Here is a 72,089-nt window from a genome sequence, read left to right as displayed (position 1 = left end):
TGACTTGTTGATTTTAACCATTCTAACTGGTGTGAGGTGATATCTCATTGTGGTTTTGATTTGTATTTCCCTGATGCCGAGTGATATGGAGCACTTTTTCATGTGTGTCTGTTTACCTCTTTTTATGTAGAGACTCTGTGTTGCCTCCACTTAGTCTCCCAGATACCAGGTTAGAAACAGGTAATCCTAGGAATCCTAGTTCATATTCATATGGGGGACAATATTATTTGAACAATGTGTTTTGGTCAATGCTTATTAAAAAAAAAGGTCACTTGGTTCAGATGTGGACATGAAACTATGCCTTTGTCCAGCTGTCTTCAAATGTCAAAATCTTCTAAAAATGAGCCTTTGTTTGTTTTTCTGTCAGAAGGCTCATCCCTCACCCAACTTCAGGTCAGGAGCCTGGTTCTCGAATCTACCCAGTAGGTGCTAAACACTGCCCTTGCTGTGCCCGTAGCCACATTCCAGTAATCTTTGCCACCAACATATGTCCTGTTGTGTATTTTTTAAGTATTTTATCTATTATTGCTTTGAGTTGAGAATGGAGACAGCACCAAAGCATGAACTTAGTATAGCATCTTAACCAGAATCTCATCTGTTCTAACTTATTGAATTGAATACTTTGTTCATTTATTTCATCTCTCCTTTTAAAATAAAAGCAGTCTCAGCTAATATAATAAGAAAAAGAAATAAAGCATATACTTATTTGGAAGAAAAAAATGAAACAATCTTTATTGCTCATATGATTGCCTATGTAGAAAATCTGAAAGATTTAGTCAAAAAACACCTGGAACTAATAGCAAGGTTGCAAGGTACAAGGTTAATAATATACAAAAGGTCAACCACTTTCTTGTGTAACAGTAAAAAACAAATGAAGTTTGAAATGTAAAATCCAACACTTTTTACCTTAGCCTCTCCCAAAATAAAATACTTAGACATAACTCTAACAAAATATAAATACAAGATCTATACAGGAGAAACTATAAAACTAATGAATAAAATCAAATAACTAGATAAGTGGGGAGATATTCCATGTTCATGGATGGGAAAACTCAATATTATCAAGATGTCAGCTCTTCCCAACTTGATCTATAGTATATTCAATGCAATTCCAATCACAATCCAAGCAAGTTATTTTCTGGTGATGAAAACCTGATTCTAAAGCTTATGTGGAAAATCAACAGACCAAAAATAACCAACAGAATATTGAAGAAGAACACAGTTGTAGGACTGACACTACACAATTTTAATACTTATTTTAAGCTACAGTAATCAAGATTGTGCAGTATTGGCAATAGACAAATAGATCAATGGAACAGAATAGAAAGCCCATAAATAGATCCACATAAATAGTCAACTAATCGCTGAAAAGGAGCAAAGACAACACAATGGAGCAGAGAGGTTTTTTTTTGTTTTGTTTCATTTTGTTTTTAACAAATGGTCCTGGATCAATTAGACATGCACATAAAACAAACAAACAGAAAACAGACTTTATGTAACCTGAAAGATTAACTCAAAGTGGACCACAGACCTAAATGTAAAATATAAAACTATAAAACTCCTAGAAGACTAGAAGATAACATAGAAGAAAATCTAGATGACCTTTCATCTGGCAATGACTCCCCCCCCCACCCACCAGTAGAGAGTGCTTCTATGTTAAAAAGTTTAGAAGATGGAAATATCTCTTGGAGTTATATTCTGAATATTTGTTCAGGAAGGTTAGTGTTAGCAGGCTTCATCCTCTGGGGGACTCAACAGCAGGTAAGTAAAGGAGGACTGGAGACAGCAGCTTCTTCTGGAGGAGAGAAAGCCTAGTGCACACTGGTGTAGAATGCACCAGCAGCTCTCTTACGTCAAAATTTCTTTGGGATCCAGCTTTACCAATAAACTTGTTGCCTCTGACTATATATAGGGCCTTCTCATCTGTGCTTTGAACATCACAGAAAACAAACAATTTCCTTCCTTCAACTTTATCAAGTTGGCTGTTTATCACAACAACAGAGCAAAGGGGGATTGACAGCTTAAAATTAGTGCTGAGATTGTCAGTCATGACAGTTCCCCAACTGTAATCGCAGACATACCAACTGTAGCATTAGTCATGGCTGCAATGGCACCTCCATGAAGGAAGCCAGCTGCTCCTTGCAGGTAAGGACCTCCTTGAAATATGTAAACTATTCTTTCTTCAACATTATTATGAAATATCACATATTCAAGGCCCAGGCCTTCCTTAAAGCTTCTAGGGAAGAGCTGGGGCTATGACTCTTGTTATTTTACAGGCTTTATGTCACAAAAAAGATCTTGAAGTCTTGAATACTTCAAGTTGATTTACATTTGTATTAAGGCAAACATTCCTAGGAGTCATCTTCATGTTTCTTTGTGAACTGGTCAAAGAGGAGTCTCACGTCCTTGTTCCAGCTGGGCACGAGAGAGAATGGTTCCTATTAATGATCTCAGAAGAAAACTACCTCTGCACAGCTGCATGGCCCCTCACTAGTGGGGGAACACCTCCTTGTGGAGGATCACTCCCCTTCAGCCCTCAGTTACAAGCAACAGCTCCACAGCTTGGCTCTCAGGGTGCCCAGGCTTTATCAGGATGGCTGCCTGGTCACCTGCCCACCCACTTGCTCCTGCCCATTCATGGAGGGGTATGTGACACCCAGCAATGACTTTTCAGATAAAATACCAAAGGCACAATCTATGAAAGAAATAGTTGATAAACTGGACATCATTGAAATTAAAACTTTCTGCTTTTTAATAGACACTGTCAAGAAAAATAAACAGACAAGCCATAGACTGGAAGAAAATATTTGCAAAGACATATGTGATAAAGATCTATTATCAAAAATATGAAAAAATTTTCTTAAAATTAAACAATAAGAAAATAGTCTCACTAAAAAATGAGATAAAGTCATTAACAGACATCTCATCACAGAATATATACACGTGGCAAATAAGTAGAGGAAAAGGTACTCCATGTCATGTCATCAGGGGAATGCAAATTAGAACAGTGAGATACTGCAGCATACCTACTAGAATAGCCAAAATGTCAATTAATTAACTAATTAATTAATAATACCAAATATTGGTGATGATATGGAGCAAGAAGAACTTCCATACATTACGAGCATGAATACAAAATAGCAGCCAATTTGAAAGATGGTGTGGTAGTTTCTTATAAAACTAAACATAGTCTTACCATACTATCAGCAAAAGCACTCTCTGGTATTTACCGAAAGATGCTGAAAACATTTATCTACACAAATACCTGTATATGGATGTTTATAGCAGCTTTACTCATAATTGAAAAAACTTGGGAGGAAACCAAGATATGCTCCAGTAGGTGAATAGATAAACTGTGATATAGCTAGACAATGGAATGTTATTCAGCACCTAAAGAAATGAACTATCAAGCCATGAAAAGACATAGAGAAAATTCAAATACATAGTTCCATGTAAAAGAAGCCAGTATGGGAAGGCCATACATTGTGATTTCAACTCTGATTTTCTAGAAAAGGAAAAACTATGCAGGTAATAAAAACATCAGTGGCTGCTCAGGATTGGTAGGAGAAAGAAATGAACAGGCAGGGCACGGAGGATTTTTAGGGTACTGGAAATACTCTTTAGGCTACCATAATGGTGAATATATGTCATTATACACTGGTCAGAATGTACAAAAGTGTACCCTAATGTAAACTATGGACTTTGGGTGATAATGACATATTAATGTAGGTTAATCAGTTGCAACAAATATACCACTCTGCAGCGATGGGGTGTTGATAATGGAGGAGAGGGCATAAGGGATCCCTCTGAACCTTCTTCTCAATTTTGTTATGAACCTGAAAATAATAAAGTCTTTAAAAAACAAAAGCAAAAACAAAAAAAAGGTAGTATTTTAGTCCTCAGAGTTTGACCAAATTCTGTAAGTTTTCATAAAATCTTTTCATTAACTTTGTTTTCTCAATAACCTATGATAGTATTTTTAAATTTCCTCTTTGGCTCCAGAGCTACTTAGGAATTTTTGTTTCTTTTGCACTCAAAATAGGAATCAGTGAATAAGTCACCTCTTTTTCTAATTTTAAGCCTATTTTCAGCTCATCTATATATACATTTACCACTATATGCACCATGAAAAAGAAGCTCCAAGTCATCAAAGTCCCTATTTATCCATCCTCAGGAAGAGACACAAGAAATCCTACCTCAGCAACCTTCATAGCCATTTCCTATCTTTTACTGCTGATGAGATCCTGGCTGAAATTCCCCAGAGCTGACAATATAACCAATAACATTAATATGAGAATTTTTAGTAATACATGCCTCCATTCCACAATATTAGTTTTATGCTATTTTTTCCCTCTATCTTACATTCTGACGGTTCAAATTGAGAAGAGAAATGAAAACACTTCAGGAGACTTATTTATATCCATTTTATTAAATTCAAACTCAATCCATGAAGGCTGTAAGAGACTGTGTATCAGAGCTGGAAGCTACTTGGGGCAAATTTCTGCATTTTTTCCCACTTCACATTGTTAAATTCAGTAAAAATGCTTTGAGGAAACAGGCAGGAACATTGAATGAATTTAAATCTATTTCAGCAGCTGACTTAATCTGATAAACGTGCACCCCTCTTTAGAGAGTAACTAAAAGTTAAAATTTAAAATAGGCTCCATTTTACCTCACTCTATGTGAAGAAAAGGGATATTGCCAAAGGAAAATGTCAGCAGTGATGTCAGCCTTTCCAGCCTTCAGGGCCCGTGGTTTTATGTCAGTCCTTTGGTGCACGAGCACCTCAGCAGCGAAAATGAGCAGATAAGAAAATTAAGTGAGAAGTGAACTGGATAGGGGTTTCAAAGAAACAGGGAGGTCTTCCTTCTAGACCGTGTTTACTTGAAAACACCAGTTCTCAAAGAGTGTCCCTTGAACCAAGAGTATCAGTCTCTCTTGTGTGCTTGTTAGAAATGCAAATTCATGGGCACTTCTGAACCTATTGAATCAGAATCTCTGGGGATAGAGCTCAGAAAACTGTGTTAAAACCTCATCAGAAGATCTTATGCATATTAAAGTTTGAGAAGCATTGAGGTAGGGAGAGATATTCAATTAGGCAAATTGGGTAGAAGAAATTCAAAACGTCAGAACTAACTATGAAGACAAATGGGAATAGTCACTTAGCTTCTGGGATTGGTACAGCCAGAGCAAGACCATAGCCCACAGCTTGTGCAGAAGAGGTCCAGAGAGGAGGTTTATATTTTTAATTAGCAGAGTTATTGGCAGGAATTATGCAGGATTTGGGGGCCTAGACAAGCTAAGGAGTTTTAACAGCTCTTGTCTACTCCCAGCAGTGAACTGGATTGTTAAGGAGTTAAACCAAAATTCAAGTCTGATTGTAAAGGTTAGAATCGAATTAGAATCTAATACAATCATTAGATAGATAAATAGGGCAGGGAACAAAATGAACACTACCACATATGCTCCACAAATGTCTGGAGCTAATCTCCTGCACAGAAACAAGAGGTCTGTAGTCAGTAACATTAGGTTTGGTCCCACTTGATGAGTGGGTTGAGGGCTCTGACTTAGTTTCTGCTTTGGTCAGTGATGATTTAAGAACTAGCTCCACCAAGGCAATGCCTGGCAGGTGAAAAAAGGAGACAATAGTGGAGAAAATGGGAAACTACCCATCCTGACATTAGCATTGAAATTCCAAGATCCTAGAAAAATCCTAGTTCCAGAAAAACCAAGAGGTTCAGTGAGCCAACAGTCAAGTAAATTCAAATTCTCTGAGGTAAATATAACACCTGTAATTTACTCTTTGTTATCTTGGCATCTTGTTAAGTCAATGTGATTTGAAGGTATATATTTATAGAAATTTGCATATCTGCTTACTCTTTATAGACTGTGGACCAAAAAATAATTGTAAGTGCACATTATGTGAAATCATGTGCTATAGATTTGGGGTGGGTTTTTTTTTGGTAAATAATCAAAAAGAAAGGAAAAATTATATTTTCAGCTTTTAATCAATGCTTACTAGGTAGGCGGATATTTGAAGAGCTACGGGACACCTGGAGTAACAATACTTGAAACTAAGGGACAAAACTTTGGAGCAGATGTGTTGTGAATGAATTACAAAGTGGATGAATGAATCAATAATCACGAAACTATTGGACACATAAAGAGATTCCAAACAGGTGCAGGATAAAGCAACCAACTCTGATCTATTTTACCAAATTAGAGAGCTTATGTCATGTTATTTAGAACAACTTGTGAAGAAAACCAGTTCTCCTTAACTTGAAAAGAATTATTTCAGCTCTTGCTTTATACTTTTGATATAAATCACTACTATTAGAATTTTCTCTAGAAAATCATTCTTAAAAAAACCACATCTTTTAAATAAGGCTAATTTTATAAAATCTATCAATAGGTGTAAGGGGCTTGGGACTCATCCCTATAAATTATGAGTCTATAACAATGCCTTCTAGGTTTAAGATTACATAAATAAAAAAATCAAACATTAATTGAACTTAAAAAATGCATTATTTCTTGCAGAGAAACAGCTGCATGAGAGTCAAGAATACAATGATTTGAAGCCCTTTCAAAAGCAAACATTTTATATAAATTTTTATATAAATGTTGTTCAAAAGAAACCCTTTATACCAAGTCAGCATTGCAAAAACTATGAGGAAAAAGATGACTTTTATAGAAAACAACTGTTCTAATAAACTGTATCTAATAGTTTGGATCTTCTTAAATTGTCTGAATTCTATTTATCATGGTCCAAAAAGTCCTCAGGATCAGTCAAAGTAAGACAATTACCATATGATTTCACTCATATATGGAATTTAACAATGTATGTTAACAATACTGGAATTAAAATTAAAAACTTAATTGAGAAAAGCCTTCAGAAAATAAATACATACATAGGAAGTTGGTAAAATTTATTCTAAAACAGTTACCCAGGAAAAAGAATAAAAGAAGATCAATTTTTAATGTCTGGATCAAGCTATTCCACTTTAAAACAACCTTAATTCCTGGGGGAATGCAGAAAGACTGCCTGGGCTCTTCCACTCTCTTATAATTGGTATGAGGCTTGAGAATATTCCTGAAGATTTTTTCAATCATTTGTTTTAACATATGTAATTAAATGACAAAAAATTTCTAATACTAAATAATTTTCAGCATGGAATTATTAAGGTTTCTTAGTATGGATGACCTGTTGGATACAATATGTTCAACAGGTGACTCCAACATTCTGAGTGTGTGTGTATGACACTCACTTGGATAAGAAAAGAAAGAGTACTTCTTGAGTGTGAGATATTAAATTTTTCAATATGCAAATGTCTCCATGGTTCAGTTACAGACAGTTTTAAGTAAATAATCACAGGGTAGAGGGTCTGGTTTTAAACGGTGAGTAGCTAGCAAAGTCAAATTGCCATTCCTTAGCTTGTTGTTAAATTGCCAAGGAAAATGGGTGGATGGATGGATGGATGGATGGATGGATGGATAGATGATAGATACATACATACATACATACAGAATGATGACAAAGTAAATAATTATCCATGGGGAACTTAAGAGAAGTAATATGTTTAGGGCAAGGGTGGGTAGTGAATGTGTGGAGTGTAAACTGGTAGTGAGTTAGAGTAGGGAATAGTTAGTGAGTAGGTGAGGTTGAAGCCTAGTAAACAAGCATGGGGAGTAGATGATGAATGGTTGGTAAAGAACTGGTATGGGTCAGGGATTAACCAGTGAGTGGATAGGTAGTGAGTAGGTGTAGGTAGCAAATGGCATGAGGTAAATGGTAAGGAATGAGTGGGTGTGAGGTGGAGAGAGGTAAAATATTATGGGCATAGATTGTAGGGGAGGGAAGTAACTAATGAGTGTATAGAGGAGAAAGATTAGGTATGAGTGGGTATGCATAGGGAGGTTGGTAGAGAGTGAATGTGGGGTGGGAAGTAAATAATGGGTGTGTGTGGTTAGAAGTTAAATATATCTAATCACTTAACTCCTAAGTGAGTGGTTGAGGGGGTTATAGAAGTGTGTAGGTAAGGAGTAGGTGTGAAGTGGGTTGTGTATAGCAAGTGGTTAGGTAGCATATGACACAGTATAGTTTTTAAGTCACTGTAGGGCAGGGTGTTAACAGGAAGTAAGTAGGGTTTGGGTTAGGATGTATATAGTAAATAGGTAGGTAGAGAGTGGATATGGGCCTGGACATGGTCCTCATGATGAAATTTGTCTAGTTCATTGGACCTGATTTTGGGCATGGAACTTGGTTTTGTAACTGTACTTTGAACATGAATTTTACCAGGATTTTTAATCTAAAGTTTGATTCTGCACTGGGACTGGACTTTGATGCTAAGTATTGAAAGAGAAACACTTGCCTCAGACCTGAACTTCCTGGACTTATCATGAAACCTAGATCTGGACCTTCAACCATGTCTTGGACCTGGACCTAGACCTTAGAAGTAGAAATTGAACCCTGTATTTGAACCTTGGATGAAAACCTCAAGTTGTATCTTTGATCTAGACCCTGTACTTGGATCTTAACCTTAATCTTAGATCTGAAATTGTTCCTTGGATTTAGATATTGAACCATAATCTGGATCTTGAAACTAAATCTCAAATCTCTGACCAGACGTTGAACATGACCTTAGGCACAGAAATCAGACCTGGACATGGATCTAAGGTTTAGAACTTATTTCTGATTTAGACTTTAGAATTGGACTTTTGGCCTGAGACCTACACATCAAATCTCAAACCTGAACCATGAGATACCCTGGCCTGAAACAGAAACTGGACCTTGGGCCAGTTTTTATCCAGGATTTTGGACTGGAAATTGAGCTGAATCTTGTACCTTGTATTGTACCTTTGACTGGCGTTTGTACCTTATCTTTTGGTTTTCTCATGTCAGGACAGGTTCATCTCCTTACAAACTTGGTTCAGATGTCAAGGCTGATGATACGACACACACACCAAAAGGATATAAAAGGTTTATTATTTACATAGTGAGATCTTTCTGTGGAAAGCAGGGAAGGACTCTAGGGTGGTCTAAAGATGGCTGAGAGAGCAAAGAGGGGCAAGTCAAGAACCCAATATTGTGTATCCTGAGAAGTTAAGAGTGTCTTGGCTATTGTCAATAATACCTCAAACATTAAAGGGAATAAGGATTACTTTATGAGGCCTTGAATTGTAGATGATCTTAGACTTACATTTTGGGTAGGTATGGGGCAATAACTCCCAAGTTCTTCATGCTAAACATCATGTTTTTTCCATTGGTTAAACCCAACGGTCAGTTTGTGAACAATGACCAAGAATCTACAAAAATGTGAAGATGAGGGTGATTGTTGCATCCAGGCAGGGCATCCAGTGCTAAGGTAGCTGCCTAAAGTTCAGTCAGTTGCGCCAAGCTTTTGATTCTAGACTTTATCAGGGGCAAACACTTAAAGTAAAACCCCTCCAGCTGACTCCATCGTGTATAATATTGGTAGTGCTATCTGTGAAGTATACCAACTCCCCTTCTTATTTACTCATTTACCCTCTTGTTTACTTATTTACTTATTTATCCTCTTGTTTCTAGAGGGGTCTTCAGGCAACCAAAGGGTCCAGAAGAGGAGTGACTTCCTCCAGTGCCATATGGCAAGGGGCTGAGGGCAAGGGGAAGCCACTTTTTACTGGAAAGGCAATATACCATGTGGTTTGAGTCTCACTTTATCCTAAAAATGTATTTATTTTTGTAGGGTTTCAATGGTCACCCCCAACCTACAGTCTATTGTCTCGAAGACCTAAGACATAATGACAAATGGGTACAGTCACAGGCTCAGGACCTGTGAGAAACCCCCATCTCTAGAAGGACTCAACATGGAGCCAGTATCTTTCATTCTACTGGTATATAGCATGGGGAATAGGAGATTAGAAGTTTATGGGTGACATGGCCTTTCCAGTTGGTCCACAGATTCCAGGAGGCAGAAAAGGAGGTAAGTAAAAACTCTAAAATAAAAGACTTTCTGGGGGCAGGGGACACTAATGTAAGTGCCTTTTATATTACAATTTGTACAGATTTAGAGCCTTTTGCGGTAGGGGTCCCCATTCAAAGTGGGCCGATTGATGAGTAACAGAATAGTCTTGAGTAAAATTGTAAATGAAGTATATATATTGCCTCCAAAACCCAAAAAGGCTGTGAAGATGCTGTCCATTGTAGGTGATGACAGTCAAGAGTTGTTTCTTGACATTGTGAGGAATGAAATGGCCTTCAATTAACCAAATATTGGCCAGGAATTTTGCTGAGGTGATGAGGCCTTGTACTATGTATGGGACATCACTTTCTGGTGAGCTCCTTTGTGAATGTTTGTATGTCCTGAACGAGTATGCCAAATGAAGCTCCTCAGAGGAAGATTCATCAATATAATGTCATGTCTACACTCCTGGAGAAAGTTATATGTGGTGAAAAGATGGTGTTGGATGGACTGTTGAGATACTCCATGGGTAGACGGGTTAAGGTATATTGTGTTCCTTTAAGGTAAAGGAAAATTGGTGGTGAGAGGCTATGTAAATGGGCCTGAAAAAAATGTACTAGTCAAATCTGTGACTGCAAAGTATTTACTAGTTGCTGATTGGATGGAGCTAATAATTTCTGTAATACTGAGTTTTAGATACCTTAATGGATGGGACCATGGCATTTAATAATTCATTGTAAGCACCATTCATTGTTTCCAGGTGTAATAATGAGCTAAACTGGGCCTAAATAGACTTCATATTATAGGTTTCAATCCTTGAAATGTTGTTTTAATTTATTCTGGGCTGTGTTAACAATTATAATAGGTTGGAACAAATCCACAGGGTTTTTTGTTTGTTTGTTTGTTTTGTCAAAACAATTTTAAGTGCCAAAGACTTAATTTAATTTTAATTTATTATTTATTAGGTTAGAGCTTCCTTCCCCACTATGAGATTAGAGAAAATAGAGCTATAACCATGGGGAATTTAGGCAAGGCAATAGTTTTAAGGTGAGACATACTTATGTTCCTTCTATTTTACATTTGCAACTCCTTTAAGATTATAGGAGGTACCTTATGCAAACTTAGTGAGAACCCCAGGTATCGGGTGACTTATTTAAATTTAGTGGGATTCCCCAGGTATAATTCTAATTTGAGCTCCAATACAGATTAAGGTCCATATTGATGAAAGTTTACCATTTGGAGCATTTCAGCAGATGTTAAAGTTAATTTATAATTTAGATGTTAAAGTTAATTTAGATATTAAAGTTAATTTTATCTTTTTATAGTATAATATGTGTATATTAAGTTTAGTAAATCTTTGGTTTCCAATTAGGTCAAATTGTGGTGCAAATGTCCCACATTCAGGTCTAAAGTCTAAGTCCAAGTCTAATTCTAAGCCCAGTCTCCAGGTGCAAAGTATGGGGCTAATTTCAAGTGTAAGACTATGTCCAAGGAACAGAGAAGTTCCAGATCCAAGTTTCATGTTCAACATACATGTCCAAAATTAGGTCCAGTCCCAGGTCTAAGGTCCAGACCTTAGTTCCTGGTCCAAAGCAAGAGGAACAGTTACTACAATCACAACCATGGTACTAAGAATAGATTCAAAGTCTAGGTCTTTCAGTTCAAAGACCAGGTCAAATCAATTACAAATCCATGTCGGATGCTTAACTGACTGAGCCACCCAGGTGCCCCTCCTACTAAAAACATAAGAATAATGTATGCTACTGAACTTGCTTATACTTATACTTATTTTCATAAATACTGCCTTGATACCTTAACTTGTTTAAACTAATATTAAGAAGATACACCAGAAAAAAAAAAAGAAGCTACATTTGAGAACAATATATGATTATGTACCCATCTACATAAATACTTACTGAGTTCACTATATTTGCTTTGATTTAAAATAAGAAGATATTTTTGAAAACAGTATGTGGCTCTCAGATTCTGTTCACAAATACTGCCTGGATTCATCACAATTTCCTCAAACACTAAATATGTGGTTTCTTTTAAAAGAAATGTGTAAATAAATCCTGCTTTTCAAAACTACTAAACCTGGACATTGAACCTAAACATTTGACCTGGGTCTGGATATGACCCTGGACCCTGGAATTTATACCTGGCCCTCAATATTGGACCTAGATTGTGGACCAAGGACCTTGGCTCTGGACCTCGAACCTTGAATTGCACCTAGACCTTGACCTTTGACCTTGGATCTAGACCTCAACTTATGCATTTGAACTGGACCTTGGATATTAACCTCTAAATTTAGACCTGAACAACACACCTGCACTTATAACCTGGTTATGGACATGCACCTTGGACTGGGAAATAGGACTTGAACATAAATTCTGAACCAGAATCTGGTTCTGGATTTTTCTAATTCCTTCACTTGACCTAGAATATGTCTTTGAACTTAGACCTTTGACCGGGGCCTGTAACCAAAATTCAAACCTGTATATGGATGTCGAGCTTATACCTAGACATTTCAGGTCCAATGTCCAAGGCAAAACTAGGCATGAGGCCTACTGAAAATACCAAATGTACAGTTTCAACATCAAGGTCTAAGTCAAGGTACAAGTTTAAAATTCTGGGCCCAAGTCCAGGTCAAATGTAGGCCCCATATCTAATACAAAGGTCAAAGGCCCAGTTCCAAGATCCAGGTCCATGTCAAGGCACAACGTCAAAGTCCATGTCCAATCTTCACAACTAATATAAGATTAACTGTACTGAAAGTCAAGGTCCCCTGGAAGAATCTAAAGTTCAGATCTAGAATCTAAGCTTAAAGTCCAAATTATAGGTCCAAGTCTTGCTCTAGTGCCTGATTTGATGTCCAAGACCCTGGACATTTGTGTCCAGGTCCACAAACAATTGCAAGTTTTAAGTCATGTCTAGGTCTAATGGACACTAGACTGGATAGTTATAATGTCCAAGATCAAGGTAAAATCCAGATCCAGATTTCAGATCCAAGTCCTAGTTTGAAGTAAAGCTCCAAATCAAAGATCTAGACCTACTACTGAAATCTAAAATCCAAAGAAAATGTTCAAATTCCAGGTCTGAAGCCAAGTTCAAGGTCCTAAACAAATGTCCAGGATCAGGCACAGATTCTGGTCCAGTTCCAAGATCCAGTAAAATCAATGTCTACTTTTAGCATCAGTGTCCTAGACTCTCAGTTAAGATAAATGTCCAAGTCCAAGGTCAGGGCCATACCTAGCTCTGGAATCGAGGTTTGTGTGCAAGTTTCAGGTTTAGAGTCATAGTCAGGCATAGACATGAGGTGTAGGTTCAAGGTCCAGTTTCAGGGTCCAGAGCTGAGGTATATGACAGAGTTAAGAGGTCCATGTCTAAGACCTAGCTCTAAGATCAGCCTCTCTAACCAAGACCAGGTCAGATCCAAAGTCCTGGACAAATCTGGGTCCATGGTTGAGACGTGACTTCCTTTTTTTTTTTTTTTTTTAAGATTTTATTTATTTATCTGACAGACAAAGATTGCAAGTAGGTGGAGAGGCGCACAGAGAGAGGGGAGGAAGCAGGCTCCCCGCTGAGCAGAAAGCCTGTGATAGGGCTCCATCCCAGGACCCTGAGACCATGACCTGAGCCAAAATCAGAGGCTTTAACCCACTGAGTCACCCAGGTGCCCCCATGACTTCCATTTTTAAGGCACAAAACCAGATTCACATCTAGGTGAGATCCAAAAATAAAGAGCAGTTTGTGTTCTGAGGTTGGAACAATGTCCAGGTTCAAAATTCAGGTCCAAAGTTCTAGAACAAGGTCCCAGGTCCACATCCAGTACTCAGGTCAGAGCCAACTTTCATGTCCATAAATAAGACCCCAGTCACTACCTATCCTTACTTCACACTAATTCAGTACCTACAACCTGCCGCATACCTACTTGCTACTTACATTTCACCTCACAGTCACTTACTACCTATCCCTACTCCATAGCCATTAACTAATTACCCCAGCAACACTAACTCTAAGCATACCTTGCCCCACCTCTACTACCTTGCTTCATATCACCTCACTACCTGCCCCTCACCCCATACCCAATCACTAACTATACTCTGCCCCAAGCCTACTCTTTATCTCACTCCACCCCCTGACCTACACTCACTCTGTCTACATATCCATACATATACTAACGACCTACTCCTCACCCCATATCCACTCAACATCTAATCCACCCCACAACTAATAGTTACCTATCCTCTGCTCCAAAAACTCACTACCTATATGCTGGTTATACAGAAAGTACAGCTAGATTATAAAACACAGTAATTAGCCTGAGTGGCTAAGTGGGTTAAGCATCTGCCTCCAGCTGAGGTCATGATCTCGGGTCCTGGGATCAAGCCCCACATCAGGCTCTCTGCTCAGTGGGGAGCCTGCTTCCCCCTCTCTCTCTGCCTGCCTGTCTGCCTACTTGTGACCTCTCTCTGTCGACAGAGAAATAAAATAAATAAATAAGATCTTAAAAAAAAAAAAACACAGTAATTAATTATAAGGTAATAAGCTGGTATTGACTAATTTGCCCACTTATTCATTCACACATTCATTTCACAAACATTTATTACTTACCTCATGCACTTATTTAATATCAGAAATTGTTTTAGATAAAAAATAAGAATAAAACATAAGAACAAAAATTAAACATGATTCCAAACCTCCAGAATACTTCAACCTGAAGAAGGATATCCACAAGTAAATTGATTATCATAATTAATAACGTGAGTACTAAAATAGAAAAAAGGTAGAGGCTCTGATGAAACAGTGAGACATCTGGCAGAAGAGTCCATGGGAAAAGGGGACACTTGCTCCAAACCCTGAAACACAAGTTGGCCTGAAGCAAAAAGAGCCTCATGGGTAAAAGAGCCTGTGGCATCATCATAGAATGACCACACAGATAATCAGATAATAGCAAGATTATTAAATAATGTATATAGCAAGAATCATGTTGAAAACTGCAATAATGATTCAATAATGCTCACATACCTCTATGATGTAGGTGCTATTATCATATTCCTTTGTTAGGGGAGAAAACAAAGGCAAAGAGAGGCTGACAACTTTCCCAAGGTCTTGTGGCTACTGAGGAGGAGAACCGAGATTGCAGCCTAAGACTGTTAGGAAGCCAAAGCTTGGTATATACTGCTTTCCTATACCAACAAGAATAATGAAGGTTGAAAACAAGAAGTAGGAAAAGATAGATCATAAGGGTCTCATGTAGATTTGATAAAATTTTGGGCTTTCTCTTGAAGTCCATTGATGAATTCACATAGTAACATTTGTTAGGCATTTTGATGCTAATTATAAAAGTAATTTCATTATTGTTATAAAAATTATACAATAGGAATCCCCAAAATGGCAACATAGGAGGCCCCTGAATTTCCTTCCTCCCACAGACCCACCAAATATACAACTACACATGGAACAATTTCCTCTGAGAGAAATTCAGAATCCAGTTGAGTGACTCCTAAACAGTGGACCACCAAGAAAATAACAATATTGAAATGAGTGGGAAGGGCTGAGACACTCTCTCCTCATAAACTCCAACCATGCACATCATGCAGTCATGAGGGAATGTCCAACTTCCAGCTTTTCCCTGAGTAACAAAGGGTTTGGAACATACAACTAGTGCCCCACGTTTCAAGTCTACCATTCAAAGGATGACCTTCAAATCACCTAGCTCTGAAAGCCAAGAAGACTTGCATGTATAAGTTCCACAAGACTATAGCAAAAAAAAGCAGCAGCTGTTAATGGGCACACGGCACTGTCCATGGCTTTCCCTTTGAGCTCAGCACAGAGGGTAAAGGAAAAAAATGCCCACCTCCCAGTCTTTCCCGGGAAGGGGTTGGACTGCATGCTAGCTGCTGCTCCTCTGGGTGCTGAGTAAGAGCCTCCCCAGAGCCTGAAAGAGCCAGGGGGTTCATCCTATACCTTCTCCTTTTGACTCACTCCAACAAAAACCAAGTCACCAGAGTCTCTCTAGGAGGAGTTTGTCACACATCTAATGCCCCAACTCTTGTGACTTCTACTTGAAGGACAGGTCTTCAAATCTGTCCTAGATCTGATAGTCAAGAGGGCTTGGAATTCAAAAGTCCCACAGGGACATATTTTAAAAACAACAAAGCAGTTTTCAAACAGGCACACAGCAGTTGCTGTACCTATCCTTGGGCTCACCACAGAGGAAAGCAGGTAAAAACATCCAAGATTCTCCCTGGCAAAGGAGATTTGACTGCCTTCTCTCCCTGCTACTCCCTGAACCCCTTCAAAAATATCAGCAGGTTTTTTTCAGCAGAATTCTTGTGAGCAGAAGGCAGTGGGATGATATATTAAAAGTTCTGGTTGGGCGGGACTGCCAACCTGAAAAAAGCGTCTTTCAGAATCAAAGGTGAGTCAGTTTTCCAGACAAACGAAAGCTTATAGAATTCGTTACCACTAAACTGGCTTTAACAAGAAATGTTAAAAAGACTTCTTCAAGTTGAAACCAATGCATGCTAATTAGTTACATGAAAACATATAAAAGTACAAAACTCACCTGTAAAGAAAAATACATAAATTCATAATACTCCAATAATGTGAATCACTCCGTTAGCTGAGAAGGCTCAATTATGTTCCAGACAACTGAACAACTCTTGGGCATGAACTCCTGCCCTGCCCAGACATCCTTTCAATCCTTTATATAATTTTCCACTCATTCATTAAATAAGAATGTTCATTGAGAGTTTAACTGATGCTGAGCTCAGTGCTGGGCACAGAGATACACTTGTAAGCACGACAAATACAGTACCTCTCCTTGCAGGTTCACTGTTGAGTGACAGAGACTAACCCTGGACAAGAAATGACAGGTGAAATGTTTACAGTGATGGGAAGGTCCATTGACACATGAAATACAGGCACCCGACCTGGCTACAACGTCTCGAGAAAATTTTGAAGTTAAATCTGAGATCTGAAAAAAAAGACATTGGCTGGGGAAAGAGTGAAAGAAGAATATTCCAAATGAAGCAACAGCAGTATGTGTTGAAGGCTCTAAAGTAGAGGAAAGTCTGGCACTTTTGAAGGACAGAAAAATATTCCAATATGGCTGGTACATATAGAGTAAGGTGGGTGAGCTTGGAGACCTTGGCCATGACCCATTAAGGCAGGACTTTGGAGGCCACTTAAGAGTGACAGGACCCTGAAGTTTCTTCCATAGCAGAGTTCCATAGAGATGTGGAGACATTTAGTGTAGCCCTCTGAGTCACGCAGGCTTGAGTGATGTGGAAAGGTAAAACAGGAGACGATTCTTTTCCAGTGAATGATGAGGACATTAGACTAGACCGGTGTCAGTGGTGTGTGTGTGTGTGTGTGAAGTGAGAGAGAAATATCTCAGTTCACAAATTCAGATAAACAAAAAACCCTTCCCTGATAATAGATTCTGTACTATTTCAGTAATTTCTCATCTTCAGCATCTAAAATCCTATTTGCCCTGGTATCACCTTTTTTTTTTTTTTTCTGACTCTTCTCCTTCCGCTCTCTCTCTCTCTCTCACACACACACACACACACACACACACACACACACACACACGCTTTCACTGCCTCTCTTCTTACCTAAGGCAATTTTAAATCATGTTGACTTCTCCAATTTCTCCATCAAATTCACTCAGCACTACTTTTTCTCATCATTAGAAGGCAAGAGGTGGATAGCAAACAAAACATTTATTATTTTTACATAGTTCTTTTTTCTGCATTAAAATTAATTCATTGTGTGTTGTGAAGTAAGCTTCTGTCTTTTTAATCCAAATACTTGGCCACTTTTTCCAAAGCGATGTACAGAACAACCTGTATCTCCCTCTTTTGTTCTTTACATAGTGCTTATACATACCTGACTTACTTGGGATCTGCTTCCTTACAGTGGTTTATTTTCCATTTTTAATATTGCCTTGGCTAGTCTCATCTGTTTATTTTCCAAGACCTTTAGAATTATTGAATCAAGGTTTAAGAGACATAGATTCAAATTGCATTAAACCAATAAATCATTTATACTCAGTGGTAGCAGTGTCTAATTTATAATAGTTGACATTTTCAGCCATAAACTATTTGCTTCTCTCAATTTATTTGTCTTCTTTTATGTTTTCAGTAATAATTTTTACTATTAATTTTAAGGTTTTTTTTATACAACTCTCACACATTTCTTATTCTTTTGCTGTCACTATTTTTTTTTTTACAATGAAATTTATATGTGGCTATTTGTTAGTCACTGAACAAATTCTTATTGAGCACACACCAAGTGTTAGGCATTATACATAATAGGTGTTGATGAACAAGAGAAATGTTTTTAAAAGGGAGTTCAAATGTGCTTTGACATATATAACAGGAATGTTTACCCAGTCTCAAGACATTTCTTAGTGAAATGATGCAAAACTAACTGAACTCAAACAGGACCCTTAGGTGGCATTTTGGAACCTGTGTGGGTAATTTTGTTGTCACAATGAATGGGGTACTTCTAAGATTTTGTATATGGTGGATGTCATTGACATTTTAGATTCAAGAAAGCCTAGTCACTAAGAAAAGGATGACAAAACCAGATTGGAGGCAATGAGAGGAATATAGATGGAAATGCCCAGAAATCTCTGAAATGAACACATGGATATTTAATATTAAAACACAGGACAGGGCACCTGGCTGGCTCAGTTGGTTAAGCAACTGCCTTTGGCTCGGGTCATGGTCCTGGAGTCCCCGGATCGAGTCCCACGTCAGGCTCCCAGCTCCATGGGGAGTCTGCTTCTCCCTCTGTCCTTCTCCCCTCTCATGCTCTCTCTCACTGTCTCGCTCTCAAATAAATAAAAATCTTAAAAAAAAAAAAAAAAAAAAAAAAAAAACAGGACAAAGCCATACCAGTAGTAACTGCATCACTGGCATAAGGATAGACATGACAGATTCCTGTAGAATATGAAAGGGTCATTTCAAAAATTTTTATTTATTTAATGCTTCAAGTTTTAATTTAAATTCTAGTTAGTTAACATACAGTGAAATATTAGTTTCAGGAGTAGAATTTAGTGGTTCATTACTTGTATATAACACCCAGTATTCATCATAGTAAGTGCCCTCCTTGATCCTCACCACCCATTAAGCCCATGCCTCCCACCCCAACTCCTCCCCAGCAATGCTCAGTTTATTCTCTATAGCTAAGAGTCCCTTTTATGGTTTTCCTCCCTCTCTTTTTGTTCTTTCCCCTATGTCCAACTGTTTTGTTTCTTAAATTCCACGTATGAGGGAAATCGTGGTACTTGTCTTTCTCTGACTTATCTCACTTAGCATAATACTCTCTAGCTCCATCCATGCCATGGCAAAAGGCAAAATTTTATTCTTTTAATGGCTTGCTCTATATCACAAAAATGTTTTCATTTATGAGCCATTGTAATGTTTCTATTAGAGTATAAAGGCAGTGCAACTCTGTATCTGCTATGAGAAAGAAAAAAAAAATGTAACTGGATGCCATCCTTGACAGTCAGCCCTCACATTAAAGAGAGAGGTGGGTCCTTCACCCAGGGAAAAAGCAGTGATGAGACTGTGTCCATGAAGGCTGTCCATAGACCAACCACATTTGGTCCTCATTTTCTAAAAGAGAAGTAGAATATGATTTTGTAAGAATCTGGGAAATAGATGAAAGAAATACACCTTGCCAATAACTAGCTGTAAATCCAATGCAGATTACACCCGATTATTAACACTATTTGTCCAGAAAGGTAAAGAGGACTTAAAAAAAATTAAAAAAAAAAAAACATTCCTCTGACTAATGTCACTCTCTTGAATTCTTCTATTACAGGGAATCAATGCACAAATTAAGGGAAGGCCAACTCCTCTAATTTTTATTGAGAATTTCCTAGAATATACACAAGATACAGAAAAGGTTAACTTTTTTAAATTTTTTTACTTAATTTTATTTTTTCAGTGTAAAGTTTAATTTTTCTTAACACATAAAGACCTCCTACAAGCCAATAAGGTAAATATTTTTAAAGAATGAAACATATAGGGGCTCCTGGGTTAAAGCCTCTGGCTTCAGCTCAGGTCATGATCCCAGGGTCCTGGGATCAAGCCCCACATCAGGCTGTCTGCTCAGCTCCAGCCTGCCCCCCCCACACACACACTCTGCCTCCCTCTCTGCCTACTTGTGATCTCTCGCTGTCAAATAAATAAATAAAATCTTTTTTAAAAAAAAGAAGAATAGAAACATATGGAAAAGTCACAATCATGAAATATACAAAATTAAGAAATTTAAATGCAAAGAGACAAATGAAAACACGCTTAATGTTACTATTTTTTATTTTATTTTATTTATTTATTTGACAGAGAGAGAGATCACAAATAGGCAGAGAGACAGAGAGAGAGATGAGGAGAAGCAGGCTCCCTGCTGAGCAGAGAGCCCCATGCGGGACTCGATCCTGGGCCCCTGGGATCATGACCTGAGCCGAAGGCAGAGGCCTAACCCACTGAGCCACCCAGGCGCCCCTAATGTTACTATTAATCAATGGAAAGCAAATTATAGCAACCAAAGATAGTCATTTTTATCTATCAGAAAGGCATACATTCTTTAAAGGATGATAGTATGCAGCAATAGGCATTTCTTAATACTACTTATATATGAGTTATGGATGAAAATTTGAAGAAGGTGATTTAGAAAAATAGGCAAAAGTCTTAAATGTATGTATATATTTATAATATGTGAAAGAATAGCCAATTAATAAAATAAATTATAGTACATCTTTAAGACAGTCAATAAAAAGTTGAATTAAAATATTTACAATTTAAGCAAGTAAAGGTATATATGTTATGATTCTAATATTAACACAATTATATATTCACATGTAGGCAAAGAAAAAATATTGAAAGTTTCCCACCAAACTTCCAGTATTTACCCCTCTGTAGGAGAATTCTGAGAGCTCCCCCCTTTATCGTGTTGCGTATACTCATTTTCCATGAACATGAATAATTTTTATAATTAAAAACGCACTATCAAAAAGAAAAAAAGTGTGAAACAGGGATTCATATAGGTGTATCATAACTTAACAAAAATCAAGTTGTAACCAAACGGTGAGTTTGGACCTTGGTGAGTCACACGTAGAAACTACCCAAGGAGGAATTGTCACACAAAGTAAACTTACTTGGAGATCACAGGGAATGACCTCCAAGCTCTGACTCCTAGAGCATGGCCTCCTTTTATTTAGGGTTAGGATGAATATTTAAAAAGGGGAGTCTTGTCATTATATGTAAAGGCAGGGACAGGTGCCTTCAAGGAAATACACAGACACTGTAACTATGTTATGTAAGTGAGGCTGTGCTCCTCCTTGGGCGGAGATTTTAGTATTATAATGAGGTAAGGGACTGTTGGTCACTCCGTGGTCCTGGATGGTTCATCTCCACAGGTGTGAGTCGGGGTGAAAGTCAAACTGGTCTGGGTGGTCTGGGTTACCAGAGCTCCTGGTCCAGGTGGTTGATACTGCTTAAAGAGTAGTTTCAGTTTCCATTACAGGCTGTTATGCCCCTCAAGTCTTTTGCCTGAGTTAAGAGATAAACAGGAAAGAAGAGCTTAAGGAAAAATGCTGGACAGTCAGTGGGTATAAGTAGGTGAGCAGTAAAGGTCAGGTCCAGGGGTCCAGCTGGTGAGAAAATTGGTGATAAACCAAAATACAACATGCGTGCTTTTTCTTCTAAACTCCGTGTTTTTATTACTATTACTATTACTTGCTAGTTGGAAATAAATATGTAAGTTAAAACAGCAAAATCAGAATACGCAGCTCCTAAAAGCACACAGGGGGTCCTTTCTGAGTGGATGGATTAGAAAAGTGTCCCCTCCCTCCTGGCTGATATAGCTTGATGCCAAGACTCCTGAAGCATGGCCCACTGCACTCGAAGCAGTGGGCACCACAGCCTGGTGGTCTTTTGTGTTTTGCACCAACTGCAACACGGGCAGTGGGACCAGGGAATATGAAAGATATTCAGGCTCGTTCAAAGGGCATTGGATATAAGATTTACAATCTCTTCCCTCAGAAAATAGTTGCAAGAAATAAGTCAGAACTTCACTGGCACCAAGTGAAACTCTCCTGAATTCTAAGGAGGAAAGTCCTTTATTATATAAAATACTAATTATGTGCTGTGTAATACTAATTATCTCACTGAGAGAGAGAAGTAAATCACATGGAACAAGCAGAAGAGCAGGTACTTATATCAACCAACGCAAAGATGATGGACCATATCTAATAAAGAACAATAGACAGTTAATAAGACCCTAAAATCAATATTTTTCCACAACAATGCAAGAGTAATTCAGGGGAGATGAAAAAATATGTAAATATGAGCAATTTTGTCTAAAGATGTGCAGTGCCTTCAAAGTGAGAAACATTTAGGAGCGATTCTGTGAAATAACCATAAAGATGCAGTTTTAATAACACAATGTGATTAATAAAAACTATAATTAATCTAAGGTACTATGACTTATATAAGGGATATACCTATTAATTCTAGAAAAATCTTCCCAATCTTAAACTGATTATACAGTGTTCTGTGCCCCACACCATGATCCAAACATTTCATTTCTGTGCTTCTGGCATTTTTTTTTTTTAACAACATAACCAGAAATACACTACAAGGTTTCACCCGCTGACCAAATGCTGATATTTTAACACATTTAAGAAGCTTGGGTTGTCACAGAAAATGGTATGTTCTCCAGTAGCTCCCCAGCCAGATTTCCACTGACTCACTACTCAGTGACTTGCCTTCTTTAATTTCTTGACAATGTTGTTTGTGCTCCATTACCTAACCTTGTTTCTGGGTGTGCCTGCGAGGGAGTTACGGAATGAGATCAACATTTGAATTGATAGACTTGAGTAAAGCACATGGGCACTGGCAGCCCTCCCGACACAGGTGGGCCTCATCCAACCCACGCAAGGCCTGGATAAAAGACTAAGAAAGCATAGAATAAAAGCACTAGAATAAAAGACTAAGAAAGCATAAATTCTCTTCCTGCCGGCCTGTCTTTGAGTTCAGACATCTGTCTTTTTCTCCCTTCAGACCCCTACTCAGACTGGAACGATACCATCCGCTCCCCAAGGTCCAGCTTGCTGACTTGCAAACCCGGAGACTTCTTGGCCTCCCTAATCATCATGTACGCCAATTCCTTATCGTAAATCTCTCTCCTTCAATGGATGGATGGATGGATGGATGGACATAAACACATAGACAGAGGCGGAGGTAGAAGTAAAGATATAGAGATTAGAATATATGTCTATTATTGGTTCTGTTTCTCTGGAGAACCCAGATTGATAGAGATGATTACAAAGAAAAGCACAAATATACACACGTACACACAGTGGAGATCATATGAGAAATTGTGCAGCTCCCAAAAGCAGTATATATACTCAGCATGCAGAGGAAAAGCTGTCTCTGAAAAAGAGTTGCTGAGTTGGAAAAGTTCAGCATCTTGATCTGTGCGGTGTTTACATGAGTGAATGTATGTGTCCAAATTCATGAAACTGTACACTTCAGATGTGTGCACTTTACTGCATTTATGTTATAGGTCGATGTAACAAACGAAGGTACACTGGGAAAAAAATTCAGTAAAAGATTGAATGGGAAACTGTAACCAACAAAGTCTACATATGCCAAAACTGAATCTACTAAAGGATGTTAGACTGCTCCCACAACCACTATTACCACTAATTAAGGAGATGGAAGAAGGATAAGCAATTTGAGGGCCTGTCCTCTAGACCCAAACTGGAAACCAAAGTGGGGGGGGGGGGGAGGGAAGAACTACTTATTGACGTGTTAATACTCTTTGCTAAGAAGACTGGTCTTTTGGTTGTCAAGTGTATCACGACTGTGTTGTGTCAGTTAGCTGTAAATAAATCATCCTCAACCCTTAGTGACTTAAAACAAGACTGCAATTTCCTCCCAGCCCTATAGATTAGTAATTTGGGGCTGGGGTATACTCAGCTGGGCTTACTTGTGCTTTGTAGCCATTGAGGGTCAGCTGGGAGTTGATTGGTCCCAGAAAACCTCACTCACAAGGAGGCTCAGCAAAGATGGCAGAATGTCTGGGACAGCTGGACCCCTCTCTCCATGGGGTTCCCCATCCCCCAAAGACCTGGATGGGGCTTGTGTAGAAGGCACAGTGTTCCAGGTGTTCCAATGATAGGGCGGAAGTAGCACAGTATCTTATAGTCCAGGACCAGAAGTGACAAAACATACTTTACCACATTTTTGTGTTCAAACAATCACAGAGCCAGCCCAGCTTCAAAGGGGAGGAGAAACAGATTCCACTTCTCACAGGAAGGACAACAGAGTCATGGAGGCATGGGAATAGCATGAAAGGAATTATTGTAGCCATCTTTTATAAAATGTTTCCCAGTTTATCATTTGACTTAGAACAACTTTTGAAAAATTAATATTTCCAGTATACATCACCCTGTATTTTGTGGTTTCTTACTTAGCTGTTACACTGAAAAACTCCTATTCCAAATCAAATAAACATTTACCTACATTTTCTTTCAATTATTTTAATTATTTTCGTTCAGGGTTCAGCAAACTTTTTTTCCCATAAAGGATCAGATGTTAATTATTTTAGTCTTTCTAAGCCATAGGGTGTCTGTAACAATTCTGCCTGGACAGCAGCCATTGGCATTATATAAACAAATGGGCATGGCCATGAACCAATAAAACCTTGCTTACAAAATCAAGAGATGGGCTAGATTTGGACCTTGGGTTGTAATTTGTTCACATCTGCTTTAAGATATCTGGTTTAGTGTTTGTGATATAGTGAGAAAAAAATATATATCTTTTCAAACAGTTGTCATAAAATAATTATTAAAATACAATCCTTTTCTTACTCTTTGTTACACCATATTTGTCATCTAGTCTTAGGATCAGTTTCCATGCTATACATGTAGTTCCACTAATCCCTCTATTCGTCATTTATTTTTAAGTATCTAGAAAACCTTATCATCTTTAATTATGTTTGCCCTTAAACTACATTTTTGCCAAGAAAGTGAAATATGCCCTCATTATTCTTTCTTTTTAAATATACCTCTGCTTATCCTACAAAAATGTGAGTTTTTGCAGGTGAACTTTAGAATAATTTATTTTTTTTTAATATTGTGACAATTTTTCTTTGGTATTCTCACCAGAGCAGCATTAAAATTTTATAGTAGTAAGGAAAAAACTCTTTACAGTATTAGGCCTTCTCCTTCAAAATCATGGCACTTCTCATTATTTAGCCCTTCTTTAATCTATGTTATGTTCAGAATTATAGTTTTCTTCTTAATTGGTCCACAAATTTCCTAGCTTCTTATTAGATATTTGTGGCAATATCTACATTTTACCTCGTCTTCTGGGTCACAGAGGAAGACTACATTTCCCAGCTTCCCTTGATGTAAGGTGGATGATGAGCCTGGATTCTGGTCAACAGAATGTGGATGGAAGTAATCTATATCGTCCATCCTCCTCCTGTGGTCTCTTGGATGGATACAGAAGATGCCATGGAAAGCTCTAAGGCCCAGGAAGATGTCAAAACTACTAAACAGAAGAAATTTGGACCAGCTAAACTAGTATGAGGAAGCCTGACTACCCAAATCCATCTGCATTATGATGTGAAATATAAACTTTCAGCTGTCCAGCAACTGTTAAGTACCATTTTTTGTGATAACTGTTATTCTTCTCTGACTTATACAATATTTTGCACTTTTATTCCCATTGCAAATGAGTCATTTTTAAATTTTTTTCGAATTGATTATCTTATACATAGGACAACCTTTGTATTTGTAAATCATTTAATCTTGCAAGTTTACTAATTTCTCTGATTGTATTGTTTTTCCACTTGATACTCTTTTGATTGCCAGTTGGATGAGAGCCAAATAATGTTATTTAACTCTTCCTTTTGGAGTAACTGTAACTCAAATTTCTATTTCTTAATTTATTGAATTCCAGAAACTCTGCATTAATTATAAAAGAATCAGGGAGATAAAGATCATTTGACTTAACCTTGACTTTACTGAAAATGTCAAAATGTTTGCCACTATTAAAAATATTTCTTTAGGGCGCCTGGGTGGCTCAGTGGGTTAAGCCACTGCCTTTGGCTCGGGTCATTATCTCAGGGTCCTGGGATTGAGTCCTGTGTCGCGCTCTCTGCTCAGCGGGGAGCCTGCTTCCCTCTCTCTCTCTCTCTCTCTCTCTGCCTGCCTCTCCATCTGCTTGTGATATCTCTCTGTCAAATAAATAAATAAAATCTTTAAAAAAAAATATTTCTTTAGGGGCGCCTGGGTGGCTCAGTTGGTTAAGTTTCTGACTCTTGATTTTGGCTCAGGTTTGAGATCAAGCCTCCACACCCAGCATGGAGCCTACTTAAGATTCTCTCTCTCTCTCTCTCTCCCTCTCCTTCTGCCCCTCCCACCACATGCATTCTCTCTCTCAAAAAAATTAATTAATTAATAAAGTTAAAAAATATTCTTTTATAAAAGATATGTAGTCTTTACCATGATATTTTTCTACTTATTTTTTTCAAGAATGAGTACTAAATATGAAAAATTTATATATACTGTTCTCTTCTGGCCTCTGTAATAAAGTATATTCATTAGTTTTCTAATGTTAAACCATTTTCCTATTCCCTAGTTGGTCATGGAAATTCAATTTTTGGAAAACAGTGTTGTCTTCAACTTACTGGTAAAGGAATTTATTTATCTACATTTAAGGAATTTAAGTATCTATATTTCAGTTAAAAGTTGTAGTATCTGTTTTGGGTTGCATATATTAGGCTTTACTATCAATAATATATTTTTTAATTTATTTTTTATTTTCAGCATAACAGTATTCATTATTTTTGCACCACACCCAGTGCTCCATGCAATCCGTGCCCTCTATAATACCCACCACCTGGTACCCCAACCTCCCACCCACCCCCTTCAAAACCCTCAGATTGTTTTTCACAGTCCATAGTCTCTCATGGTTCATCTCCCCTTCCAATTTCCCCCACCTCCCTTCTCCTATCTCCCCATGTCCTCCATGCTATTTGTTATGCTCTACAAATAAGTGAAACCATATGATAATTGACTCTCTCTGCTTGACTTATTTCATTCAGCATAATCTCTTCCAGTCCCATCCATGTTGCTACAAAAGTTGGGTATTCATCCTTTCTGATGGAGGCATAATACTCCATTGTGTATATGGACCACATCTTCCTTATCCATTCATCCGTTGAAGGGCATCTTGGTTCTTTCCACAGTTTGGCGACCGTGGCCATTGCTGCTATAAACATTGGGGTACAGAAGGTCCTTCTTTTCACTACATCTGTATCTTTGGGGTAAATACCCAGTAATGCAAATAAAAGGTATCCAAATTGGTAATGAAGAAGTCAAACTCTCTCTCTTTGCAGATGACATGATTCTTTATATGGAAAACCCAAAAGGCTCCACCCCCAAACTACTAGAACTCATACAACAATTCAGCAACGTGGCAGGATGCAAAGTCAATGTACAGAAATCAGTGGCTTTCTTATACACTAATAATGAAAATACAGAAAGGGAAATTAGAGAATCGATTCCATTTACTATAGCACCAAGAACCATAAGATACCTGGGAATAAACCTTACCAAAGAGGTAAAGGATCTGTACTCGAGGAACTACAGAACACTCATGAAAGAAATTGAAGAAGACACAAAAAGATGGAAGACCATTCCATGCTCTTGGATCGGAAGAATAAACATTGTTAAAATGTCTATACTGCCTAGAGCAATCTATACTTTTAATGCTATTCTGATCAAAATTCCACTGGTATTCTTCAAATACCTGGAGTAAATAATCCAAAAATTTGTATGGAATCAGAAGAGACCCCAAATCGCTAAGGAAATGTTGAAAAACAAAAATAAAACTGGGGGCATCATGTTACCTGATTTCAAGCTTTACTACAAAGCTGTGATCACCAAGACAGCATGGTACTGGCATAAAAACAGACACATAGACCAGTGGAACAGAGTAGAGAGCCCAGATATGGACCCTCAACTCTATGGTCAAATAATCTTTGACAAAACAGGAAAAAATATACAGTGGAAAAAAGTCTCTTCAATAAGTGGTGTTGGGAAAACTGGGCAGCTATATGTAGAAGAATGAAACTCGACCATTCTCTTACACCGTACACAAAGATAAACTCAAAATGGATAAAAGACCTCAATGTGAGACAGGAATCCATCAGAATCCTAGAGGAGAACATAGGCAGTAATCTCTTCGATATCAGCCACAGCTACTTCTTTCAATATATGTCTCCAAAGGCAAAGGAAACAAAAGCGAAGATGAACTTTTGGGACTTCATCAAAATCAAAAGCTTCTGCACAGCAAAGGAAACAGTCAAGAAAACAAAGAGGCAACCCAAGGAATGGGAAAAGATATTTGCAAATGACAGTACAGACAAAAGGTTGATATCCAGGATCTATAACGAACTCCTCAAACTCAACACACACAAAACAGACAATCATATCAAAAAATGGGCAGAAGATATGGACAGACACTTCTCCAATGAAGACATACAAATGGCTATCAGACACATGAAAAAATGTTCATCATCACTAGCCATCAGGGAGATTCAAATTAAAACTACATTGAGATATCACCTTACACCAGTTAGAATGGCCAAAATTAGCAAGACAGGAAACAACATGTGTTGGAGGGGATGTGGAGAAAGGGGAACCCTCTTACGCTGTTGGTGGGAATGCAAGTTGGTGCAGCCTCTTTGGAGTACAGTGTGGAGATTCCTCAAGAAATTAAAAATAGAACTTCCCTAAGACCCTGCCATTGCACTACTGGGCAATAATATATTTTTAAAGATTTATTTATTTATTTTTAGAGAGAGAAAGAAAGAGCACGCAGTGGGTAGAGGGGCAGAGAGAGAGAGACTCTCAAGCTGACTCCATGCTGATTGCAAGCCCCACATAGGGCTCTATCTCAAAACCCTAAGATCACAACCTGAGCCAAAGCCAAGAGTTCAATCATTAACCAGCTGTACCACCCAGGCACCCGTACTGTTAATATTATTTTGAATTTCATTGAATTCTGGAGTTTTCCATCAATAATCTAGTGTGGAGTCAAACTTGTTGCCTTCTTGTGCCCAGGGATGGTGAATAGTTAGATATTATAGAGTAACATAAATAAAGTTTAATAGGCACTTCCCCTTTCTGCATAAAAATCTGACCCTCAGTCAAATTTCTAGATCTGATCTCCTGGAGACATGATAAAAGCAGAATATCAACTCAATTGCTGATAACACCATTTATGGTAAAACTTGGTTGTAAAAATGCATCTGGACTAGGAGTATTATATATACCTAGAAAACCATATAGTGCTTCTCTGAGTGTAATAACTCTTATAAATCTGTATCTCCCTCACAGGCACCCTAGAAGCATACCTTTGCAAACATAAGATTGTGGCTCCTGTGCAACATCAAAGTTTCAAGCTAGGGACTTCTCACTTTAACCAATAAATGTCTCATCCCTTTGCACCTAAAAACAAAAATATATTTGCCAGGTGACTCTGTGGACTACTGCCAGGGATACCCCAGAAGAGAAATACCTGCTTCCACACTGACGGCATGCTGTGCTTCTTGCCCTATCTCTTCCTTGGTGATTACCTTGCCAAGAGTGGCCTGTAGTAATCTTCTGAGTCTGAATGTTTAATTCAGCTTCAGAAGAAGATCTTTGGTGGGTGTTGAAATACCATCCTGAGCACATGCTCTTTTTCACCAGGATCTTCATGTAGCTCAGTATTGCAGTCATTAACAGGCTATGTTGGTGACTCCAGTTTTACAAGCACAACACTTACATGCCTTAGAGCACAGGACTTCTTGCTGCCTCCTTCCACACTGTCAATATGTGAGTGGGGGTGTGATCTTTGTATTGCCTGATGGTCATTTCAATTCACTTTTCTGCTTCTTGTACATGGGGTTTTCGTGTACTCCTGTCTGGAATACTTGTAGCTGTCTTAAAAAATGCCCTTCATGCCACACTGACAGAGGTTAACCATTGTTATTATAAAGTATTTGATAAGGTCAATGTCTGAATCACACGTGGTGTTATTTTTACTGTCTATCATTACTCCTGGTCATCACTCATCTGATCTTTTTTCCAGACATGCCAGGCAATTTTGTTTGAATGTCTGAGTGTTCAGTCTAAATAACTATTTTTTTAATTTTCAGAAATTCTATTTACTATTTTTCAAATCTTTTTTGATGTCTTTTTATTTGACCATAAAGTCTATATTCCTTCTTTTACAATTATTTAAAAATAACCTGTATTTAAAATAAAATAGTATTATACCTACTTGGCTCATTCAGATTTTTTTTAGCCTTCTTGAAGTACCATATTTTGGATTGTTTATTAGTGGTCCTATACAATAGATTATTTCCTGTGTGGTTTATTTTGACATACAAAGTTATGTTATGGAAATAAATAACTTTCAAATTTAAATGTTTTAAACGCTCATATCCACTGAGCTGCTGGTTCAAATTACTCTTCAAGGCAGTGTCCTCCTTATGACACTCAGGGCTATAAGGCTCAGAATTACATGTTCATTATCGTGATATGCTTCCACAATTTATCACCATGGCAGAACAAGAAAATTATAAAGAATAGTACTCAAACTCTTAAGTGCTTCCAGCAATAAATGGCCATGTAATTTCCAGTCACATTCCATTGGCCAAAGCAAGTAATATGACATTCAAAGGGAAGGGGAAATGCATTAATACTGAGTTACCTAAATGGAAAAAAAAAAAAAACCAGAAATGTTGGTGAATGACCTTAAGAACTACAATCCATGACATCTAATTTCTTACTGTGAGCTCAGTTTGTTTGGAAACTGTTTTTTCTGTGGGTACTCTGTGCCTTATATATATATTTTTTTTTCTGTGCCTTATATATTAAGGTGTCCTTACAGAGATTTGTATTAATTTCTGCCTGATGTTCCAACAATTTTATATCTATAATCAGTTTTCTGTGAATTTTCCAGCTTTGGTTATCTCTACTTGCAAATTATTGGCTCCACACTCATTGGTTGCTCAGATTTAGAGTTTCAATATTTCACTGGATGGTTTGCCTAGAAATTTTGGACCCATTACATGAAAGACATAGCAATCAAGGCTCCCATTTTCTACCTTTTCTATTCCTGTTCGTATCCAAACCCCAGCTTCTAGCATTTAAAACTTACATCCTCTGTGATGTCTTCATAAACAATGTACCATCAATTTTTGCACTTCAAATGTTTTAAATAAATGTCCTCTTTTTATGTCACTTGATATTTCCTGGTAGTGCATTCAAAAACTTATTAAAATTTATTCTGCATTTATATTTTGTCTATATTATTCAATCTGCCAAGTTGCCAAAACACAACTGCAGTGCTGCATATTTGTTTAATTGCCAATCTCCCCCACCATACTGTAAAGTTATCTCAAAGATAGGACTCGTGTCAATATATGGGCTCCATCCTCCTCTTGTTCCCCAGGACTCAATAAATGTTTGACAACTGAGAAATAAATAACTATTACCACTTTACGGTAATAGATAGTGTTAATGAAAGCAGTCATCCATTCTTTCTGTTCCTGTACATGTATGCCCTTTAGCCTATCAACAGATGGAAACTGTTTTCCTTCCCATGAATCTGGGCTGGTCCTGTGACTTGCCTTGTCCAGTGGAAATCAATGGAAATGATGTTCTCGGACTTCCAATTCTAAGCCTTAAAAGAGTCACAACTTCTTTCCTATCTTGGAGCTCAGCCACCTGGAGGCTAGGAAGTCCAGACTAAAGTACTAAAGGAGATCACATGATGAAAGGCCCTGTAGAATGAGATGTCACCTCACATATTCCAGCCTCCACCATGCTTTCAGCTGAAGGAATATGCCAAAAGACCTTAAACAAGATCATATTTGCACAACTGAGCCTTGGTCAAACCATGAAATTGACAAAAAATAAATTGTTGCTGTTTAGACCACCAAATTTGGGGATGGTTTATTACATAACAATAAATAATTGAGATAGTTAGCTAATAACCAGTTAACTAAATATGCTACTGTTGGGCATTTACTTATTTATTTATTTTTAAAGATTTTATTTATTTATTTGACAGACAGAGATCACAAGTAGGCAGAGAGGCAGGCAGAAAGAGAGAGGGGGAAGCAGGCTCCCCACGGAGTAGAGAGCCTGATGTGGGGCTCAATCCTAGGGCCCCAGGATCATGACCTGAGCCAAGGGCAGAGGCCCCAACCCACTAAGCCACCCAGGCGCCCGGACATTTATTTTAAAATTACAATTTTTAAGCAAAAGATGCTAGAAAGTAAATTATTGGCTTTAAAGTGACATGACTAAAGGAAAATAATCTTAATTTAATCAAGCAATTTTGAAAATTTTAAAAACTGTTTCTAAAACTCAGATACATAGATATCTGGAGACAGGTCTCTTCTTGGGCTAAAAGGAGAGCAGTTAATTAATTTGATTTTGCAAACTGGTCTCTGAAAGGATTTGCTGAATTTGAGTTAGTTTTAATGTTTGTATACCTCTTAGTTTTAGACAGTGGAATTTTTTAAGAAATAGAGAAATATAACCCATAGATTTCTGGCTCAGGAATCTCACCAAAGATTTTCTCACGTTCAAATGATTTTAGTTCTTTAGTGAAATCTAGCATTTAAAAATAAAACAAACTTGTGATTTCTCTCTGTCAGATAAATAAATAAAATCTTTAAAAAAAAAAACCCTATATTAAAAAAAAATAAAAATAAAACAAATGATGACACCACAGGACTGATGCCAAACAAAGGCTTCAGCCATGATCACCATGAAGATTGTAACTTTTCATGCTTTTGACATTTCATAAGTTCTGATTGTACGTTTTTAGGGAAATGAAACAAATTCTAAATTGTTAACCTCTTTTATTACAAATGTGAAATAACACATTTCATATTATAGCATAGTAATTTTTATATTATGAATGTCCAGCTCAGGGCAATAAAGCCATTCCCCTGCATTTCAGCAGAAATGTCCAGAAGATGTCAGGTTTTTGGATGAGAACAACTTGGCAGGGACTCGTGCAGAATATAAAGTGTGTTTCAGCTTTATTCTTGGTGACTGCTGTATTTTGTCAAAGTTTCTTGAAAGAAGGAAGAAAGGAAGACAGACAGAAAGGCAGAAAGAAAGAAAGAGAAAGAGAAAGATGAAAGAAAGAAAGAAAGAAAGAAAGAAAGAAAGAAAGAAAGAAAGAAAGAAACTGCAGCTTTCTCTAACCTTAACATTTTTTATTTGATCTTGTAGAAATAGAATACATTTATCATCCATATCATTTATGTTGATGATTGCTTAAGCATGAAATAAGAGAAAAGAGGAGAAAATAGGGCTGCTACTCACTGTTAAGCACATGTTAATGATATCCCTACCTTCTGTATGAACTCTGAACAGAACTTTTAATCTTAATATAGCTCTTCCAACATAGTTCTTCTGCCATTATTCTTTCACTAAATCCTCACCTAGGTAATTGTATCCTATTGATGAAAGAAACCAAATGATACTCAATTTCCCTTTTATCTAGTAAAAGCCACATCAAGTGAATCTGGTTATTAAGTAAATAGCAAATAAATTGAATGCTGTAATAAATGTCTTCATCTACATACACTACAGACAGGAAAGAATGAAACTGTAAATACAGATTTTAAATGAGTTTAAGATAAATATAAAAATACTGTATCTTGAGACATTATGTATGTGAAATTCAGATGGCTCTTAGGTGACAGGTTTCGAAGTATGTACAATTTTCATTACTACAAAAAACTTTAGCTCAACAGAACACTGAAAACAGAACACTGACACTTTTCTGCTAGTTTGAATAGTAGCAATGTGAGCTATATCCACATTATACAAAATAATGAGGACAATGAAATAGCATATAAATTTTCCTGCCTTTATCTATGTAGTGTCATAAAAGGCTTCTCCTTTTCTCTTTGACTTCATAACATTGCAGTTCCCCAGAACTCTATCACTGCATTTTTTTCTTCTCTGGCTATGCACAACAAAATTTCTATCTTCACTTCATTATTATATTCAAGAATCTGGCAACTATACAATGACACACACACACACACACACACACACACACACACACACACACTAGTTCTTGAAGCTCAAACTCAATTAAATAATTTCCACTTACAACCAAATCACGAAATATATTTCCCTTTAAAAGCATACAACCTACAGGAGGAGGCAAAGAGCTATGTGGCTTTTTTCTGTTTGTTCTGTTCCCCCCAAAGGCAATGATCTGTGCCCACTGGCTAAATTCTCCCCAGGTGGTTGGTTCCCGGTGTGGGCCAAGAAGTGGTAGCCTCTGTCTGATAGGGAGCCTCATTCTAACCGCCCCCACTTCTTCCTACCAGGTCAGATCTCCTTCTCTGCCCCCAACTCAACTCCCCGAGGACTCATCTACTACTTTCCAAAGTCCAAATGAAGATGTATGGTTATTTCCTTCTTACTCTACATTCCTACATTCTTTCTGGTTCTGTTTTTACATCATAACTCCATGCCTGCCTTTCCTCAAGATTTACATTTTGTTCTCAAAAGCCTGTTCTTGTGTGTGTGTGTGTGTGTATTATATATAGTATATACATATATATTCACAAAAAGTCCATTTTAAAATATATATAATATATATTACATATATACATATATATATTCACAAAAAATCCATTTTAAAAAATATATAATATATTATATATATATATGTATGTGTATATATATATATATAAAAAGTATATATATATATATACTTTTTAAATCCTGAACTTTAGAGTTTGTGTATCTCTTTTTATTCCCACCATACTAATTCCTTCTAGAGGCAATGTATTACCTCTAACTGACTACAGGAAAAGTAATTCTGAAGTGATCAGGTATAAAAACCATAGTGGTGAATATTTCTAGATGTTATCTTTTATAACACTTCCCCTGAAGCAATGTATTAAATCCAGGAAACCTGGAGGATTAAAACACTTGTTAATCCTTTAAAAAAATATCTAGTGGACCGGTAGTCTCAGCCCTCCAAAATCCAATGCATCTTAAAAAGTTCATCTTCAATACAACGTTTTCAATGAAATATTTCTTACCCCCATATATAAAAGTAACCATAAATGTTTCATTATAAATATTGCCTCCACTGTAAGAATCAATGGGCTCTGGATAAGTCTGTCTTCTTCTCCATCCTCTACCCTTGTTCCTCAGAGTAGCACGAATGTATATTAGAAAACCTGTGAGAAGTGCAAAATCCCAATCCTCATTCCTCATTTCCTGAATCAGAATCTGCATTTTAACAAGATCCTCAGGTGATTCGTCTTCACATAAGTTTGAGAAAAGCTCTGCTCTGTAGCACCATTACAAACATGAGCCAAGGGTCTCTAAACTCCTCCCCCCCACCACTCCTTCTGCCAATCCCCCAAGTCTAGAATTGTTTTGCTGCCACTCTCTAAAAAAATAAGTGCAAAAATCATTATGCCCTTTATCCCTACTTACTTGGGAGACTAAAATTCCCCAACCATCCCTTGAAAACTACTGCCTAATTCCTGTGAGGTTCTATATTTTCCTTTTTCTGAGCCTATCTGTCACCCTTCTTTAACTCTGAAATTGTCATTCTGGCATCTGGAATGCATGGTCAATTACCAGAAAATTCCCAATGTTTTCCAATCTTTGAATATTTCCTTCACCCTTATGCTGTTTCAGCACTGCTTAACCTGTAGCCCTGATGAGGAGAACCTTTCCTTTCCCATCTCACTTGTAACACCGGGGCTGGAGACAGGATAGGTATCCTCCTTGCTCCTGGGTGCAGTTCCAAGACCAACCCTTCATGTTCTCTAAACTCCACTCTTCAGCTTTCAACCTCCCAGCATCAATCAGTACCACCCACTGCCTTCCTTACCAGTGTCATCTACAAACTCTTGAGTCAGTCCTCCCTCCCGTCTCATTCCTGGGAGACTTTAGTTCCTGGTTTGCTGTCACTCCTCCATCTCTACTCCTATTATAATTCTTGGTGATCTTAGTATCCACAAAGGTAATCTTCCCAATACATTTACTTTCCATTTTATTGACTTCCTTACCTCCAAGGATCTGGATTTTCACTCTTAGTTATGATTCCCAGGGTTCTTCCAGTGTTATAACTAGTCATCACCACCAGTAACTACAACACCTCCATAATTTGAATTCCAGAATTCTACTTTCAACCACAAACTCCTATCTTCTAGTTCACTCCCTGTAGTACTTCAGTTTCAATAAACCTTCAACCCACCGAAACCCATAATCCATTGTCACCCACCTCTTGTCTTCTAATGCTTACTCAGTTTAAATACCATGGTACATCATAGTATCATTCTCTGACATATATCCTCAACACACTTAACTATTGTTTTCCTTCATTACTTCATTTGGAGAAATTTCAATTCTATGCCCATATACTCTCCTTTTAATAGCAAGGATGAGCCATTCCACTGCTTGGGCAGTAGATCCCATCTCTTCTCACTCCTGCAATATAAATTTTTCCTTTCTCTTTTGGACCATTGCTATCATCATAAAAGCATATTGTTATTTCTCTCATCATAAAAGGAAACTTTTTTTTGGCCCCACTACCCCTCTCAACTGTCACCTTTACAGAAACCTCAAAAGAGTTGTCTGTGGTTCCTTGCTCATATCCTTAGCCTTTCACTGTCTTTAGAATCCACTCCAGTGAGGACTTTTTCCCAAAAAACTACTCTCATCAAGGTCACAAATACCCTCCACATTGCTAAGTAGTCCCTTTCCATATAAGCTCTACCTATCAACAAAAATACTCTTTATATTGTTAAATCTCAATCCTCATCTTACATAACCTCTCAGCAACATTTGACTCCATTGGTCCCTTACTCCTTGAAGCATACCATACTTGGTTTCCACAGCACCACAATCCCTAGGTTTCTTCCTATCTCACTGGTTTCTCCTTTTCTGTCTTCTTAATGTTGCACTTCCCCAGGACACTAACACTGGATTTCTTTTTTTCTCTTGCAACACTTCCTGCTCTGATGGTCTAGTCTCATCTTAAGGATTAAAACACATCCTGATGATTCTCAAATTTGCATGCCTAGTCTGGGCATCTCCTGGAAACACCAGACTGTCTGGTGTTTATCTCGATTTGACTATTTAATAGGCTTCTCAAACTAACATGTCCAAAACCAAGTTGCTGATTATTCTCTAAAATTCACCCCTATCCCAGTCATCCTCCATTTCATTAACTGCAAGCTCACCAGTACTATATTTGTCTGTGAGTGATTCTTCAATCTCTATGTCACAAAGATGAAATATTTGATGTCTATTTGATCGTCAGTTTTTTAGGAATGAGATACAAAGTAAAACAGATTTCTTCTTTGAGTTGACAGGGCATGACTTTCAGTTGGAATTAATTCCTCATAAATACAGGAAAGGTCTTGGATAAATAATGCATTGGCGATTGCCATAAAAAAGAATGAGGATTTCGAAGATTTTTATTTTACCAACTTTGACTGCCCTCTGAGCTGAGCATTTAATAAACTCAGTGTGATATAACTTGAAAAGTGTCTATTTAGGTGGCTGTCCATGTTACTGAAGAGTTACATGATAGTCATACCTACACAGTGACATATTTTGTCTACAACAGAAGTCATAATGTGACAATTTGGTAACTTCCAGGTGGGAGATTGGGGATTCAACTGGAAAGATGTTTCTCAATCTTGATCAAAGTTGATACCATTTAAGAGCACTGTTATAAGGTATACAATCCCAGCCAACATCTATAGATTTTGATTTGGTAAATATATGGTGAGGCCCCAGGACCCATATTTTGGTGAATACCTGGATGAGTCTTATATCCAGGAAATTCTGGAAAGCACTGGTATATAAAGATGAGCCTTGGTAATCCTACAGGTCTCCCCTGGCCGTCATCTAAAAGTTCACTTTATGACACTTTGCTTTTATGAAAATGTACATTAGTACATGTTTTCACTAAAAGAAAGAAATCTGAATAGGATAGTTGCTTTACTCCATTTCAACTTGTGAAAGATTTAATAAGAATACTCTATTTTCAGATAGTGTGGGAAACCTGTTTTCAGAGATACTACCATTAAGAATTTCTTGATCCAAAGATACCATAAAATAAATGAAAATTCCTGCCACAGACAGAAGATATTCATAACATATCCAAAGAACACAGAACAGGAAGTCTCTTATCAGTGCTAATGAGGTAGGAGTTAGTACAATCACTTCAGAAAATTACAGGCATTACCAAGGTAGAGACTGGACATACTTTTGACCCTGTAATTTACTCTAAATATTAGATGAAAGAAGTGCTTGCACAAATACATCAGAAGACATGCACATTCTTAGCAGTGTGATTCATAATAGAAGGAAAATACCCTAGAAACAATTCAAATATCCATGAATAGTAAAATGAGTAAATACATTGTGGAATAATTTTACAATGGAAGATTACACAGCAATGAGAATAAATGGACTACAGCTATTAGAGCTATGTATTAATGTACACAAATCTCAAAACAGCATTTTGAGTGAAGACAAGTCACAGAAGAATATCGGCAGTATGGTTCCATTTATACGAAGCTCAAAAACCATCAAGCTGAAAATGTATCGTTTATGCATTTATACCTATAGTTTGCAACCTAAAAAGGAGAGAGAAAATTGAGGATAGTTATAACTTCTGTGTGGGAAAAAAATAAGGAGATATAATTGGGGAGGGCATAGGATACTTTTGGTTTTATTTAATTCCTAAATTGAGTAGGGAATATATGACTATTTGTTTTATTATTCTTTAACTGTTTAGTCTAGTCATATGGTATATTATATTTGAATATAAGACTGACACCAATTTTAAAAACATAATGACTATTTATTGAACAATCACTTTCTTCCACCCAACTGGATATACTTAACATAATAAACTGAATATTGCATGGCATTTCCTCCCTATTTTATTGACAAGGAAACAACTACAAACTTGCATTGAATAAACTTGAGCATCTAATAAATGCCCCATGTCCTTATGGTTACTAAAACCAAAACCTGGATTTGATCCAATCTAACTCTGAACTCATCTGCTCTCTTACTTTTCATATTAAAAATGTTAGCTACTATTGTGCCTGGAACTCTTCCAAGCACTTTACATGCAACATTCACAATTTTAGAAATGAGGAAATTGAGGCACAGAGAGAGGATATGATTTATCTAAGAAAAAACGACTGTAAGTGGTGAAGCCGCCTCCCCTGTGTTCTACTGCCTGCCAAAGTTAACCTCCTCAATCCCTCTGTAAAACCCTTCTTCATGCTCTCCTTTCCTTCTACTAGTGTTCTTAATTCAGGATAATTTATTACCTTTTAGAAACTAGACTGCAAATTCTTTTCCTTGCTTTAAGTTTTATTCATGCTTATTATTCTGATCAATATATCCTCTGCACTGTTCCTATTATGGCCTTTCTAAAATAAAATTTGAACTACTCCCAGGAAGAGGTGTATTGACTTCATGTGGATATAATGTGATAAATACAAAAAATTGAATAATATATAAGAAAAATGAGTTTAATAAGCACATAGAATGAGAAAGGGTGCTGGGAATTAATAGAGTCCTATTCCCCTTTCTTACTATACATAAAGAGCACTGTAGGCATGCCTATATTTCCCAGGCAAAATAATAATAAAATAATTTTACTCCAAATATTAGCCCCAGAAAAGTGCTTCCCATTCTGGTTCTTGGGAGTTTCCAAACATAATAGCCAGCTATTTGACAATCACTCTAAAGTAAATTTTAATTGTTTACTAGATATGTCAGTAAGGGTCCAGTAAAGAAAAGAAAATAAATGGGATGCCCCCGGTGGCTCAGTTGGTTAAGCAGCTGATTCTTGATTTTGGCTTAGGTCATGACCTCCAGGTTGTGAGATGGAGGCCCACATCAGGCTCTGCACTCAGCGGGGAGTCTGGAGATTCTCTCCTTCTGCCTCTACCCCTACCCCCACTTGTTCTCTCTTTCTCAAATAAATAAATGAATCTAGAGAGAAAGAGAAAGAAAGACAGAAAGAAAGAAAGAAAGAAGAAAAGAAAAAAAATTAAAGAAAGAAAGAAGGAAAAGAAAGAAAAAAAAATTAAAAGGAAAGAAAACATACTCCATGCAGCACAGAGAGAAAATTTAATACTGAGAACTAGATTCAAGGGCATCAAAAACGTTAAAAAGCAAAGAGAGAATGGTGGGAAAACCCCCAAATTAGCAAAATCAGGAAATCACTACCAGATATCTCTAGGTCCAGAGGAATGATAGGATAAGGTGGTATTCCCTGAAGCATGGCACCAAGGTCTTAGCATAAGAGGAGCTCAGGAGCCTAAACCATACTGTAGGAAGTGCTACCCAGATATTACAGAAAAGAAGAAATATCTGGGTTTTTCCCTCCTCTAGCTAGTGCCTCCTCTAGATAGAGCAAATTTCTAAGAGTTTGGAAATCCACTTCCCAAGCCACTAGAACAGAGCAAGGGGAGGATAAAGAATGAACTTAACGGCAAACAGGTAAATGACTAGCCCAAAGAACCTTCAATTATATTTTTGTGCCTCATTCTTAAATATGAACAAAAAAGTTACCCAAAAGAAAGATAATGGGGGGTGGGGGAATGTTTTAAACATGAGAAACAAAAAGCAATTATCTTCTCAAAGAGATCTGAGATGCTACCGCACTCATGAAACAATAATATGAAGCTATTAAAAAGTCAAAACCAAAAATAGAACTCTTAGAAATTAAAAATCATTGTTAAAATAAAAAAAAATCACATAAAAGTTGGAAGATTAAACTCTTCCAGAAAACAGAACCCCAAGATAAGAAATTGAAAAATATGTGCAGAATTACTTGGGAACGTACATTGGACAAACTAGAGTTCTAGAAAAAGATGGGAAAATAGAGGCAAGAACATTTGTAAAGACAATCTCCTAGAACTGAACAGTACAAGGCTCCAGATTTACAAGGCCCAGTAAGTGCTCAGCACAAGAAATAAATCACACCTAGGCAATTACTCATGAAATTTATCAAGGTAAAGAAAAGACCTAAAAGCCTCAATAATAACAATAATCAAAATCATAATCATCACAACAAACTACAACCCAGGAACTGCATTATTAGGTCTTTATCCAAAGAACAAAAACATAATTATTCAAAGGGGCACATGCACCCTGATGTTTATAGCAGCAATGTCCACAATAGCAATAATATGAAAAGAGCCCAGATTGCCATTGACAGATGAATGGATAAAGAAGAAATTTTATATATATATATATACACACACACATATGTGTGTGTGTGTGTGTGTGTGTGTGTGTGTGTGTGTGTATACAGGCTTTTTTATACATATATATACATATACGTATATATATACACATACACACACAGAGGAATATTACTCATCCTTCAAAAGGAATGAAATCTTGCAATATGCAACAACTATGGAGCTAGAGGGTATTATGCTAAGTGAAATAAGTCAGTCAGAGAAAGACACATGCTATATGATTTCACTCATTTGTGGAATTTAAGAAACAAAACTGATGAACACAGAGGACGGAAAGGAAAAATAAAACAAGATAAAAACAGGGAGGGAGACAAACCACAAGAGACTCTTAACTACAGAGGACAAACTGAAGATGGAGAGGGAAAATGGCAGAACAGGGGAGGACCTTGTTTCATCTGGTCCCTTGAATTTAGATAGATATCTATCAAACCATCCTAAATACACATAAATTCATTCTGAGACGTAAGAAAATATATCTGGAATTCTACAAGCAGAAAAGTGACTGCTCTGTGCAAGGTAGGAGGTAGAGAGTTGTGAATCTGTGGAGAAAATATCAAAAGATAAATGGAGGGGGCAGGGAGCTTCCATGAACTGGCTACTGGAAAATGATCTAACACCGGAGCGTAAAATCAGAACCCTTAGAAATCTGCTCCAGTGAAAGACCTCCCTTTCTGAAAGAGGCTCAGGGGATGAAAAGGATAGAATTCTAGGTGGGTCACTGCAGTCTCAGGATCCCAGGAGACAGAGAACAAAGGGAGATGCCTGAACCAGCAGAGTGCCCAAGCAGCGAAGCAGGGAAACTGGTTAAGGTCAGCGAGCCCTGGAGAGGACTCTCAGCCTGGATTGTCATAACCCATGAGCTGGGCCAGCCAGGTGACTGCTCTTTGCCTGAGCCCCTTGAAAAGGATTGTGCCATTTACCACCTGAGGGCCATTTACCATCCCTCAGGAGGGGCAAAACATCTGCACCCATGACTGGGCAACAACTCTCAGGGCAGTGGCCCCAGAAAGGACAGTAGGGTGACACCCAGCCATGGCCCAGAGAGCAGTGTATGCATGAGCCCCCAGCCACCTGCAGTCCCGAGGATACAAAGGGAAGTGACACTTGTGGGTCCCTGGGATTCCCCCAGGAGGACTAAGGTGGGCACGCACCGCAAGAGTCTGCAGAGTTTGATGCACACAAAACTGAAGACTGTTTGTCCCAGAGGGTTTATTAAAGAGGGGAGACCACAATCTTTCAGCCCTGGGCCAGAGACTGGGGCAGAGCCATTTTTGCTCTGATCCTCTAAAGAAGCGCAGAAGGCCTCCAGGAAACAAATGCCACACAGACTAACTGCTCACATTGAGCCCATTCGCACTCCCCCCACACACAAGGGGTGGGGCAACTCTGCCCAGGCAAAGACACCTGAGAAGCAGAACAGCAGGCCTCTCCCCCAGAAGACAGACTGGAAGAACAGGTGGACAACTTTATGGATCCTACAAGGCTGTTAACCTCCAGCATCAGGGAAAAATAGTATACTGAGCTCCAGGTGCTTTCTCACAAGTCATGTATCTTTCACTCTAACACTTTCCATTTCTTTTCTTTTTCCTACTTTTACTTTTTCCCCCTTTGACTAAATTCTTATTTTACCAACTTGGGTTTTTAAATCTCTTTTTAACATTTTTTACATCAACATTTTATAGGTACATGCTTCATTTTAGTCCTTTTTTTCATTCTATTTTTTCATTCTATCCAATACATACATATATATATATATATATACATATACATATATACATATATGTGTGTATAGAAAGAAAGCAAAATTTATATATGTGTGTGTGTGTGCGCACACACATATATATATAAAAGTTTTTCTTTCTTTGCAATTTGGGGATGTAGTGTCTTCTAACATCCAGACCAAAATTCAGTCAGGAACAAGTGGATCACCCTGCTTTGTCCACCCTGCGAGACTATAGTCTCTCCACAGCCCCATTTTCCTTTTTTGTTTCATTCTGTTTTACTTTTGTTTGCTTTTCTTTTTCCAACCACTTTGGATCTGTCTAGGGTATATTTTATTTGGGTATGGTTGATATTTTGGACTCTGCTCACTTGCTCCCCCATCCTTCTCTGGGCAAAATGACTTGAAAGAGGAATTCACAACAAAAGAAAGAACCAGAGGCAATGTTCTCTGCCACAGAGCAAATTGATATGGATGTAAGTAAGATGTCAGAGATGGAATTCAAGATAACAATTATAAAGTTAACAGCTGGGCTTAAAAAAAATAAACCACAGTAGAGAATCTTTAAGAATGGAAATGAGATCTACTCAGGCCAAACTTAAAAATGCTATGAATGAGATGCAGTCCAACCTGGATCCTCTAACAGTTAGGGTAAATGAGGAGAAGAGAGAATTCGTGATCTAGAGGACAGGATGATGGAAAGGAAGGAAGTTGAGGAAAAGAGAGAAAGACAAATCAGAGACCATGAAGAAAGGCTTTGAGAATTTAATGATGCCCTGAAAGTTAAATAAATAAATAAAATTTTAAAATGTCAGATTTATTGGGGTATCTAAGGGGATGGAAAGAGATAGAGGTCCAGAAGGTATATTTGAGCAAGTCATGGCTGAGAACTTCCCTAATCTGGCATAAGAAACAAGCATTCATGTCCAAGAGACAGAGAAAACCCCTCCCAAAACCAATAAAAATAGGTCAATACCCTGACATACAATAGTGAAGCTTGCAAATTTTAGAGAATATTTGCAGGAGAGGGGGTTCCATACCTATGGAGGGAGGAACATCCCAATAACATCAGACCTACCCACAGAATCCTCACAGGCCAGAAAGTGATGATATATTCAGAGTATTACATGAGAAGAATATGCAGCTGAGAATATTTTGTCTATCAAGGCTCCCACTCAGAATGGAAGGAGAGATAAAGAGCTTCCAGGACAGACAGAAACTGAAAGAATATGTGACCACCAAGCCAGCCCTGCAACAAATATTAGGCAAAGAGGGACCCCAAGAGTCACATAGACCAGAAAGAAAGAGGGACAATCTACAGAAACAGGGACTTTACAGGCAATACAACAGCACTAAATTCATCTTTCATTAGTTACTCTGCAAATGGGCTAAATGCTCCAATCAAAAGACACAAGTTATCAAATTGGATTAAAAAAGCAAGACCCATCCATATGCTGTCTACAAGTGACTCATTTTATTTTTTTTTATTTTTTTTTATTTTTATTTTATTTTTTTTAAGATTTTATAGAGATAGAGATCACAGATAGAGATCACAAGTAGGCAGAGAGGCAGGCAGAGAGAGGAGGAAGCAGGCTCCCTGCTGAGCAGAGAGCCCAATACAGGGCTTGATCCCAGGACCCTGGGATCATGACCCGAGGTGAAGGCAGAGGCTTTTTTTTTTTTTTTTAAGATTTTATTTATTTATTTGACAGACAGAAATCACAAGTAGGCAGAGAGGCAGGCAGAGAGAGAGGAGGAAGCAGGCTCCCCACTGAGCAGAGAGAGCCCGATGCAGGGCTCGATCCCACGACTCTGAGATCATGACCTGAGCCAAAGGCAGAGGCTTAATCCACTGAGCCACCCAGGCACCCCAAGAGACTCAACTTAGACCTAAATACACCTCCAGACTGAAGGTGAGGGTAGAGAACCACTTATCATGCTAACCGACCTCAAAAGAAAGTTGGGGTGGCAATCCTCATATCAAATAAATTGGATTTTAAACCAAAGACTGTAGTTAAGAGATGAATAGGGACACAAGAAGATCTAACAATTGTACATATTTATGCCCCCAACTATATAAACCAATAAATAACCAAAGTAAAGGAATACATTGATAATACATTAATAGCAGGGGACTTCAACATCCCTTTCACAGAAATGGACAGATCACCTAAGCAGAAGATCAACAAAGAAACAAGGACTCTGAATGACACACTGGACCAGATGGGACTTCACAAATATATACAGAACATTCCCTTTTAAAACAACAGAATACACATTCTTCTCAAGTGCATATGGAATGATTTCCAGAATAAAACACATACTGGGTCATAAATCAGGTCTCAATTGATACCAAAAGACTGAGATTATTTCCTACATATTTTCAGACCACAATGCTATGAAACTAGAACTCAATCACAAGAGGAGATTTGGAAGGAACTCAAACACATGGAGGTTAAAGAGTACCCTGCTCAAGAATGAATGGGTCAACCAGGAAATTCAAGAAGAACTTAAAAAATTCATGGAAACTAATGAGAATGAAAATCATTTCAAAACCTCTGCAATCCAGCAAAGGTGGTCCTAAGAGGGAACTACATACAAAAAACTACATACAAAAAATTGATAAAATCCCAAATAAGCATGCTAGCCTTTCACCTAATGAAGCTAGAGAAAGAACAGCAAATAAAGCCCAAACCAAGCAGGAGAAGAGAAATAATAAAGATTAAAGGATAAACCAATGAAATAGAAACCAGAAGAACAGCAGATCAACGATCTACTGTTCATATCAGTATGAACAGTACTGATATGAATGAATCTATGATCAATGAAACTAGAACCTTCTAGTGGGGTCCTATCCTACCCAGAAATTGAGCTAGTAGGTATTCACCCAAGATATGAATGTAGTGATCTGAAGGGGCACCTGAACCCCAATGTTTACAATAGCAATGTCCACAACAGCCCATTTATGGAAAGAGCCCTGGTGTCCATCAACAGAGGAATAGATAAAGAACATGTGGTAATATATATAATGGAATACTACTCAGCCATCAGAAAGGATGAAATCTTACCATTTATATCAACATCTATGGAACTAGAGTGTATTATGTTGAGTGAAGTAAGTCAATCAGAGGAAGAATGGTTTCACTCATTTGTGGAATATAATGAATATTGCAGAGAATCATAGAGGAAGGGAGGGAAAAATGGAATGGAAAGAAATCAGAAAGGGAAACAAACCAAACCATGAGAGACTTTTAACTACAGGAAATAAGCTGAAGGTTACTGGAGGGGACATCGTTTCTTTATGGGGTAACTGGGTGATAGGCATTAGGGAGGGCCCGGGATGTGATGAGCACTGGGTGTTATATGGAACTGATGAATATGTTGGCTAATTGAATTTAAATAAAAATTTCAAGAAGTCAGTTGGTTATAACTAGGCATGTGGTCAAATTTATCTCTGTCAACTCTGTCTTAGGAGAGATGCTGAATTTCTCATAATCTTGAGAACAAAACAAAACAACAACAACAAAAAAATGACAGAGGGAAAGAGTGGAGGAGTCTCAATGCTGCTTCAATTTGTTTTAGAAACAGCATAAAGAAAATAATGGAATTATTCTCTAGCTTCTTTCCATCTCCTTGAGTCTTGTAATTCATTTTCCATTTTTATGGATAGGCTTTGAGTAGTTTTAAGTTCACAGAAAAATTGATAGAAAAGTACAGAAAACTATCATACTCTCCCCTGACTTCCTCTGTAGTTTTCCCTATTAACGTCTTGCATAAGCGTACATTTGTTACCATCAATGATGACTAGTCCATAGTTTACACGAGCATTTACTCTTTGTGCTGTGCATGTCTGTGGGTTTTGACAAATGTATACTGCCATGGATCCACCATTATAGTGTCATACAGAATAGTTTCAGTGCATGAAAGATGCCCTCTGCTCCACCTAGTCCTCCTTTTCCTGCTGCCCCTCAATACCCTGGCAAGCATTAATTTTTTAACTGTCTATAGTTTTGCCTTTTGCAGAATATCAAATGGTTGGAATTACATAGTATGCAGCCTTTTCTGACTGGCTTCTTTCACTTAGCAATATCCTTTTAAGCTTCTTCCATGCCTTTCACGGTTTGATAGTACCTTTAATCAATAAATAATATTCCATTGTACAGATAGGTCAGTTTGTTTATTCATTAATCTACTGAAAGACATCTTGGTTGCCTCCAATATTGGCAATTATAAGTAAAGCTGTTATAAAGATCTGTGTGCAGGTTTTTGTGGACATAAGTTTACAGCTCCAAGGAGCGTGACTGCTGGATGGTACTGCAAGATGTTTAGCTTTGTTAGAAAATGCCTGTCTTCCAAGGTGATTGTATCATGTTGCATTCTTACTAGAAATGAATTAAAGTTCTGTTGCCCCATAACCTTATCAGCTCTTGATGTTGTTAGTATTTTGGATTTTAACCACTCTGACAGGTAGTAGTAGTATCTCATTATTGTTTTAATTTGCAATTCCCTGACGACATGTGATATTGAACAACTTTTCATTTGCTCATTTGCCATCTGTATATCTTTGTGGAAGTGTCTATTCAGAGCTCTTACCTTTTTTTTTTTTTTAATTGCTGATTTTTCAGAGTTCTTTGTATATTTTGAGTAACAGTCCTTTATCAGATATGTTTTGCAAATATGTTCTCCCACTCTGTGGCTTGTCTTTTTCTTCTCTTAACAGTGTCTTTTGTAGAGAAGAAGTTTTGACCTTAAGTAAATCACACTTATTTTTATCTTTCATGCGTTGTTCTTTGGTGGTTGTATCTAAAACCTGGTAACCAAACCCAAAGTCACCTCCGTTTTCTCTGATGTTATCTTCTAGACTTTTTTAGTTTTGCATTTTATGCTTAGGTCTGTGATTCATTTTGAGTTAATTTCTGTGAAAGGTGTAAGGTCTGTGTCTAGTTTCACTTTCTGAATGTGGATTTCCAGCTAGTCTAGTAGGTTTGTTGAAAAGACTATCTGTACTCCACTCTATGCCTTTACTCCTTTGTCAAACATCAGTTGACTATATTTGAATGGGTCTATCTCCTGGTTCTCTGTTTTGTTCAACTGATCTGTTTATTCTTTCACCAATATCACACTGTCTGAATTCCTTTAGATTTACAGTAAGCCTTAAAGCCTAGTATTGTCCATTTTCCATCTTCAATATTGTGTTGGCTAGTCTTTTGTTTTTCCATAAATTGTAGAATAAATTTGTTGATATCCAAATAACTTGCTAGGATCTTGATAGAAATTGTGTTGAATACCAAGTTGGGAAGACCTGACATCGTAAAATATTGAGTCTTCCTATCCATGAACACAGAATCTCTCTCCATTTACTTAAATCTTTGATCTCCTTCATCAATTTTTATAGTATATAAATAATAAGTAATATAAATCTTACACATATTTTAAATTTATATCTATGTTGACCTTCCTCCCTCCCTTCCTCCTCCTCTTTTTGGTGATGTAACTTCAGCAAAACCAACCTTCACAATAATACAACTTAGCTGCTACTCTCTGAACAATTTAAAACCCCAGGATGACATCCAGACTCAGTTTCTTTTTGTTTAAATGAGCATTACCAAGTTAGAAAATGCTCAAACTAAGAAATACATTCAACTAGAATAATATTAATACAATCCAAATTCTAATGCTCATTTCACTGAACCACAGTGCGCTGATGTCACCAAAAGTGTGGTGCCCACATTAAACTTTGATGAATATTTAGGGTATCTGACAATGGTTTTGAATAACCCTAGGCATGTTCTGAAAAGGAATCAAGAGGATAAGGTTTCCAGGATAGTCTAGTTTAGGGCATTTATTACTGCACAATTTGTTGAGGACATTAATTAAATTATGTTCATCTCTTCAGTATTGAGGTCTTTGTTCCCTTAGCCATGGTGGTGTTTCATTTGCTTTGTATCCATACTCATGAAAGAAGATTAATATCTTCAGACATAAAAGCATAGATTTGCTTTACCACCCCTCAAATGTCTTTGGTAGAATCCCTAATTCTTAATTTCAGCATCACATTTATATTTAAACAAAGACTGGGGCACCTAGTTGGCTCAGTTGGCAAGCATGTGACTCTTGATCTCGGGTTGTAACTGTATGTACTATGTTGGGTGTAAAGATTACTTAAAAATAAAATACTTCTTTTTAAGGGCTTAATTTTTTTAAATTTTTTTTATATAAACATATATTTTTATAAATTTTTAAAAATTATGCTGTAGTTTTGATTTCCAAATTTTCATTGCTGGTATCAGGAAAGCAACTGACTTTTGTATTTCAACTTTATATCCTGTAATCTTGTTTTAACTGCTTCTTAGTTCCAGATTTTTTTGATTCTTTGGGGTTTTCTACAATCATGTCATCTGTGAAGAAAGGTAATTTTCTTTCTTTTTCTTAAATCTATATGCCTTCCTCCCACCCTTTTTCTTGTTTTATGTCATTAGCTAGGACTCCAATATGATGGTGAATAGGAGTATATGTTGGGGGGGGTGGTCTTAAAATTTTTTACTTTATTCTTTTAAATGAACTAAACTGGGCATCACCAAAAGAATCATCTCTCATTTAGGGAATATTCCAAAACACTAACAGAAATTGGGAGGACAGTAAGGAGGAAGAGTGTTAATTTTCTCATCACAAGATACCAATTTTATGGCCTAAAATTAAAACATTTTAAGAATATATATATCTTACAGTCAGTCTAACCTTTATGTTTTTCTCAATTTTTCTTAACCTAAGAGTTATAACTAAGGAGCAATACCACATGCAGTAAATTAATGTTTATCTTACATTCAGAAATAAGAAATTTTCATTTTGATTTCAGTTCATTTTTGTTAAACTCCAAGTATCTTATACATAATTTTAATATATTTTTATAGATCTGTTTTCTAGCTATTCACCTCGATATCTTCCTATCTGTGTAACTGTACAGAGAGAACTGGCATGAGACTTGTCTGTTAAAAAAGCATTTTACTGGAGCACTGGGTGTGGTGCATAAACAATGAATACTGTTACGCTGAAAAGAACTAAATAAAAAAAAAGCAATTTACGAGGTGAAGAGTAGTGATTATTTTCAACAATTTTTTCTTGCCTGTATTATCTGAATTTTTAATATAAAATAATAAAATATGTAATATAATAATGAGTATTATCTCAAAAATATAGTCATAAATGTTTTAAGATGTACTTAACAACCAAGAAAATTAAGATAATAACCCTAAGTCCAGATGTGGATGGAATTTGTCCTACAAATACACCATATGGTTAATTTTGACACTATGTTTACACGTGTTCCACCTTCTGTAGCAGTACTATATAATTTACGGAGTTAGGTACAATGTACTGACTTAACCCTCCCTGTCTGCACCTCGCTGAGGAGTGAAAATACTAGATCGACTAAAAAACAGTACAACCACAGGCTTCAGTATTATGCAGAACCCAGTTTATGAAACAGCTAAGTTGATGGACTACCCTTTCCACTCCCCAATTAGCAACTCTTGTTTCACCTATAGTAAAAGCTAGGACAATAACAGGATCATTCTTAAATTATCAACAATAATTTCAATACTATAGGTTTAATTCATGCGTGTTTAAATTATCAGCTTGCTTACTGACTCAGGGTAAATATGTCACTAATTGATGTACTTTTTAAGTATATTTGATTCTTAGTGGCACCTGGGTGGCTCAGTCTGCTGAGTGGCTGACTCTTGGTTTTGGGTCAGGTCATGATCTCAGGGTCCTAGGACTAAGCTCTACAATGGGCTCTGTGCTCATGGGAAGTCTGCTTGTGGATTCTCTCCCTCGGCCCCTTGCCTGGCACTCTCTCTAAAACAAATAAATGGATAAGTCATATATGTATATACATACACACACAGACACACACATATATAACATGGATTCTACTTTTTTTCTTGCAATTTTTTTTTTAAGAAAACAACCATTTGTCCTGTAATTTCTCCAAATGGGCACTTTATCCCCCTGACTGCATGCTGGTAGTTAAGTTTAACATGTTCTTCAGTCCCTATATTTTTTGTAAATTGATCATTACATCTACAGTTTTGATGAGAGACTAGGTGTAATTATTCTTATTTTTTGTTAAAGCTATTTCACAGGTGATGTTAGATTGTTCTTACATCAGAGGCTCATGTCTGATATTCTCTCTTTTATGATGTTATCAGGCACTGATAAGCAGTACCCAGATTGTGGGTTGGAAAACTATGGCCTGTGGACCATCTGATCATGTTTCTATTACTGTAAATAAGGTTTTTATTGAAACACACAGTCACATCCATTCTCTTACATATTTCTTATGGCAGCTTTTACTACAACAGTAGAGCTACAACAGAGACTTTATGGCCTCCAACACTAAAATATTTACTATCTGATCCTTTATTGGAAATGTCTGTTAATCTGATTTATAGCTAGGTCCATTAATCTATTGTTAGTACAACATGTAATGTTCTCACTGTATAATTTTGTTGCTGCTGTTTAACACCTGCAACAATTTCATAAAAAGAAGTTTCCTCTTATCGATGAGTTCAGTCAGATGGTATAGGAAAATTAGAATAAATGCCTGATTCTTACCCTTTATTTGCCTGTTTTCAAATTAATTAGATGCTTCATTTATATTCTCCAAAGGTGACTGAAAAGTATTTAGGTATAATTATAAACACAAGGATTTAAACATATCCAGTGTGTTTCCAAACACTGCATTTATCATACTTACTGTCCCTTCTTTAGCCAGCAGGAAGCTCTTCAGATAAGCTCCTGAGTCCTTCTGACAGAACTCTTGTAGCCTTCTAGGATAATAATAGTCCAAACTCATCCTGCCTCAGCCTTGAATCCTCCATTTTTCCACAAAGCACTGGTTTCTCTTCCTAGAAAATAGTATAAAAAGACCATAATCTGGGGCTAGGAGCTCATTGCTACTGGGCTGAACATTGTTTCTAGTCCATTTTAGAGCATAGAACGAGGCAATCTTATTTATTTCTTTCAGATAAGATACTCCATAAATTCATTGTACTTTCAATTCAAACTAAAGATGACAGGGTTTTAATCTAACCATGCCAGTCTTTTATCTGCTTTTCCTTTCAGGGACTCTGAAAATTCTAGCTTTCAATGACACCAACATAGTTACTCACTTATTTTATCCCATAATACACAAATAAGTCTCAAAAACAGTACCAACAAGCCTACCAAAAATATTACCAAAAACTCTTTAAGCTTACGCTTTTTAATTTATCCTTCTATCACAGAGATTATAGCTCTAAAATCACTTAGAACAGCTGCTCTGTATTTCAAAAGTTTACTCTCAACGGATTAAGACTTTAAAAGTAATCATGTAAAATATTCACAGTTCCAAAATCAAATCTACTAAATGAGATATATTCAAATAGGTTTCGCTTCTATTCTTATTCTCTCTACACTACAGGTAATCATATAATTTTAAAATTTCATCTTTTCATTAAAAAAATTAAATATGGGGCATGTGGGTGGTGCAGTCAGTTGCTCATCTGACTCTCGGTTTTGGCTCAGGTCAGTGTTGAGTCTGCTTGTCCCTCCGCCACCCCCTTGTGTGCACCTAAGCACTTTTCCTCCTCTTCTTTAAATTAATGTATTTTAAAATCTTTAGAAAAACATTATATGTGTGAAGATATTATTAAAATTTCTTAGGTGAGTTGTGACAAATTGTACACATTTTTCTCTACCTTGTTTTTTTCCTTTAACGAGACCATGGGGTGCCCACATGGCTCAGTTGGTGAAGTTACACGTAACTCTTTCCCTCCCAGGGCTGTCTGAGCCACATGCTGGGTGTTGAGATTACTTTAAAAAATTAATTGAGGAAGTGGTGATGCAACATGGGGGCTTATGTGGGTAGGAGAAGAATAAATGAAACAAGATGGGACTGGGAGGAAGACAAACCATAAGTGACTCTTAATCTCACAAAACAAACTGAGGGTTGCTGGGGGGAGGGGGGTTGGGAGAAGGGGGGTGGGATTATGGACATTGGGGAGGGTATGTGCTTTGGTGAGTGCTGTGAAGTGTGTAAACCTGGCGATTCACAGACCTGTACCCCTGGGGATAAAAATATATGTTCATTAAATAAATAAATAAATAAATAAAAGACAAATTAAAAACAATTAATTGATTTCTAAAAAGACCTTGATCAGATATATAGACTTGTCAGTAATCTACTCATAGTAGTCAACACCCTAAGAATCAACTGAAAAATCTAAAATGCAAAAACAGTTTGAGAATGGAACTTTTAAGAATATAAATATCCAAGAAAATGCTGAGAACTGGCTGATTATTCAGTTATACTAATGTCTCCTTCTTCCTCCGGCACACAATGAAACTGTTTCCTACAACTGGTGAGTTCTTGTCAATAAGATTTAGGAGAAAGTGACGGATGCTATTTTCAGGCTTCTAAACTCTCACTCAAGCTTCCACCTTCTTTCTCTTCCTTCATCTCTTGTCTGGAGGCAAAGAGGGACCAGAAGATTCCAAGGCCCTAGAAATTGGCAGCACTACACAATTTTTAGGAGCCTGACATGCTAAATGACTGTGTAAAACAGACCTCAAGTCCACCTTAGACTGGGTCTGGGCAAGGAATAAACAGTGTTAAACCAAAAGTTGTTTAGTAGCCTAACTTGATCATACAGGACCAGTGCAGGAAATAAAGTCTCTGAAGGAGACTCAGAAATGGTCAGGAAAGTAATTTTTTGTTTTTGTTTTTAATTATCCTAAAGCAAAGGTAGCAGATAGTTCCAAAAGGAAGTAGCTGATGATGCCAAGTGCTGTAAAGAAGTAACAAGAACTGTTTCTTAGAATTGACAATGCAGGGTTGCTGGTAATGAAGTATATGCCATCTAAAACTCTCACGACATTTTCACTGCTCTACTCTAGTTATTATGTTTATGGGGAATTAAGACACAATAACTTCTTTACAGTACTTTAAAAACTGTATTTGACATCATCATATTGAGCTCTAAAATGTTTTTGCCCCAAAGACACTTTGTTTCTATGTGCAATTTTTAATTTTTTCTGGAGTTCTTGTAACACATTCATGATTTTGCATTTCTTGAAGTGTAGGTCTATTATACTTACTAAGCATCAGCTTCTCCCTTTAAAAAAATGTAGCTCCAAACTGTGGAAAGAACCAAGATGCCCTTCAATGGACGAATGGATAAGGAAGATGTGGTCCATATACACTATGGAGTATTATGCCTCCATCAGAAAGGACGAATACCCAACTTTTGTAGCAACATGGACGGGACTTGAAGAGATTATGCTGAGTGAAATCAGTCAAGCAGAGAGAGTCAATTATCATATGGTTTCACTTATTTGTGGAGCATAACAAATAGCATGGAGGACATGGGGAGTTAGAGAAGAGAAGGGAGTTGGGGAAAATTGGAAGGGGAGGTGAACCATGAGAGACTATCGACTCTAAAAAACAATCTGAGGGGTCTGAATTGGAGGGTGGGTGGGAGGTTGGGGTACCAGATGGTGGGTATTATAGAGGGCATGGATTGCATGGAGCACTGGGTGTGGTGAAAAAATAATGAATACTGTTATGCCAAAAATAAATAAAAAATAAATTTAAAAAAAATAAAATGAAATGAAAAATTCTCCTCAAAGTTGATACAAAAATGCAAAAAGAAAAAAATGTAGCTCTTCCCAGTTTCTGATACTTACATTAGGTAATATACAACAAAAAGACAGGTGCTATGGGGTCCTTGGTTCTTCACAGATCCTCCCTGCTCCCCACCTTTTTGTTGTGTGATGCTTACTTTATAAAATCACTATTTGTCTTAAAGGGGAAATAAAACATAAATTCCCAAGAGGGATTTAAAGGAAGTCTAGTAAAAGGAAATAGAGAGTTTGGGACAATACAGAGGGGCAGGATGTTTCAGAGGAATTAATAGATAAGGGAACAGAAATGTGTAAGTCTAGTTGAAGGAAACAAATAAGAGAACATCAGAATTGACACAAGTCAAGGACAGCTGTTGTGACATCAGCTTCAAAATGGTGAGCTCTGTACCTAGCATTTGTCTCTATGTGCAGAGCCAAACCAGCAGGGGATTTTTCCCCCACTTGGATTGTGAGGCATAACTTCCTAGGAATTTTTTCTAAGGTGGGAAGGTCCCTAAAACCCAGGATATGGTAGAGTTTTACTAACCCTTCATGAAATAGCTTATTACCTTAAAGAAAAAAAAAAGAACTTTAAAATTTGAAAATGTAAACTAGTAAGAACTGTCAATGGTAATAAAATGTAAACATTAGCAAATTGGAATTAGCCTTTACCTAAACAACAACAACAACAACAAATATATATATATATATATATCATATCATATGGTACAATATTATTTTGTACGAAAAAAATAGAACTTCTTAAATTATGCAATAAGAACTCCAGTTATATGTTTTCAATACCCACTTTGAAAGTCTATAAAAGGAAGATGTAGAGATGTGATTTTTAACTCTCCTTCAAATAAGCAAAGAGAGAGGTGCCTAGGTGGCTCAGTTGGTTAAGCACTTTCCTTTGGCTGAGGTCATGACCCCAGGGTCCTGGGATTGAGCACCAGGTCAGGCTCTCTTTTCAGTGGAGAGCGTGCTTCTCCCTCTCCCTCTGCCTGCTGCTCTGCCTACTTGCGTGCTCTCTGTCAAATAAATAACTAAAATCTGTAAAATAAATAAATAAATAAAAATAAAAAATAAAAGCAAAGATATCTTGCTTGTAAATAAAATAAATGTTAAAAATATCATATATTCCATTTGCAATTAAAGATTATATTTTCCTACTTTAAGAAACAAAAGACAAAACCTCTGGGTAAAAAAAAATCATTAACCTAAGCAGAGGTCTTATTACTTAAATATGATGTTTTTAAAAATTCTCTATCTATACAGGGTTTTAAACTTTTTCTTCCTTCAGGCAGAGATTCAGGAATCTAAAGAGAGCATTAATTTAGCTTATCTCAAATGACACCATTAGTATTTCACTGATGTTTTTAAATTAAGGGGCAATTTAAAATTTTTACCACATATACTTCAATTTATATTCATCATTAGTTGTCAGACCAAAATTTTTAAAACTTGACTTTCCCCCATAATACAAAAAATTTCATACATACAAACTGTTCACTGAATACCCCCACCACCACAACTGAGAGTCTACAAGTAACAGTTCCCTATATCTGCTTTTATCACTTACCTATCCATTCCTCTACCAAACCATGAATCCACTTTTTTACCTAAGTAAACTACAAATAATTGTATACTTCACTCCTGTTTAACTAGAATTCAGTATTTGTTTATAGTGCTTTAGTTTTTGAGGCAAATTTTTCATAAAGTAGAATGCAGAGACCTTAAGAGTACTATTTGATGAGCTGTAAGAACTGCATATGCCTGTTACTATGGACTGAATGTTTGAACTCCCCAGACACATTCTGTGATGGAGGCGGGGCTTTGGGAGGTACTTAGGTACTAAGGGTGGAGCCCAATGAAGGGATTAGTACCCATATAAGGAGAAGGACTAGCACTCTCTCAGCCATATAAGGATACAAAGAGAGGATATACGGAGAATACAAAGGAGAGGGAAGAGGTACTCTACCAAGAACCCAACCATGCTGGCACCCTAATCTGGAACTTCAATCCTCCAGAACTGTGAGAAATAAATATTCATGGTTTAAGTCATCCAGTTTATGGTATTTTGTTATGCAGTCTGAACTAAGACACCTGTGGAACCCTAACCCTTGTCAAGTTACATATTTTTACCCGAGTTTCCTTACTCTCCTCAGTCCTTACTTCCACACACTGTTTTCACCAGGCCTTAACTCTGCCTTGCCTTTTTCTTCTTAAAAACAGAATTGCAAAGTATGCACTCTTTCCCAGAGACTTCTTTCATTCATGTTTTTGATATTCATCAGTATTGCTGTAGATAAACATTTTTTTCTAAATTGTGTAGTAGCATTTAATTGTGGAAATACACCTTTTTGTTTATCTGTTCTCCTTTTTTTAAACTTTTTATTTTAATTCCAGTTAGTTAACATACAGTGTTAGGTTAGTGTCAGGTATACAATATAGTAATTCAACACTTTGATACATCATCCTATCTTCTCTTCTTTTGACGGACCCCTGAATCACTTTAGGTTTTTTGACTATTACAAATAAACCTGCTATGTTCTTCTGTAAGTCTTTAGGTAAATATATTTTCATATATCTTCAGTAAATACCTAAAATTGGAATTATGAGGTAATAGGGCGTTGTGTGCTTAGTTTTATAACAAACCATCAAACCTCTTCCAAAAAGATTGCTTCATCTTAAACTCCTACCAACAATAAGAGCTTTTACTGATTTCTATTTATGCCCAGATTTGATGTCATCAACCTTTCTAACCATTCTTGTGGGTCTGTAGTAGGATCTTTAGATTTGATACACTATGGTCTCATTATCATTGAGTTCAAGTTATGTTCAAATTTCCCTTGTGATTTCTTCTTTGACCCATGATTTACTTAGAAGGATGTTATTTAATTTCTCAACACTTGGATTTATCTGGTTATCTGGTTGCTACAGATTTAATTCTGTAATGGAGAAAACAATGCATGATTTTGAATCTTTATTTATAGTTAAGACTTGTTTTATGACCCAGTATGTTCTCTCTTGGAGAAGTACCATATGCACTTGAAGAGAAGGTACATGCAGTTTGGGGGAGTACTGTTCCATTTATAACTTAGTTAAGTCAAGGGAGTTGATCATGTTCAGATCTTCAATTTCTTTACTGGTTTTTCTTTTCTAATTTCATAAGTGCTGAAAGAAATAGTTAAAATCTCCTGCTTGTTTGCAAATGTCTTTTTCTTAATTTTTGTCTCATGTCATTTGAAGATAACACAAATTTATGACTGATACAAGTTCCTGATGAATTGACCTTTTATCATTATGCAATGCTTTTTATCTCCAGTAATTCCCTTTGTTAAAATCAACATGATCTAGTATTACCTACTATCAAGAAACTCTGGTACTAAATTCTGACAGTCTTCTCAGAGTTTCCATTTCCATTTATTTACTCACAACCTGTGCCTTTATATTTAGACTGCATCCATCCAATTAGCATATTGCCAAATCTTTGGATTTTAAATGCACTTTGACTTGAGTTTGAGGGGCATTTTTAAACACAAACATTACATTTAGATGACATACAATTATAAATGTGGTTACATTTGTTCTCCTGCTTTATTATTTGGGTTTTTTTTTTTTTGACTGCTTTGCTTTTTTGTTTTTCTCTGTTCTTCCTTCCCTGTGTCCTTTTGGATGAACTGTATTATTTCCTTGAATGCCATTCTAATGCATGATTAGCTGAAAGACTATTATCACTCCAGAACTATTTACTTATTTATTTTTAGTAGTTGCCTTCTTAGTACTATACCACTTAGATATTCTGATTCAATGGCTTAGAGGTCAGAAGCCCATACACTGTATTGCAGGTGGTCTATACACATGGCGAAGTTGATAGGGATATTTTGTTTTGGTTCTAAGGGCCATTTTAAAATTCTGAATAGACCTAAGAGTCATTTTTAAATTCTGAATAATTCCTCATCCCTAGGACTGCAGCCCATATGTCATCTCCAAAAAGTCCTTATAGGGGACATCTAAGGGAATCCTCTCTTTATCCCACCATTCCCCCACCTCTCTCTTCACAACACCCCCCTTTTATTTGCTATGTAGCATTTATACAAACTCTCTCTCCTTCCACTGCAAATTCCAAGACTCCACTTGCTTAATAAATAATTACCTACAGGCTTTCAAATAATTATTCAAGGAATGAGTCACTCTAAAAATCACAAGCTCACCTGTTACCACCAAATATCTGAATTCATAATAGTCTCACCAAAGCATGTCAGATAACATACACATATATACATTATAACTCTTTCTCCAAACCGAACCTAGGGTATCCCTAATGAAGGACTCAATTCCAGATATAGTCCCAAGACTGATACCACAAGGAGGCCAGGTTTAGGGGTTGGAAACCATTCCAAGCGAGGTCGGTCATAACGTGATTGTGTTACTCGTAAACTTCATTTTGATCCCTAAAATTAAATACATATAAAAAGGATGGATGGTCAGGAGGTATGAGAACAAGATGAACCGCTGAAAACAAGCATATCAGACACCATCCGATCAAATGGAATCTAATTAGCAGAGATTTACCCAGCTCGTTTCTAATAGAGCAAGCACGGCGCAAGGCCGCAGGCGGTCTTGCTATGTGAATGCGAAGAGGGTGATATCTGGCTGGTGGCGCACCGAGGATTTAGGGAACAAAACCATATACTCCACACTCACGCTGCAGAAGAAAACCAAACCCTACAAGAGTGGCACGTCATCAAGCGCCGCAGCGTACCTCTTCCGGGATGGGTGTCCCAGCTGTACTTCAAGCTGCGCCTGCGCACAGGGTCTCCGCGTAAAGAACCAATGAACGGAAGGGTGGGCGGGCTAGAGGGCAGAGACTCGGCTTCCGGCTCCGGTGGCCCTGGGTCAGTCAGCTTTTGTGCTACGTGTCGCTGGCGTGTGAGGTGTTGGCTGACAGGTGAGGCTGTGTCTCCTGGTGGGCTTGGGCTGAAGCCTTTGTGACAGGCGGCGGCAGCGGGCGTGGGTGAGGCGGATGGTGTCGCCGGGAGGCTCTTAGGAGCTGGCGGTAAGAAGGGCCGGTTGCTCCGGTCGGAGACCGAGGTCCGGCGCTTTCCGCTGCCCGCACACTTCCTAGTACGGCTTCTGTGGAAGCAAAGCCCCAAGCCGGCGGCGTCCCCAGGGCGCGAAGCAGAGTGGCTCTGATGGCCTCTGGTCCTTCAGCGCTTAAAGACCTGGCCCAGGCTTTGGCTTCTTGGCTGTTTGCGCAGGGCCGCCTTTGTGTGCCACCCGTACTCTGTTGGGGGCCGCCAGTGTGTTCTGTGCTCCAGCGGGAGTGGATGGCTGCGGCCGGAGTTCCCCGCGGACTTGGCTTTGGGGATTTGTGCGTAGCGTCCTGTCTCGGAAGAGCTACACTCAGCCCTCCCACTCCTGCGGGCTCTAGGGGAGGATGGGTGTAGACTAGATGGAGAGATCGTGGTGTGTCACTAGATCCCCTCCCCGGGAAGTGAGTGCCGGGTTTGTGCATTGTGAGCGCCACCCCCCGCCCCGAAGAAAGACCCCTTAGCTTCTTTCAGGACAGCGATAAAGTTTAAGCCACTGGGTTTGAAGAATAAACTTAAGTGAAATACTTAGAAAACAAGCGTAAGTATGTCAGTTTAGGCTGGAATCTGTACTTTTTTGTTTTGTTTTATAAGATGGAATTGACTCGTCTCAGACAGGAACTCGTGGCTGCTCTCCTCTCCATTTTGGTGTAACTGAGCAAGTACTTACTTTGTGATAAGGGACAGCAGTGAGTGTTTTTTTACTCTTCTGTTTCGTTTAAACAGGCATCATGGATCAGGTAATGCAGTTCGTTGAGCCGAGTCGGCAGTTTGTGAAGGACTCCATTCGGCTGGTGAAAAGATGCACTAAACCTGATAGAAAAGGTGACAGCTTTAAAATGGGAGGAAAGATTAACTCTGTGCATTTTCTAGGTCTTTTCCTTGATTAATATCTTGCAGTTTAATAATTGTTGCGTTATTTTCATCTTACTGCTTTTTAATACTGTCATTTCTTCCTAGATTTTATGCACTTTTTTACACTTTACAGATCTTTCTGTTCTGTGCATTTTCGTGTAGTGAAAGGTGGTTACGGTCTTCATTCCCATGTTAGGTTTGCCTTAGTCATCATCAGTGACTTTAGAGTTGTTAGCCTCTTCCACATTTCCACTCCGGAAACTCTTTGGGAGTCGTCCCTGTGCTGCCACTGCCCCCTTCCCACTTCTTCCCCTAAACAAAACCTTAACATGAAATCAGCAGTATAGTTGTTGCCAACCTTGGAAGTTAAATTCTTGGTTATCATGATTTATCTGTTAAAAGGTGTGCCAGAATTTGTTTACCTTTCTTCATTTGAGTGCGCCTGAAGTTAGGAGCTGGGAATGTAATAGAGAATATATTAGGTTTTAGTGTGGATGTAGTATAACACAGAAAACATGCCATAGAGAATCGCCCTTGCTCTGAAGGAGTTTAGAATCTTTGAGGGAAGACGGTCATGAATGGCAGTTACCACTTCAATTCCAGCTGTGGTAATCCTTTAGAGGAGAAATAGGAGTTTGGACAGGACATAATGGGACTAACCAAGTCAGGAGGGCGGGGGGAGCTTCCCTGAGGAAATAACATTAAATGGATGCATTACCAAGGTCTGAAACTTTAACATAGGGTTGTGCCCAGCCCAGTTTGCTTTCTCAGGCTTTATTTCGGGCTTCATTATGTTATCAAAGACGACAAATGTTTATTTAAAAAAAAAATCATGTTCTGTGTTTCTGTAATTAATACTTTTAACAGTATAACAACTTTATTTATTTTAACAGTATAACAACTTTTAAAACCTACTGTGTATTTCTTTTATTCATGTTTCTTTTTTTTTTTTTTTTTTGGTATTCTGTTCATTTGCTACTAAGATAGACTATTTTGCTGCCTGTTGTTGGATTCACTAGCATGGGCAGCCACTTTATTTCTGTGTCCTTAAATATCAATAAAATATGAAAATTTAAAGATCTGTCAAACAATTTATTTCTTAATAGCATGCTTTGTTTAATTTAAAATGATAGATTTACTATCAGGAATAATGTATAGCACTAAGTTTATTTATGTCACTGTTAGTTTTCTCTCCTATACTTGCAATGACAGTGCAAAAAATAATCTAAATTTTGTGTTTTTAAATCCAGAATTCCAGAAGATTGCCATGGCAACAGCAATAGGATTTGCTATAATGGGATTCATTGGCTTCTTTGTGAAATTGATCCATATCCCTATTAATAACATCATTGTGTAAGTAAACTTTTTGAAATAGACAATATCTAGGATAGAACACAAATTGAAGGGCACCTGGGTGGCTCAGACGGTTAAGTGTCTGACTCTTAATTAATTTTGGCTTAGGTCATGATCCAGGGTTGTGAGATTGAGCTCTGCATCAGGCTCCTCTTGGGGGGTCTGCTGGAGATTCTCTGGCCCTCTGTCCCTCCCCCATTCATATGCGCTTGCTTGTGCGCGCTCTCCCTCTCAAATAAGTCTTTAAAAAGAACTGAAATCATTTTGAGTTGACAGCCTGCTGTTTTGTTGATACATAGAGATGTCTTTTGAATTTTTAATGCTGCTAGAGTCTACTGGTACTTTTTGAGTACCTGATAGTTAGGAGTGCTTTTATATGTTCTGCAGTCTTTGTAGCATCTCTGAAATAGGCACAGTTTTTTTAAATAAGTAAAATTTTAAAGGGTCAAGGAAGTGGGTTAAAAGCCCTCAGTATGTGATAAAGCAAGTGATAGAGCCAGTAGTCAAATTTAAATCTTTATGCTGTATAGTAACTGGTTGGTTTTTAAGGTGCAGAAGAAATGCTTCCTGTCTGAAAATCACTACTTTGATAGAGTTCAGACTAGACCAGATCTTGTAGCTTCAAATCCTCTTTTCTTTTTACTTAACAGATGTCATGAACTTGGGCAAGGTACTTAGCTTCTCTGTGCCCAGTTTATTCCATAAGGCTAAGAGCTCTTACTTGGATTATAGGAAAAATTAATGACTTAAGTCGTGTAAAACCCTAAAAAAGAATTTGGGTAGGAATAAGAATGGAAATGGAAGTTGTTGTGACTGTCATGAACCACTGTACTAATGGAGGGTTTCTTAACTTTCAGTGTATTAGAGAGGAGAAGAAAACGTTGAGAAGCACTGAGATCACTTTATTCTTTTCTAAAAGCTTTTCTTTTGCAATTGATTATAAGTTATGAAGAAACTTAATGGCAGTGAGCAATTAGAATAGTTCATGTTTAGGCATTTTATTTATTTATTTATCCTTAAAGATTTTATTTGTCAGAGAGCGCACACAAGCAGGGGGAGCAGCAGGCAGAGGGTGAAGCAGGACCCTGGGATCATGACCTGAGCCACCCAGGCATCCCAGTTCTAGGCATTTTAGTTTGATGTAAAGACTTACTATGAGTTGCAATACTTACTTGTTCTAGGATTCTTGTATTTATTTAATCTGAGCTTTATCTTTCATATAGAGGTAGTGATACTTACTAGGCTTATTCAAGGGGATAGAGAGGTTTGGAACAGTTACTTAGAAATGTTTTGTAGGGGCGCCTGGGTGGCTCAGTCAGTTAAGCGGCTATTTTTGGCTTGGGTCATGATCCCGGGGTCCTGGGATTGAGTCCCTCATCGGGCTCCTCTGCTTAGCGTGGAGTCTGCTTCTCCCTCTCCCTCTCCCTCTGCTGCTCTGCCTACTTGTGTGCTCTCTCTCTCTCTCTAATAAGTAAAATCTAAGGGGAAAACAAATGCTTTGTATACTATAAATTTTTTTAAGTCCTAGATGCTTTACTCTAGATACTGGTGGAATTTGTCTTCTAAATGACAAGTGACTGAATGATACTGTCAGGTGGGTTTTTTTAAGTAGGTCATTGTAGTTATTAAGCATAAGTTATTATGCTTAGAGAAGTTCTGCAAAGAGAGACTTTAGGATCTGTGAAAGTTAGACGTGGAAAGGATCAGGTCTCAATCTACTCCATCACTTCAGAAATCTCTGCGATATTACTGGTGAGGAATACCCACACTAGAATGCTGGAAGCATGCAGAGAATACTCAGGTAGAAACACTCTGCATCCCTGGGCTAACCTCATCAGTAAACAGAAGGGGTGGGGTGGGTTTCTGTGAAGTCCCTTCTTTTCCACAGAGCTCAATGCCTCCTGCTTCCCATTCCAGTGTCACACAGGTTTAATGGATACAGTTACTGTTTTCAATTGATGTGGAACTTGTTTCCTGTAAACATCCCTCATTTTTCTTAGTTTTACCCTTTGGAATAACAAGTGTTTGTCTCTTTCAGTATTTTGTTATATGAGTGCTTTTTACATTTTTTCCCCAGCCTTCATTTAAAACTGTCTTTTTAACTCTGTCTTGCCAGACGTTACTGTCTGCCTTGCATCCTTGATAGGGCCTGTCTTTCACCTTAGATTACGAGCTCTGAGGGAATCCTGTTGTAGATATTTACATACACACACACACTCAAAATGTTAATATATGTTAAGATGTTAATATATGTAAATGCATATGTGAGTGTATATATGTATTCTGTAGTGTGTGTGTATCCAGCAGAACCTAGTCCAGCATACTCTCCTGTACCCATGAAAAGCAGTGAATAAGTGTTTGTTGAAATAAGTGAACAGCTTACAGTTCTTTATCTTTTTCTAATGGTCATGGTGGTAATAATGATCTCTAACATTTATTGGGCAAGTGTGCCAGGGACTATTCCTGCTTTGGTCAACTCCTCTAATCCTCACGACACTTCTGTGAGCCTAGCACAACTATTTTCATTTTATAGATGAAGAAACTGAGGCATGAAAAGTAGGTACCTAAGTTTCTTGGCTGGTAAGTGGTAAAGCAGCATATAAAACCCAAACTGACTTAATAAAATATTTTTAAAAATAAAGAAATAAAACCCAGGCTGACTGACCCAAGAGCCTATATTTTTAACCCTTATTAAGAGCCAGCTCTCCATTGAACACTCGTATTCTGAGTCACATTCCTTACTTCATGCTCCAGTTCGCATTTCATCAGTCCTTCTAAAATCCAGTATTTCGGATTGAATGCCTGCTACAGATGTTTTCTTGCTCTTGGCTAAAATCCTCAGACAGTTTCTCACAAATAACTGCTACAATAAATTTCCTTTATCCTGGGTTTAAATAGTTGGGATGGTTTGTTTTAAGTTTAAGAATGGAACATTATCCTTGTTAAATTCCTATTTCCTAGATTCCCTTAGGGAAAATTTTTGAGTTTTTATTCTGTCCAACATGATTATTTATCCTAGTTTTGTACTAGAGAATCTTTTATTTCATTACCTAAGTTGTGGCCTAAAATACTGTTTAGGACAGACACTCTTAGTGCGCACGCTTTTGGATTGAGATCAGTTGGGTTGTTCCCAAGAGCGTTTTGAAACAAGTATTCAGTTTCCTTTCTTTTAATTGTTTCCATGGCAGACACACAATATCATTTACCATTACCAGTCAGAGATTGTACGTACCCTGACTGGTGGAGCTTGCCACTTGATCTCAAGGGGGGTGAGTTCAAGCCACATACTGGTTGTGGAGCCTACTTTAAAAAAATTATTAAACGATACTGAAATGTATATCTCAGCAGACTGTTACAATGTTTAGGCTTTTGAAATTTAGAAGTTCTTTTGTAGAAAAGGTGATTTTTGTTTTCATTATGATTAAACCCCTGTTTTTAGTGATCGTAGTTGGGAATGGTTGAGCTAGTTTTAGTCTTTATTTTCAGCCGGTTGATTGTATATCAAATTGAAAAACTTAATCAACTAACTGTCCTATATGTAATTCATATTTTCCATCCTGTTTAGAAAGAGAAGACTTAAATAAGACTTACTAAATAAGACCATAAAACACATTACCCAAAGAGGATTCAGAGTTTTTAAGATAAGCCTATGCAGAAGCCACATCATCTCTAAGGATCTTTCCCATTCTGAGATTTCAAAGTACAGTTCTTCTCCTTTATGCTCTCTTAGGGTTCTCAAATAACTGATTTTAGTTCCATAAAATTATAGAAACTGTATTTCAAATAATAATTGTTATTAAAATGTTCTATACACTGAGATGGACCATTTTTTTTTCTTTTGCAGTGGTGGCTGAACACCTTTTTAGGAGACTTTTTCCATCTTGGGGATTGGTGAATAAGTGAGGATTTGAGAAACTCATGGAGTAAAAATTTGCCTATGTGTTTTGTGTTTTTCTTTCATTTTTGTCTTCCAGGGTGTTTTGTATTTGTAAATTAAAACAGTTTCAAAATAAACAAACCTAACTTTTTTCCATCATAGATATTAAACAAATTTGATAGGATATCATGGGTTATTTTCGCCTCCTTCCTTCTGTCCTTCATATTTTGCTTTATAGGAGAAATTAAAATGAAATACTGCACTTTCTGAGCACCCCTTCTCATAAACATTTTCGTATCATGGGAAAAGAAACAGAGCAAGTAATGTTGGTAAAGGTAATCAAAGAGTTTGAAGGTAGGGTAGGAGTTTTGTCTGAACAGGCAGGTGGAGCTCCTGTAGATGTTTAGGTGCTTCATGAAATAAAGGTTAAAACTTCAGAGTGAGAGAGCAGAAACATTAGCATTCTGAATTATGTGAAAAATTCACTGATAATTGAATGTGAGATGAAAAATGGCCTTCTTTTCCCTTAAAAAAAAAAAAAGTAATAAACAGGAGAGATAGTTTATTCCCCTTTGGCAGGGTAGGGGCGGTGATTTAGTCTGTTTATTCAGTGTTTAATTACTGAACTTTATTTCCAAAGTTCCAGTATGTTTATAATAAATTGGTTAGCAACACTGAGAATTGTTGAATTAGTATATCCTACATCTGAAAATAATATAACTATGTCTGATGAATGTCCTGATTCTTCATGAATAAGGTAGTCTGGAGTCTTACTGGTATGGTTGAAGTGTTCCTCAGTTTTGGAATCCAGTGCAGAGAGGAAAGTCTGTTCTCATATTGATAGTAACTGATTTTCTGCCTGTTTTGAAATGCTAAGTACTTCAGTTTTAAATGAATGGCGGTCTTCAAGGAAATAAAAATATAGCCTTGGAACTTTAATCATAGGGCATCCATATGGCCCCATTTTATAGATGCTAAGCTCCTTAAAGGCAAAAATGTGTGTGTGTGTGTGTGTGTGTGGACATGTGTGTAAACACATGTATGTGTATGTGTGCACAGATGCTTAGATATGTACATATACACGTGCACATATACACATAGAAATTATGATAGAAATTACTCTAAAATGTAGACTTCCTTTGCCTCTGGCAAATGTGTTTATCTTCTTAGATAATTCTAGACACAAGTATTTTCTTAATATAAGGTAATTATGAGTCCCTATTTATAACATGTATTTTGCTATTTTTTATTTTTCTGATTTGCTGGTTCTTGACACATGGGTAGGTAAAGTATTACATATTTTATATTTATACATGTAAAATGAGGGCTGACCAATAACTGGTGATAGACCAGAGTAACCTTCACACTTAATTGACTCTTAGGTAGGAAAAATAAATAAAATAGATTTTTTTAATTAACCATACCAATGTATCTAAGAGCTAGAGCATTTGTGTTATAAAACAGTACTTCTCAAACTTTAGCAAGTATAAGAATCATCTTTGAGAGTTATTTTAAGATACAGCTCCTTGGGTTCTACCCCTAGAGATTGATTGAGTAGGTCTGGGTGGGTCTGAAAATATTCATTTCTTTTTGCCTGCTAATGGCTGCTGATACATGGACCACACTTTTGAGTAGCAAATTTTTAAAGTTCTTAGTAGTTGTGTTTTTTTTTTTTTTTTTTTTTTAAGATTTTAAGTAATCTGTACACCCAGTGTGGGACTTTTTGCTTACAAGCCCAAGATCAGAGTCACGTGCTCTACTGATAGCCTGCCAAGCACCCCAAGAGTTGCTGAGGCTTTGTGTTGTTTAAATACCTATACAAAAATAAAAGAATGCCCTTTTTATGGTAGTTCTGCCATTTCCATGAAACCTATGCCTTAAAGGAAGTGGCTTTGGCCATCTAGTCCACTAGACTAAACTCTAACCACAAAAAGTCAACAAAAGTACACATCACAGAGGAAGAGTCCAGACAGCCCTGAGCCCTGATGGAAGAGTAGGAAATAAAGCCTGGTTCCAGTTCCAGTTACTTTGTCACTGCTTACAAGTGGTGTTTTACCCCAAAATCTGCCCTTGGGCCATTTGTCTCTTGTTAAGAATGTTCTACTTGGAATGAAGGGTGTTTAATTTAACCTGAGTGCAGGAAGCACCATTTTGTTTTTTTGTTTGAAGGAGAACCTTATGTCAGAAAGTAAATGAACTGAAAGTGTTTAAAATGAGCTGAATTCTACCTCTTATGTTACACGGTCATAATTTTGCTAGAGAAGGTCTTTTCTGGGTAGATTTTCAAGATTATTTGGATGCAGTTGTCTCATTTCCCTGACACTTATTCTACCTACACTCTTCTCATTCCATAGCCACTCACACAGTCATATATTTGCTTGTCTCCCCCATGTGTTTTCAGCTCCTGATCAACCTTGCTTAATAGTGTGGTTTGTGGGCTCCTGGAATGTCTTATCATGAAATGTGTCACTGAAAGAGGACATCAGTTGATTGACTAATTACAAATTACTAAAAATCTATCTGCATTCTCCTACAAAACACTTGTTGAATTTCTAAATGAATATTATCACAAACATTGACAGACGAATAGAGGTTGGAGTATATGCTTTATAGGATTAATGATACACAAATAAGGCCTTACAGTTTTCCAGCTATTCCTTCTCAGTTGGTCCTCACAATAACCCTGTGACAAGTAATGTATTCTCCAAAATAATATCTACAATTTACTTCTCACCCCTCCACTGCCACCACAGCACCACACCTGGATATTTTTTCTTTGTTGTCTGCCACACTAAAAACGTTCCAGGAGAGAGACATTTTGTCTAATTTAATGGCAAATCCCAAGCGCCTAGGGCAGTGTCTACTTGTAGTAACCACTGCTTACTAAGTGAAGGAAAAAAGTATTGTATACATCGCAGATTTAATAGTTTCTTACTTGTAAGGGCAACAAAGATCATAATAATTTAAATCACCTGCCTAGTACAGTGCCCAAAGCAAATCCTTACTTGGTCAGAGCAACCTAGTATCAGAAAATTAATACACACATATGTATAGTGTGTGTTACTGGTTTTTTGATATAAGAACACATATACATATATGTGTGTTTGTTTTCTTTATATATATGCCTGTACCATGGTCTTAAACTACGTACTCCTTAGCTTTTCAACTTGGAACAGTAGCAATTCTGTGCCTTTTCCCCCGCCCTACCTATGGCCTATATGGAAAATAGTTTCTTTCTTCATTAATGATTGGGGATTCCCTCTTGTATCTCTGTATGGCAATGTAGTTTATGTTTTTGGTTTTTTTGTTTTTGCTTCTTAAAGATGTGATTAGTATCAGTACAATTTATAAGGTTTGTTCCCCTGCTTTAAGAGCCACACATGGCATTCGGGGGCCACCTGCAGTCTTGACTGTGAGCTAGCCAGCCTTGCAAGAAAGGACTTCGAGTTGGAGCAGATGGTTGGCCAGAGTAGCACTCTTCTAGAATGTTTTCGAGGCCTTGCAAACCAAACAAAAACCTAGATTGGAGGACCAGGAAAACTGGCCAGTTCTTTCAACTCTTCTGGCATTATTCTAAGTGTAATGAGCATAAAAGTCTCTGCCCTTCCCCGTAGTAAGAATATTACCCCTATAGATGCGAAAGGGCTTTGAAGGCTAAACTCTATGGACATGAAATAAATTATGTGTTTTTGGAAGGTCAGGAGCATAGAACCAAGTGAAAATATGTCAGCCCACTGGTCACAGTAAGTCACAATAAGCTGAACCAGTATCAAAGCAAGTTCTTTGTCCTCTCAGGGAAGAATAGTAGTTGTCACACCCATAGTGCCCAGGACAGTCGTAGAACATGTCACCTTAGGTTAAGTTTCCTTAACCATTTTGAACTGCAGTCTGCTGATCCTCAGAATGGGTATATTAATGCCCAGCTTTCAGTGTTGAATTCCCTAAGGTCAGGAAATACCGGTGAGTGATGTGGGCACAGTGCCTAGAACATAGGTATTCTTTTTTTTTTTTAATTTTTAATTTTTTTATAAACATTTATTTTTATCCCCAGGGGTACAGGTCTGTGAATCACCAGGTTTACACACTTCACAGCACTCACCAAAGCACATACCCTCCCCAATGTCCATAATCCCACCCCCTTCTCCCAAACCCCCTCCCCCCAGCAACCCTCAGTTTGTTTTGTGAGATTAAGAGTCACTTATGGTTTGTCTCCCTCCCAATCCCATCTTGTTTCATTGATTCTTCTCCTACCCACTTAAGCCCCCATGTTGCATCACCACTTCCTCATATCAGGGAGATCATATGATAGTTGTCTTTCTCTGCTTGACTTATTTCGCTAAGCATGATACGCTCTAGTTCCATCCATGTTGTCGCAAATGGCAAGATTTCATTTCTTTTGATGGCTGCATAGTATTCCATTGTGTATATATACCACATCTTCTTGATCCATTCATCTGTTGATGGACATCTAGATTCTTTCCATAGTTTGGCTATTGTGGACATTGCTGCTATAAACATTCGGGTGCACGTGCCCCTTTGGATCACTATGTTTGTATCTTTAGGGTAAATACCCAGTAGTGCAATTGCTGGGTCATAGGGCAGTTCTACTTTCAACATTTTGAGGAACCTCCATGCTGTTTTCCAGAGTGGCTGCACCAGCTTGCATTCCCACCAACAGTGTAGGAGGGTTCCCCTTTCTCCGCATCCTCGCCAGCATCTGTCATTTCCTGACTTGTTTATTTTAGCCATTCTGACTGGTGTGAGGTGATATCTCATTGTGGTTTTGATTTGTATTTCCCTGATGCCGAGTGATATGGAGCACTTTTTCATGTGTCTGTTGGCCATCTGGATGTCTTCTTTGCAGAAATGTCTGAACATAGGTATTCTAATGTTAAATCTTGTTTTTTCTCTGATCCTTCCACCTCAGAGGCAAGAGGCCCTGAAGCTCTATATAGCTGGCCTTCCTCCAATTGGTACAAGCTGGAGTTCTAATAATCTTCATATGGCACTGTCTGTTGTCCTGACAGCTTGCCCACGGTCACGTTAAAATAATTTCTCACATTGTCTGTTTCCTAACCCAGAATGCAAGGAACTGACATTTACCAAAGGCTAGGGGTGTTTAGGTTGAATTAGTGAACTGATTCCCTACTATATGTTAAGAAGTTGGCTAGGTACTGGCAATAAGAAGGTGCACTTGCTTGCTTTCTATCTTTCTATCTTTCCTTAATATTTTATTTATTTGACAGAGAGCGAGCACAAGCAGAGCATGAGGCAGAGGGAGAGGAGGAAGCTGGCTCCCTGTGGAGCAGGGAGTCTCGGATTATGACATGACCCAAAGGCAGACGCTTAACGGCTGAGCCACCCAGGCACCCCAGAAAGTGTGCTTTCTTAAGCAAGAAGAAAGTGATTCATCTCAACCCTCACTGTGTAAAGGGGTTGCAAAAAGTCCTATCGGTAACAATTTATTCTGACCACTTCCCTAGTCTTGGTAGGGTAGAAAGAAGTACAAGCACAGCGGACGATAGAAAATGGCATGGTTAGTTCTTTGTAGTAAGGTGTGAAGTTGCTATCTCAAGACTTTTTAAAATGGTGAACTTTGTGGGGGGCTGGCTGGCTCATTTGGTAGAGCATGAGACTCTTGATCTTGGGGTTGTAAGTTTGAGCCCTACATTGGATGTAGAAATAACTTAAATAATTTTTAAAAATTTAAAAAATTGTTTTAAAATTGCACATTTTACCTGTTTAGTCTCTGAAGAAATTGGGGAAGATGATTTCTAAAGTGCTTTTCTGTGATCTAATTTATTCAAAGAGGACTCTGAGGTATCTGTAAAGGTCCACACCCCACCAAAGCTGGCCTTTAGTTCAAGAGCACTCTTTGGGTCTGCAGTGTTTTTCTTCTGATGCCAAGTGTGTGTTTTTCCATATCAGTTCACCAATTCTGTGACACCAACTGAATGTCCAACTATTTATTTCAATTCTTACACTCTCTCCCTGGTGTTAGAGTCAGACCACACAAGTTAAAGGGCTCAGTCCCACATGATGGCCCTCATTTCAGATGCCAGTTACAAGTGGGGTCCCCAGACAGTCCACACTATTGCTCAGCCAATCACAAATGTGGGGATTCTCACAAAATCTACGCCCTTCAGATTTGACAATTCACAAGAAATGACACGACTTAG

At 37.6% G+C, this 72,089-nt stretch overlaps 1 protein-coding gene, 1 long non-coding RNA gene and 1 pseudogene across 2 annotated transcripts; 1 reads left to right on the top strand and 2 right to left on the bottom strand.

Annotated features, from left to right (window-relative positions):
* Positions 1-1,848: 1,848 nt before the first annotated feature.
* Positions 1,849-4,217, bottom strand: LOC131830152 (acyl-coenzyme A thioesterase THEM4-like; annotated as a pseudogene).
* Positions 4,218-19,869: 15,652 nt separating this feature from the next.
* LOC131829152 (uncharacterized) lies at positions 19,870-59,600 on the bottom strand. The gene is made up of 3 exons (XR_009352749.1): positions 59,498-59,600; positions 51,824-51,974; positions 19,870-21,514 (listed from the first exon to the last, which is right to left on the bottom strand). It is a non-coding gene; the product is annotated as an uncharacterized LOC131829152 (long non-coding RNA).
* SEC61G (SEC61 translocon subunit gamma) lies at positions 59,597-66,094 on the top strand. Its single transcript, XM_059170606.1, has 4 exons — positions 59,597-59,683; positions 60,552-60,650; positions 61,931-62,033; positions 65,878-66,094. The coding sequence occupies exons 2-4, from the start codon at positions 60,557-60,559 to the stop codon at positions 65,885-65,887; spliced, it is 207 nt and encodes a 68-aa protein (XP_059026589.1). The 5' UTR covers positions 59,597-59,683; positions 60,552-60,556; the 3' UTR covers positions 65,888-66,094.
* The last annotated feature ends 5,995 nt before the right edge of the window (positions 66,095-72,089 follow it).

The sequence above is a fragment of the Mustela lutreola genome, chromosome 4 (genome assembly GCF_030435805.1).
Source record: "Mustela lutreola isolate mMusLut2 chromosome 4, mMusLut2.pri, whole genome shotgun sequence".
NCBI classification, from domain to species: domain Eukaryota; kingdom Metazoa; phylum Chordata; class Mammalia; order Carnivora; family Mustelidae; genus Mustela; species Mustela lutreola.
Note: the sequence above shows the minus strand (reverse complement) of the source record. Positions and strands in the feature narration are given on the sequence as shown.

Excerpts from the sequence above, each read along its gene's own strand:
- SEC61G (XM_059170606.1), top strand. The coding sequence starts at position 60,557 with ATGGATCAGGTAATGCAGTTCGTTGAGCCGAGTCGGCAGTTTGTGAAG. Across the intron at positions 60,651-61,930 it reads CACTAAACCTGATAGAAAAG|AATTCCAGAAGATTGCCATG; the intron begins GTGACAGCTTTA and ends TTTTAAATCCAG.